The sequence below is a fragment of the Carassius carassius genome, chromosome 47, assembly GCF_963082965.1.
Source record: "Carassius carassius chromosome 47, fCarCar2.1, whole genome shotgun sequence".
Taxonomy (NCBI): domain Eukaryota; kingdom Metazoa; phylum Chordata; class Actinopteri; order Cypriniformes; family Cyprinidae; genus Carassius; species Carassius carassius.
This window is the reverse complement of record NC_081801.1, coordinates 15,786,439-15,858,527: the sequence shown is the minus strand read 5'-3', so window position 1 is coordinate 15,858,527 and position 72,089 is coordinate 15,786,439. Positions and strand designations below refer to the sequence as shown.

Below are 72,089 nucleotides of genomic sequence, written 5' to 3'. Positions count from 1 at the left end.
TCCAGAGATAAACCATTCAAATGAATTTCTTGCTACTCTACTTACTGAACAGAAGTGCGATGATCAAACCCGGGATGAAGACAATGGCCCCGACTCTTACAGTGTTTACGATAAATGTTTCCATTGTATCCTAGAATGACACATAACATGAAGGTACAGTTACACCTTATGTCCAAAAATCAATATGCATTTCATACATACATTAATTACAAGATATTCAAGAAAAAAATATGGATTGACAGCAAATGCAAAACTACCAATGTATGTCTTTGCAAACAGAATCGTGCAATACCTCAGTATGGACTACTGCAACTGCTTCATACATGTAGACGTCGGTAGCATCTGAAACAAATCACTGTATTTACTCTTACATTTCTGGATAACATTTAAAGTTGATTAAATGTGATCATGATTATATTCATTCCTGCAGTTGTCTTTTCTGATATGATATAAAGCTCAGTAATGAGGGTGGTTGGGTCGGATACATAGTAAACTGTGTGTAAAACAAAAAATGGTTAGTCTGGGTTATTTGATCATTGAGCCTAGTGCTTGTTGACCTGGTGAAATGTTTTCTGTTCCAGCTATTATGTTAGTACTGGTAATTTAGATTTAAAATGATTGTTATTAATATGTGACCATGGACCACAAAGCCAGTCTTAAGTGTACATTTTTCAAAATTGAGATTTATATAAGATTTTCACTTACAAATGTAATTTTTTTAAATGATGAAAACAGTTGTGCTGCATAATATTTTTCTGTGGCCTCTTTAATGAACAGAAAGTAAAAAATTTGTAATATATAGTTGCATAAGTATTTAACATTGTTTTCCCTTGCCCAAAACAGATTTGAAAAAGCAAAAGACTTTCTAACCTTGTTTTTCCTGATTTGCTGTTGTAGGGACCAGTTGCGTTTCTGAGATGACTCTCTTGGGATCCAGTCCTTTTATGCAAGAACAGGAATATTGTAGATTATCACACTATGAGAACAACAACAACACTGATTTCAACTAGAGTGGTTACTTACCATTTCTGATGAACAGATAGACATTGTGACTGATGTCATTGAAAAGTCCAGGAATCTCGATACGGCAGACATACATCCCAACATCGCTCTTTTGAGCAGCCTTTATGGTAAGTGAAACATCCCCTCGCTCCAGTCCACTGGCCAAGCCGAATCTGTTTGACTCTCTGAAGGTCACTTGCGAGCCATCGGAGGAGATAACAGTGTTCTCACAGCTGAACAATGACTGTTGTCTCCCCCAACAAACATTCACTAGGCCATTAGTGTTAATGTCATATTTACATGGAAGGTTAACTGTATCCCCAACTTGTCCAACCACCATTTTTGATGATTCGCTGCAGGCTAGAGCACATAAACAGAGAGAAGTTTCAACACTTGTTAGTTTCATCATTCATACGGCACCAAATTTTTTGATTGCTCATGCATTTCACACATTCTTCCTCATTCTTTCGTAAAGCATCTTTCACAATCACTAAACAAATCAAATACTGTTAAAGGGTTAGTTCACCCAAATTATGTCATTAATAACTTACCCTCATGTCGTTCCAAACCCGTAAGACCTCCGTTTATCTCTGGAACACAGTTTAAGATATTTTAGATTTAATCCGAGAGCTCTCAGTCCCCTCCATTGACCAAAATGTATTTTCGATGCTTCAAAAAATTCTAACTGACCCTCTGATGTCACATGGACTACTTTGATGATGTTTTTCTTACCTTTCTGGACATTAACAGTATACTGTACACACAGTTTCAGTGGAGGGACTGAGAGCTCTCGGACTAAATCTAAAATATCTTAAACTGTGTTCTGAAGATGAACGGAGGTCTTACGGGTTTGGAACGACATGAGGGTAAGTTATTAATTACATAATTTTGCTATTTGGGTGAACAAACCCTTTAAGTGAAGGATGACAGAGTAAGGTTTTTTTTTTTTCAATGGCCTTGGTGGAGAATTATGGCACAAGAAACACAACAATATACATACATAGAATAGTATTCATTATAGCACTTGAAAATAAAAAAAACTGATTCAATTTTTTTTATCTTGTTTCAATCAAATATTTGAGCATCCTTAAAATGAGATGTTTGAGATCCTTAAAATGAGACTTTGTAAAGTACTTATATAGTATATATATATATATAGATGTAGATAAGATGAAAAGTAAAGCAAGACAAAAAATACTTGATACTATAAAGGAGAGTAAAGAATTTTTGTACTTACATGTTACACACATATTTGATGAGATGAAGAAGAGAAAGACAATCATTTTCTTTGCTGTGGTACACTCAGTAAGACACTAATACATGTGTAAATGTCTCATATACTAAAAATACAACTTCTCTTTTTTATGAAGGTAGTTCTCCAATAGAAATAACTTAAACATGCTATTGGTTCCACGGCCAGACAGAGATTTTGTCTTCCTGTAATTTTTTTATTTGATGTATTTTCATACATACCACTAAAAAGTTTGGCTTCTGTTTTTTGTTTTTGTTTTGTGAAAGTAAATAATTTTACAATGTCCTCTGACATAACATAACATAACATAACATAACATAACATAACATAACATAACATAACATAACATATAACATGACATGACATGACATGACATAATTTGTTATAATATAATATTATATAATAGGGCTGGTAATTTAATGTGTTAGATTAATTAATTGTGGAGAAAAATAAGGCGTTAAAACTATTAACGCATTTAACGCACTTGCCCCACCCCAGACCTATGAGCATCATCTGCCATTTCATACAGTCGACTGATGACTAATATATGGCAGGACAACAATTTACTATGTGATGGAGCCTAGAAAATGCAATATCAGTGAACACAAATCAGAACTGTTCATCTCCGAGCAACCCACAGCGGCATTTCATTTTTTTATCCACGTTTTGAACAAATTTGGTGAACCATTTGGCACGTTGAACCATTGGCCTATGTTGGCTTTGAAGTGGCGTTGCACAGACTGATCGTTCTATGACATCAAAATACCACGAGAGCGATTTTAAAGCACAAGGAGTCGTCTGCTCTCTTAAGCTCTTGAGGTACTTTGATGTCACACACAGATCGGTCTGATGGTGATGACCCACTTCCAAGTCGAACAAGCCTAATGATTCAATGAACCATTCATAAAGAACACTTTACTTCACTCCAGAATGAATCAGCCATTTGAACGAATCAAAAGAATGAATAAATGACTTAATCATTAAGACATTTACCACTACCTACTGGCAGTTTTAGTTTATTATTTAGAGTATAATTTCATTAAATAAATAATTTCATATTTTCATTGTAATAATAACAAAATTAAGCAAATAAATTATTAAAGTTATAGTTCACCCAACCAAAAATGACAATTAAAAAATTGTATAATATAATATAATATAATATAATATAATATAATATAATATAATATAATATAATATAATATAATATAATATAATATAATATAATATAATATAATATAATATAAGCTGCCAATGCTTGTACAATCGTTATATTTCCGTTAAATTTCCAAGAAAGGAATACTGTTCTCTCTCTCTCTCTCTCAAAAAAAGTCCCATAATTTCCCTGTGGTAGTCAATATACTTTGTGTAATTCAACAAAATTAAAAAGAAAATGCTACACATGGCCACAAAAGCATCGTCTTCAACTTCCTTCTTTTTAAGGAAATTAGGGGAGTTTTTTTCCCCTTACCATTTACCATTGCTGACACTGCAGATACTAAGATGCTGTTTCAAGTCTAGACAGTCATATTATTTCCTTGAGAATGGAGGCTAAGTTTGAGCAAAGGTGATTTAATGTGCTGGTAATGTTAACCTCTATTGCACTCAATCAGGTTCCCTTCTTTCAGTGTCAGTATGTCTCCATGCCTCAACCAGATACAGATCCCAAGTTCCCATGAGACATGGTTATGTCACAACATACGTTACCAAATTGGCATGCATGTGCTTTGAATTTATCTACACAGCATAAATCTTCTTTGAAGGTGAAGTTTGTCATTTCTGTGCCACTTGTTTGTTTTATGTTTTTTTTATATTTTGTCCTGCTTCATCACAAGGTTGCTAGTATTCAAAGATTTTCATACTGCTGGCTCTTTGACTGAAAATAGATCTTCTTTAACTCTACAAATCAAGTCCAGTATTCAAAAGAAGACAAAAACTGATACCACTTTGAACAGAGACATAATTTATGCTCATTCATAAAATAGAATTACTTGCTGTCCTGCCCATGGTTTAGTTGGCCGTCTCATTCTCCTGGTTGTCCCAGGGTTTAGAGCATTACTGTAATGACACTACTTACTCTTTTTATTTTACTTGGGAGACAATTCACCTAAATAACACTGCCAGTTTGGCCATTTGCTTGACTGGAGGCCAGAACTTTCCAAAAATCCTATATGAAATCAAAAAGGCAAGTAAACAGCTGTTTGACAGTGACAGATGGAAGGGCAAACACACGGTAGTCCAAGTGGGCACTCATTAAAATCATTTTTTCATGGTCCTAGGAATTATTTTGCATAACCCCCAGTCATTTAAGAGCTCTATTTAAATTTTCTGTGATTGCCAGCAGATCTGAAGAGTGCTCCACAAAACAATGAAGGGGACTATTTAAATCTTGCAATCATTAATCATGTTTTAAGGTAATATAACAGCATGCAATGATCAGTATTTCAGTGGCATATTTTAAGAAACTCAAACATACAGGTGCTGGTCATATAATTAGAATATCATCAAAAAGTTGATTTATTTCACTAATTCCATTCAAAAAGTGAAACTTGTATATTATATTCATTCATTACACACAGACTGATATATTTCAAATGTTTATTTCTTTTAATTTTGATGATTATAACTGACAACCAAGGAAAATAACAAATTCATTATCTCAGAAAATTAGAATATTGTGAAAAGGTTTAATATTGAAGACACCTGGTGCCACACCTTAATCAGCTAATTAACTCAAAACACCTGCAAAGCATTTTAATGGTCTCTCATTCTAGTTCTGTAGGCTACACAATCATGGGAAAGACTGCTGACTTGACAGTTGTCCAAAAGACGACCATTGACACCTTGCACAAGGAGGGCAAGACACAAAAGGTCATTGCAAAATAGGCTGGTTACAGAGCTCTGTGTCCAAGCACATTAATAGAGAGGCAAAGGGAAGGAAAAGATGTGGTAGAAAAAAGTGTACAAGCAAAAGGGATAACCGCACCCTGGAGAGGACTGTGAAACAAAACCCATTCAAAAATGTGGGGGAGATTCATAAAGAGTGGACTGCAGCTGGAGTCAGTGCTTCAAGAACCACTACACACAGACGTATGCAAGACATGGGCTTCAGCTGTCGCATTCCTTGTGTCAAGCCACTCTTGAACAACAGACAGCGTCAGAAGTGTCTCGTTTCAAAAAGGTCTGGACTGCTGCTGAGTGGTCCAAAGTTATGTTCTCTGATGAAAATAAATTTTGCATTTCCTTTGGAAATCAGGGTCCCAGAGTCTGGAGGAAGAGAGGGTAGGAACACAATCCATGTTACTTGAGGTCCAGTGTAAAGTTTCCACAGTCAGTGATGGTTTGCGTTGCCATGTCATCTGCTGGTGTTAGTCCACTGTGTTTTCTGAGTTCCAAGATCAACGCAGTTGTATACCAGGAAGTTTTAGAGCACTTCATGCTTCCTGCTGCTGACCATCTTTATGGAGATGCAGATTTCATTTTCCAACAGGACTTGGCACCTGCACACAGTGCCAAACTACCAGTACCTGGTTTAAGGACCACGGTATCCCTGCTCTTAATTGGCCAGCAAACTCACCTGACCTTAACCCCATAGAAAATCAATGGGGTATTAGGAAGAGGAAGATGTGATATGCCAGACCCAAGAATGCAGAAGAGCTGAAGGCCACTATCAGAGCAACCTGGGCTCTCATAACACCTGAGCAGTGCCACAGACTGATCGACTCCATGCCACGCCGCATTGCTAGAGTAATTCAGACAAAAGAAGCCCCAACTAAGTATCGAGTGCTTCACATGCTCATACTTTTCATTTTCATAATTTTAGTTGGCCAAGATTTCTAAAAATCTTTCTTTGTATTGGTCTTAAGTTATATTCTAATTTTCTGAGATATTTGGGATTTGGGATTTTCCTTAGTTGTCAGTTATAATCATCAAAATTAAAATAAATAAACATTTGAAATATATCAGTCTGTATGTAATGAATGAATATAATATACAAGTTGCACTTTTTGAATGGAATTAGTGAAATAAATAAACTTTTTGATGATATTCTAATTATATGACCAGCACCTGTACTCTTTGTGCAGCATTCTAATTGTTTAATGTAATAACAGATGCAAGTAAACTGGTTTGTTTCATTGAATGCTTCATGCACCTTCTGCTTTCCTTTGAGAAAAAAACCTAGTCAGTATGTCTGTGGAAATCCCACTGCTGTGTGATTCAATTTCAGATCACCTCTTATCTGAGTTTACTATGGATTCACCACCATCCAGAATGACAAAAACCTGCTAGATAATTGCACTTTTGCAGAGGAACATGCTGAAGACAGGACAGAAGGTTTATTTGAGGCTGTAAATGCAAGTAAATGCAATATAAAAGCTTACACGGGTCATGTGTATGGAATTACATTTGGTTCAATAATAATGAACGATTCTTTATAAAACTGAACGTAACTTTTTCAGAAACTATAAAAAATATGCCATTACAAAAGAAGAAAAACACAATGAAAATGAAAAAAATGAACTCAGTCGCACAAATTTAACAGGCTCTTCAAATATGCTTCATTCTTTGTTAATGTTTTTCAAAGATTCGTTTTTGCTAATTGTGGATTCTGAATTCATTGCCACAGATTTTGCTTATGCTTCGCAGTTTTTCGTTTGGTGTTTTGACACAAACATCTCGTGGGGGCGGGCTTAATAGTGAAGTACAGACGCCACTCAGTGGCGCGCATATTGGAAAGCTCTCGCTGTGATTGGTATTATTAAATATATAAATAATATTTGACCTTTGATCATCTCAGTCTGTAAAGATGAGTGCTTGTCCTTCAAGGCAGCTTGAAGTAAGCTTGTGTTACTGAAGGACAATAATAACCTGCAACAAACTGTAGCACACTGCAACATGAAAAACTTGTATCGATGTTATTGATTACTTCACTACAAGTTTACAGTTGGAGAATTTGCATTTGTGAATGTGAAATTTGTTTAGGAAAAAATTTAAATTAATAACAAAACTGTTACTTTCGTTTGTGGGGTCAGAGTCATAGTACCCAAATATAATGTTTTTCATATGTACTGAGAAGCCTGGCAAAATCTTACAGTTGACAAACACACCAATATCATCCAAAAGTTTCTGAGTGTAGTGACATGACCAAAATAAGTGTACAGTTTCTTCAGAACTCAAACAAAAAGAGCGTGTAAGATCAATGTCAGATTTAAATCTTTGTATAAACTTCTTTACAGGGTAGAATTTTCATTGTGTTTTTCTTCTTTTGTAATGGCATATTTTTGATAGTTTATGAAAAAAGTTACGTTCAATTCAATTCAATTCAATTCAAGTTTATTTGTATAGCGCTTTTTACAATACAAATCGTTACAAAGCAACTTTACAGAAAATTATGTTTCTACAATATTTAGTAGTAGCTTATGGTGGTGACTGTCAGTTTGTGCACGTATGACAGGATCTTTTAGAAAAAATTAATACAAGACGTAGTCAGCTAGACGATGAACATTATTAATATTATTAATTAATAATTATTATATGATGCAGTCACAAATGTAGCAATAATTGTTAGTTCTGTTTGTTGATTCAGGGTTAGGATCATCTGAGGTCCTCTGAGGGTCAGCATCATCTCTTCTCAGGTAGTCTGGATCCAGACTGGAGCTTGTGTAAATCCTAGTTACCACGGGATGTAAATCCCGTGGCAAAACATAGAAACAAAATAGAGACATCATTAGCATAGCTGCTGATCCAACAAAGTAAAATTAGTTTAACCCAAGCTAATGAAAAAAAATGCACATTTCATCAGATGCAACTACACTCACAATTTAAGAGATACATTATTCGAATGCTTGGCGAAAGAGATGCGTTTTTATCTAGATTTAAACAGAGAGAGTGTGTCTGAACCCCGAACATTATCAGGAAGGCTATTCCAGAGTTTGGGAGCCAAATGTGAGAAAGCTCTACCTCCTTTAGTGGACTTTGCTATCCTAGGAACTACCAAAAGTCCAGCGTTTTGTGACCTTAGGGTGCGTGATGGATTGTAGCGTGGTAGAAGGCTAGTTAGGTATGCAGGAGCTAAACCATTTAGGGCCTTATAGGTAAGTAATTATAATTTGTAACTGATACGGAACTTAATAGGTAGCCAGTGCAGAGGCTGTAAAATAGGGGTAATATGATCATATTTTCTTGACCTCGTAAGGACTCTAGCTGCTGCATTTTGGACTACCTGTAGCTTGTTTATTGACGAAGCAGGACAACCACCTAGAAGTGCATTACAATAGTCCAGTCTAGCGGTCATGAATGCATGAACTAGCTTTTCTGCATCAGAAACAGATAACATGTTTCGTAGCTTGGCAATGTTTCTAAGATGGAAGAATGCAGTTTTTGTAACATTGGAAATATGATTTTCAAAAGACAAATTGCTGTCTAATATAACACCCAGATTTCTGACTGTAGAGGAAGTAACAGTACATCCGTCTAGTTGCAGATTGTAATCTACAAGATTCTGTGTAGTGTTTTTTGGTCCCATAATTAATATCTCTGTCTTATCCGAATTTAATTGGAGAAAATTATTTGTCATCCAATCTTTTACATTTTTAACACACTCTGTCAGCTTAGATAATTGAGAAGTTTCATCTGGTCTCGTTGAGATATATAGCTGAGTATCATCAGCATAACAGTGGAAGCTAATTCCGTATTTTCTAATAATATTACCAAATTGGCAACATGTATATTGAAAATAGAAGGGGACCTAGGACGGATCCTTGTGGCACTCCATATTTTACTGATGATAAATGAGATGCCACCCCATTTAAGTAAACAAAATGGTAGCGATCGGACAGGTAGGATCTAAACCATCTTAGAGCCTGCCCTTGAATACCTGTATAGTTTTGTAATCGATCTATGAGTATGTCATGATCTATGGTGTCAAACGCAGCACTAAGATCAAGTAAGACTAAAAATGAGATGCAGCCTTGATCTGACGCAAGAAGCAGGTCATTTGTAATTTTAACAAGTGCAGTTTCAGTTTTATAAAGCTTCGTTCATTATTATTGAACCAAATGTAATTCCATACATGTGCTGGACAAGGCTACATGCTTCTCTCTTTCTCTTTTATGTAGCATAACAGATGGGCTGATATATGACTCATTTTACAAATATTATTTTTAAATCCTATCTTAATAATAATAAGAGGCATCATTTGCTCATTTGTGGATACGCCACACCTGTACACACTCACGTTTTTGCCATTCAAGGCTTTAGCTATTGTCTCGTCACCCATTCAGCAGCAGCATCTCACACTATCAATCACCATCAGCAATAAATAGAACTGACAAAGTGTATATATTATAATATATTATAGTCATTAGCATCTTGCTTATTATGAGTCTCCTCAGAATGACAGGAGATGAATGAAGTTGTTCTTTCTTTACAATTTCACATGCCCTTCTTTATCTCCCTAATTTCTATTATAGTATTAATTACATTTCTTACATATTTAATATTTTGTCTCTGACAAGCTACCGTAGATGTTTTTTTCAGTTTTACATTAATTGTAAGGTTTTTTTTTCATAATGTTGATTATTCAAGAATCAGTCACTATATATATATATATATATATATATATATATATATATATATATATATATATATATATATATATATATATATATATATATATATATATATATATATATTACATAAATTAAAGATTTAATTTTAATATGCAAATAACACAAATGTGCAAATACAGTTCACAGCTATGGCCTAATGGTTAGAGAGTTGGACCTGTAACCCGAAGGTCGCAGGTTTGAGTCTTGGTGCTGGCATTGGAGTTGTAGGTGGGGGAGAGTGAATGAACAGCACTCTCTTCCACCCTCAATACTCATAGCTGAAGTGCCCTTGAGCAAGGCACTGAACCCCCAGTTGCTCCCTGGGCGCTGGATATGGCTGCCCACTGCTCTGGGGGTGTGTTCACTTCTCACTGCTGTGTGTGTGCACTTGAATGGGTTAAATGCAGAGCACCAATTCTGAGTATGGGTTACCATACTTGGCAAATATTACGACTTTCAAATAAAATGAACATAACATATAATAATAAAACAAAAAATAATCATAAAATCAAGTAATAATAATAAAAAATATACCGCTGGACCTACTGATGATCAATAAAATAAAATAGTTTTTTACTAAATACAAAGTTTTTAAGGAGGACAGTGTGCAGAAGAAACTATTAAAGACTGTGTGTTCCAAAAACTCTCAAATGGGAGCAGAGGGCTTTAAGTAGTAGATGTCATATACAAAGAAATGTTTGAAACACAGATCAACTGCTTGTAGTATCGTCTCCTGTTCCATCGCTTCCCCATTTAAAATAATAAAAACTTGGGAGGAGTTTTCCTTGTCACCAAGCACCAGGACATGTGGATTCTGGCTTGTCTCCTGATTCAAGTACAGCACTAATTAGTGCCAACCTTCAGTCTTTGTGGGGATCTACTAACATGACTGTTTTACGCTCCTCTCTTAAAGGGTTAGTTCACCCAGATAGCAAATTTATGTAATTAATAACTTACCCTCATGTTGTTTCAAACCCGTAAGACCTCCGTTTATCTTTGGAACACAGTTTAAGATATTTTAGATTTAGTCCGAGAGCTCTCAGTCCCTCCATTGAGGCTGTGTGTACGGTATACTGTCCATGTCCAGAAAGGTAATAAAAACATTATCAAAGTAGTCCATGTGACATCTGAGGGTCAGTTAGAATATTTTGAAGCATCGAAAATACATTTTGGTCCAAAAATAGCAAAAACGACGACTTTATTCAGCATTGTCTTCTCTTCCATGTCTGTTGTGAGGGAGAGTTCAAAACAAAGCAGCTGGATATCCGGTTCGTGAACGAATCATTTAGTTCACCAAATCGAACTGAATCGTTTTAAACGGTTCGCACCTCTAATACGCATTAATCCACAAATGACTTAAGCTGTTAATTTTTTTAATGTGGCTGACACTCCCTCTGAGTTCAAACAAACCAATATCCCGGAGTAATTCATGTACTCAAACGGTACACTTTTCGTTTCTGTCAGACGCGTCCGATTCGTGAACCGAGGAGCTGATGATACTGCCCATGTGTGATTCAGCGTGAAGCAGACCGACACACAGGGCGTCTGAACTGAACTGATTCTATTGGTGATTGATTCTGAACTGATTCTGTGCTAATGTTATGAGCGCGGTTAAACCGAAGGCTTGAATCAAGGGCAATCATCGCAAATGACGCCATTACGTCGAGCGCAAAAGGACCGGTGAACCGTTTTCTTCAACCGGTTTATTGAATCGAACTGTCCGAAAGAAGTACTGGTGATCCGAAAACCGATGCAACCGGTTCTTCACTCGTGAACGAGTCAATCTATTGTTCGCTATCTGGCTCGGCTCGGTGTTCATCTTCAGTTCTCTCTTCACAGCAGTTCAGTCAGTGTACTGTTTGAGTACATGAATTACTCCGGGATATTGGTTTGTTTGAACTCAGAGGGAGTGTCAGCCACATAAAAAAAAGATAACAGCTTAAAACATTTGTGGATTAATGCGTATTAGAGATGCGAACCGTTTAAAACAATTCAGTTCGATTTGGTGAACTAAATGATTCGTTCGCGAACCGGATATCCAGCTGCTTTGTTTTGAACTCTCTCTCACAACAGACACGGAAGAGAAGACAATGCTGAATAAAGTCGTTGTTTTTGCTATTTTTGGACCAAAATGTATTTTCGATGCTTCCAAAAATTCTAACCGACCCTCTGATGTCACATGGACTACTTTGATGATGTTTTTCTTACCTTTCTGGACATGGACAGTATACCATACACACAGCTTCAATGGAAAGTGAAAGTGAAAGTGACATTCAGCCAAGTATGGTGACCCATACTCAGGTTTTTGTGCTCTGCATTTAACCCATCCGAAGTGCACACACACAGAGCAGTGAACACACACACACACACTGTGAGCACACACCCGGAGCAGTGGGCAGCCATTTATGCTGCGGCGCCCGGGGAGCAGTTGGGGGTTCGATGCCTTGCTCAAGGGCACCTAAGTCGTGGTATTGAAGGTGGAGAGAGAACTGTACATGCACTCCCCTCACCCACAATTCCTGCCGGCCCGGGACTCGAACTCACAACCTTTTGATTGGGAGTCCGACTCTCTAACCATTAGGCCACGACTTCCCCTTAAACTGGAGGGACTGAGAGCTCTCGGACTAAATCTAAAATATCTTAAACTGTGTTCCAAAGATAAGCGGAGGTTTTACGGGTTTGAAACAACATCAGGGTAAGTTATTAATTACATAAATTTGCTATCTGGGTGAACTTACTCTTTAAAGGTTGGTTGTAGGAGTAACGTTATGTAAATTTGGGGCACTGGTATAAATTTCCGCTGAAAGAGAGGATTGCCTCATGACTGCGCGCTTTTCTTTCATCTGGGTTTTGAACTTTTATAACAGAAAATAATAATTAACGTATCAGACACAATACTTAATGTTATAACAGTTATATACATCATACGATTATATTAACAGTTACTTACCCTTCATAATCAGGCGGGCTGACTCTGATGTGAGTCTCTGACTGGACCGTTAAAATTTGAACCGGAGTGAAGCGGGAAACATATTTAACCCAACAGTTGGGTTATAACTAAAAATAACCCAACAACGAAAAAAAAATGACCCAACAATTTTTAAGATAACCCAACAAATTGACCCAATATGTGTAACCCAACGGTTAGGTTAAAAAAACAACCCAACGTTTTTTACTGTGTATATATATATATATGTATATATATATACATGTATGTAAGCTGAATATTGTAGTGGTATTTACTCAGTATGGTGACTGAAATATACTGCAGTTTTAAACATGGTCACAATGGCCACATAAACTTCCAGTGTTTTGTGACCAAGCAGAAAAGTTTCTCTATAGATTTCTGTGTGAACACACATTGCAAAGCAAACCCATTAAGTGCAGTTTGTCCTACTCGGCATGGTGCATTTTAACTTACTAAAGCAGCTCTTTAATCTGTGTCAATTAGGCTTTGGATGCTTAAATTAATCAATTGCAGTCAATGTGAACTGACCTCATCTACATTTCTTTTGTTGATTAAACAATACATTAACTAAGTGGGTTTAATACATTAGTGGGATATAAAATTATTAGTATTAATGTTGTTTACGTTCATGTGTTCATGTATCATGAGTTCATGTGACCCAGTGTATTTATGATATGCAGCTAACCTGCTGACAGACCAACAAGACTTTAGTGGAATTTGAACTTTATTAATATCGAGCCTAGTGTTTAAAGAAAACAGTGATCAGTGTACTTTCAGCACCTTGTGTGAATGTCATGTATGAACGTCCATATTTTACAACAAAGATCGGTGCTTGATATTAATTGAAACTGTGCCACAATAGGTTTTCCATGCATAATTAACACAGACATTTTCAGGAGGTAAACGATGAGACATTAGCATTTTCTGTTTCTCGCAGATAAAATACATGCTCAGTGTGAGTAATTACTTTGTTTGAAATAGACCTGTTGTTGTACAATTGTGTCTTATATGCTTCACCAAACAGAATCCTAAATGAAACACTGAGCTCAATTTAACCAGCTGTTCTTGTGCTTAATCTTGAACATTGTGTATTCCTAAATGCTGCCATGCTCTTGAATTAATTATGCTGTTCCACAGAATTAGCTCTCGCTGTGTTTTGCCAGAGGAGCAGCACCATGCAGTGCTGAGTTTATCCATTGATTTATATCAAAAAGAACCATCAGAGACACATTTAAGGGCAAAAAACATCTGACACAACAACACATTTTGAACTCTCCACCATCAGTTTCACTTCCTCCAGCAACTTTGTGTACATTTCTTTATTTAAGAAATTGAAATTTTGACCGTTTGTGACTCCAGCCTCTTCTTTATTTTCTTTTTGTCTTATTTAAAGTTCCCGGAGACTTGCAGGAGAAAGCATTTTGCTGCCATTGAACTGAACATTGCTGATGGTTTCTTAACATGTCATTTAATTTATATAGCCGGGAGGGATTAGACTGTTTATCCTTTAGTGCAGTGGCTCTTGTTTGGTTTTGCTTCAGGACCCTGATTTTACATTGGATTTTGGATACACAATACAGTAAAACAACAACAACAACAAAAATGATTATACAAAAACAGACATTTTTTTTATTTTGACTTAATCTCATAGCAGTCTCATAAGGTGACTTTATTTACTATTACCATTGTAGTTTTACTCTGAAATGCTTTCATATGTAACATTGACATTTAATAATTATTTATTAATAATAGGACAGTGTTGCACCACACACATACACAAATCATGTTCTTGGCACAAATCACGTTAATCCTTGTTCCAGTGAAACTGTCTGAATTCTTCATGAAATATTGCTAGCTTCTACCAAGTGGCAGATAAATTTGTACCAAAATATTGTGGATTTTGCTCAGAAAAGCTGCATTTGATATAAGCATTTTCTCTTCCCTTATAAAAATGTTATAGGCCTATTTACTTTACCATTTCCTACACCAGGGTTTCCCAAATGGGGGTTCGGTGAATTGATGAAAAGCTAATAACTGATAAATATGTGTAAGTATATTTGAAATCTCAGGGGGAACTTCAAGTAAATATTTGATCTCCCCTGTTATATGGTTAGTTTCATTCCCCCATTCTCCCAACATTTATGATCCACTGGTCTACTGATAAAGGTCTCGCCTTTTACTGGATTGTGTGTGGACAGCAAATATATTATACAGGGCTTGTAAATCAGTGGTATGCTTGAAGCTGAATATCTTGGGATTTTAATGCTGGGATTTCTTTTTTTATTTTGGATCCTTGATTTAAGCACTTGAAAGTGTGACTAGCATTCAACATAACTTCAACACTTTTTGTAATGTCTTTATGGACAACTTGCTGCGGATGAACTTGGACACATAGACAACCTGGACCAGGCTGATAACAGACTCACAGAAAACCTGCTTTGACAGTTATTGAGAGATTATGAATCTAGCCATAAATCTGTTTACTTGTTGGATGTGTTAGAAAAAGATACATTTATATTGCAGAAATCCATGAACGTTAAGGGCAAATTATTTCAAATTTTCTTCAAAGCCTCCTGGTTAATAAAAATCAATAAGTGGTCATTCCAGTGATGTCACTGAGCGGTGTGATTATAGATTGGGCTCCATCTTCCGATCCAAGAATATTTATAGTATGTATTTGACGGCTCGTAGTGATTTGTTGCTGATTGTTGAGTTGTTTTTTTTACAGTCTTTGTATGCTCAACAGGCAAAGTCGTTCATCATGAGTCGACGGCTAGAGGTCTCCATCAGAGCAGAACATGTGACTCATTTCATCACATGTGAGGAGATGGCATTTCAACTACACTTGCTTGGATTTATCTCCCTTTGTCTGTGAGAGATCCTGTAGGAGATGAACCACAATAAGTAGAATACTCCAATTTACAAAGGCTTTTGAAATTAAAAATCTAGTATCAATTTAGAATTTAGATTATTTACTTCCCTGATACACATTGTTGTGAACAATTCATCTGTTTTTTGTTTTTTTTTAGCTCAGATCTCAGTGTGCAAAATGTATTCCTAACAACTCCTTATTAATTTTAGCCATTTACAATTCACCTTCTGTCTCCTTCATTTGGAGGCTGATATTTTAAGTCTGAAACCCGAACTGGAAATGGCCTCAACAGTTCCTTTTTCAATAAATTACACAGCACTTTTTCTTTTTGGGTGCTAAGTATAGTTTGAAATGTATTACTCATTTCTCCAGTTTAAAAATTTTAAGCAATATTGGTACACAAAATAGTGTTCTGAGTAACCATTACATTCAGTCTCAACATTGTGAGCATTGTAAGGAGTCAACAACATGCACTGGTTGTATAAATTTCAAAACACACAACAATAGACAGTGATATCATTTCTGCATGAACAGGACGTCATCAGATATAACATCATTAATTCATAGTAGAGGTAAAACCCAAGAGTTACTGCAGTCATTTCAAAAAGTGTGCTTGATGAAACTGAATAGGGGTCAGCTGTCAAGAAATTAATGCTTTAAGGGGTTATATTGTGAGAAATCAAATTTCCCTTTTCAACTCTGATTGTTTCATGGATACATCACAATGTGATAGAAGCTTTGCAAAGAGGCTGTTATTGAATGATGGGGCAGTTAAAAACTATATTGGATACGACAGCAACCCTGTGTCATGTATCTAAGCTGTTGCTCATTTCACATGTAAAAGGGTTGTTTCTTAAAAGGGCACAGCAGAAAAAAGAAGAGCCAATGTGTTTTAATAGTCAGAGAAAAAATGGTAATTGAAAATTTTTATTAAAAAATATTACTAACATAGAGTCAACCTAAGGGAAAATGTTTGAAAGATATAATACAAAATATTAAAATAAATAAATAAAGTTTTTCATAATAAATAATAAATTATATATATATATATATATATATATAACATTAAAAGATAATGTCCCTAGGTTACATGCATGTAACCATAGTTCCCAGAGGAAGCAAGACACTGTATCAAAACGCTTTGGGAATGTCTTCAGCGTTACCACGCTCTCAACACATGTGTAATCCGTCCAATGGATAGGCAATATGTCACAAAGGTAACAGGGTGATGTAAAGACCAGGAAGCTTAAAAGCACGTGGACTGGATACAGCGGCAGCTTCTTGTAGAATGAAGGAAGCGCTCGCAGGGATGGACTAAAGTTACATGCATAACCTAGGGACGTTTCCCTTCAGGGACTCGAGCTTCGACTAAACACTTTGGGAACAAGAATGCCCACGTCAAAAAAAACAGAGGAGCCAGGAGTGACATGGATATCAAGGTCATAGAACCTTAAAAATATGAACGGCATGGACCAGCCCACAGTGTTGATGATGTTGAGCAGAACAGAAGGCCTGCAGCATGACGGCAGCATGACAGCTATGGCCACCATGTACACCTTCAGGGTGAAGTGGGTCAACCCAGTGGAGAACTGGGCCTGCAAGAACTCCAGTAATGAACCAACTGGGCAGTTGAGCAGTCGAGCTAGCAGTCGCTGCACTAAAAAGTGAAAAATGTTCCTGACAGGAATCTCCCAAGCAGAGCCATCGAGAAGCAACACCAGGTCTGAGAACCATACTCGGGCCAGCCAGAATGGGGCCACTAGCAGAAGACAGATCACATCCCAGTGCACTCTGTCCAGAACTCCTGGGAGCAGAGCGAATGGGGGAAAAGTGTACAGGCGAAGCCTTGGCCATGTCTGCACCATGGCATCCAGTCCAAGAGGAGCTAGATGAGTCAGAGAGAACCAGAGGGGACAGTGTGAGGTCTCCTGAGGTGCAAACAGATCCACCCCAGCATGGCCAAACACTTTCCAAATCAGATTCACTGCATCGGGATGGAGTCTCCACTCCCTTGGCCTCAGCCACTGCTTTGACAGGATGTCTGCTCCCTGATTGAGAGGAGTTTCCCTTAGGTCACCAGGAGGATCTGGTGCACCAGCCTGTAAAGGAACGATGAGGGATGTGTCTGTCATTAGCATTATACAACGACAAGGAGCTCCCAGCACCGGGCCCTGAGACAACAACCAAGGTTTCCTCTACATGTCTAAGACACGTAAGCATCACAGAGTGACCTTGATCATGCCCTTGGTCTTGAGCCACCACTGTAAGGGTCTCATGTTCAGCATGCCAAAACGTATCACGTTTGACGCAGCTGCAATCAGACCCAAAAGTCTCTGAAACTGTTTGACATTGAGTGACCGTTGAATCCCACACCATGCCCAGATAAGTGATTTTCTGTACTCACTTTTCCAGAGCAGCATCCACACACTTGGTGAAATTGCTGGGTGAGAGTGCAAGGCTGAACTGAAGAAGTGTGTTAGTGTGCACTTCTTTGCCAAGATAATCCATCCACCTCACAGGTGTGGCATATCAAGATGCTGATTAGACAGCACGATTACTGCACAGGTGTGCCTTAGGCTGGCCACAATAAAAGGCCACTCTAAAATGTGCAGTTTTGAAGTTTTGAGGGAGTGTGCAATTGGCATGCTGACTGCAGAAATGTCCACCAGTTGCCCGTGAATTGAATGTTCATTTCTCTACCATAAGCCGTCTCCAAAGGGTTTCAGAGAATTTGTCAGTACAATTAACCAGCCTCACAACCGCAGACCAAGTGTAACTACACCAGCCCAGGACGTCCACATCCAGCATATTCAACTCCAAGATCATCTGAGACCAGCCATCTGGACAGCTGCTGCAACAACTGGTTTGCACAACCAAAGAATTTCTGCAAAAACTTTTAGAAACCGTCTCAGGGAAGCTCATCTGCATCCTCGTCGTCCTCAGCGGGGTCTCAACCTGACTGCAGTTCGTTGTCGTGACTGACTTGAGTGGGCAAATGCTCACATTCGATGGCATCTGGCACTTTGGAGAGGTATTCCCTTCACAGATGAATCCCGGTTTTTATTGTACAGGGCAGATGGCAGACAGCGTGTATGGCATTAAGTGGGTGAGCAGTTTGCTGATGTCAACGTGGTGGATCGAGAGGCCCATGGTGGCAGTGGGTTTCTGGTATGAGCAGGCGTATGCTATGGACAATGAACACAGGTGCATTTTTTTGATGGCATTTTGAATGCACTGAGATACCATGAAGAGATCCTGAGGCCCATTGTTGTGTCATTCATCCATGACCATCACCTCATGTTTCAGCATAATAATGCACGGCCCCATGTTGCAAGGATTTGTACACAATTCCGGTGTATACGTCAGCGTGTTCCAGTTCCAGCCAATATCCAGCAACTTCACACAGCCATTGAAGAGGAGTGGATCAACATTCCACAGGCCAAAGTCAACTAACTGATCAACTCTATGCGAAGGAGATGTGTTGCACTGCATGAGGCAAATGGTGGTCACACCAGATACTGGCTGTGATGAGTGGGGCGGGGCCGAGAGACGTGGGAACAGGAGCGAGGCCGGTGAAGTGATTGGAGATGAACGACACCTGTTTGACCCACCGGTCTCGAGTCCCACGGAGGAGATGGAAGGATATAAAACTGGAGCGACGACAGTGAAGAACGAAGAGGACCAGGCCTGGGTTTTAGTTTGTGTTTTGATTTTTATTTGTGCGCGACAGTCGTCTGCGAGGGGCTGTTGCGCTGTCTTGTGTTTATTTTGTTATTAAAGTCTTTATTTGATTGTCCGCCGGTTCCCGCCTCCTACTTCCCGAAGATTACAGAGTTTTATCGTTACAGTGGTGCCGAAGCCCGGGAGAAGGAGGGACGCACTGCTGAAGATCCCTCGCCACTGTGGTGAATCCGCGGTGCCATTGAGCTGGCGAGGAAGTGTGCCGCCATGGATGCTCGAGGCGGTGGGCTGGAGTGAGTTGCCGGGGACGGGCGAGCTCGCTGCCGGCCGCCCGTGATGTGGAGGGGTGGCTGCCGGCCGTGAGGGAGCGGAGGAGTCGGCGCCGTTCGCCAGGGGGCCGGAGCCTGCTGCCATCCGCCGGAATGGGGAGGAGCAGGGAACGGGGGACTCCTGCCAGCTGCCCAAAACCGGAGGAGCCGTTGCCGTCCACCGGGCGGCGGAGGAGTGTCGTGCTGTCCGCCGAGGGCCGTCCAGTGCCACCGCCAGGCACCGCGGAGGAGATCGCCCAGCTGGTGGAGGGCAAAGCGGCAGTGCGTCTGGGAACCAGAATTTTTTTTTTCTCTCCCCTCTCTCGTCTCTGTCGCTCCTCCTTCCATCTCCTTTTCTCTCGCCTCGTCTGTCCTACCCCCAGGTTCCTGCAGGTCCCCGTGAGCGGTCCCCCTCCCTCGGGAGAAGAGCGCAGTCTCGTGGGTACCCCCCGGCCTGCGAGGGGCAATGGGGGTATGTGACGAGTGGGGCGGGGCCGAGGGACGTGGGAACAGGAGCGAGGCCGGTGGAGTGATTGGAGATGAACGACACCTGTTCGACCCACTGGTCTCGAGTCCCACGGAGGAGATGGAAGGATATAAAACTGGAGCGATGACAGTGAAGGACGAGAGAGGACCAGGCCTGGGTTTTAGTTTATGTTTTGATTTTTATTTGTGCATGACAGTCGTCCGCGAGGGGCTGTTGCGCTATTTTGTGTTTATTTTGTTATTAAAGTTCTTATTTGATTGTCCGTCGGTTCCCGTCTCCTTCTTCCCGAAGATTACAGAGTTTTATCGTTACACTGGCCTTTTGTGCACACAGAAAAAGTCTGAGATCTTTGAGTTCAGCACATGAAAAATTGGGGCAAAAACAAAAGTGTTGCATTTATAATTTTGTTCAGTATACTTTTGCATGACTAATAATGATCGCTGGTGTGAACTTGATTCGTCTGATGGCTTTAGAACATAGACAGAAATTACAGACTTGTGGATGCACTCGTTGATCAAACAGTTTGAATGGGTCTGGTGACAGTATAACCTCTGTTCACAGGTGTTGCGCACAGACAATAGCCAAATGATAACACCTTTTGTGCTCTTCCCAATATTGTGATTGCCCATATTTAAATTATAGAATTTGAAGGAAAATGTAAGATATGTGCGTTTTATTTTCAAAATGTTTGGATATTGACATGTTGATTCAGTTATTTACACTGCAAAGAATAAGGCCTATCTCTTTCCATTAAAATACAGGCTATAAACATTCTAAACATTCAGTCTGTGATAGTCCGTATCTCATATTTTCCTAACGTATTGAACCCTTAACTGTGTTAAACATGGTGTCACGAGGATGGAATATGCATGGAAATTATATGCAGATGACGTTATGCATATTAAAACTAGGCATTGTAAGCTCCATACATGGCTATTTTGGGGAGGAGACGGGTTGAAGATTTATGTACACACAATCTTCCGCTGACTAGGAATAATAAAGGGAATTTTGCGCAGGTTCTGGCATACAATGATTTTATACATGAGGCCCCTGATCTGGGATAAGACCTGTTTGTGAGCATCTTGAAATTCAGTCGCATAACTGCTTACGCAGATCTAAAATAGATCAAACCCATTAAATAGATCAAACCCATAAGACATTCCCAAAGTGTTTCGACACAACTCGAGTTCCTGAAGGAGAACTTTGTTTATGGCGTTTAATTACAATTTGAAAAATAGGCTACTGCAAAGTTTGGCCCTGAAGAAAATTACTTACTATACAAAACTTTAGCTCTTGCTGTCTCCAAGCTATTTTAGCCAGCAAAATAATAAGCTTTACACGATTTGATAATTGGATTGAAATCAATAAATAAATTTAATAAATCAAATGAATATTTCCACACTTCTGTTGATTATGTAAAAATCTGTCCATGTGTGAATGCTTTCAGCAGGCAAACCCAGATCAACACGGGGGTGGCATACCCTGCTGTCTATAAAATGAATCTTCAGCGATTAGGATTTTTACACCTCTTATGAAAGTAAATCAGCCTGAGTGGGAAGAAGAAAAGGTGAATCGAGCCAAGCTGGCAGCAGGGAGTGCTGATTCAGTCACCTGCGTGCCGTGAGTTACTATGACACTGCAGGATCACGGCTTCTCTCGTAGAAAACCACCACATTTGATGAAGAGCTTTAATGCACTTGGAGCCGTGGCCCTAAACCCCATAACACAAACCTGCATATCAATGCTAATATTTAAAAACAAGGTAATTACCATTCTTACAGAACAGATCAGATCCAAGTACACGACAGTGTAATCAAAATACACGACAGTGGCTCAGTGGTTTGACTACAAACCGGAAGGTTGGTGGTTCAATCCCCGGCTCCACCTGACCAAGTGTCGAGGTGTCCTTGAGCAAGACACCTAAACCTAGCTGCTCCTGACGAGCTGGATGGCGCCTTGCATGGCTGACACCACAGCCGTCGGTGTGAATCTGAGTCAATTTGTAAAGTGCTTTGGATGGCCATGGGTCTGTTGAAAGCGCTATATAAATGCGGTCCATTTACCAAAACGTTGTTTTTTTAACACCACTGTTAAATCTAGACTCTTATTTCAAATAATCTCTTTAAAAATAACATTAGTTTTAAGTGATGGGTCCGTGCATGACTATAAAAGGAAGAGGTTGTGATATTTAAAAAAAAGTTATTTTGAAGATTGCTTTTAATGACCGGTGAAGAGAAAATACCATGGCTATCCTGTTACACAACGGCTCCATCTGTTGAATTGAGCTGAACTCAGGGCTGTTTCAGTGAGTCATGCTCTTAGGTTGATGTAGACAACACAGTGGGCAGAGGGTTTTCAGTGTGGTCCATCTAATTAGTTTACTGGGCTTAAACGTAAAGCTGAACAAACATGACCATGAACATGAACAGTCTGGTCTAAAAATATTTAATGTGCTTCTAACCAAGGAGGATTACATAAAAATAAAAATAAAAATAAAAAAAACACTAAAAGGCCACAGCTATGTCACTATGTTCATTTCCACTCAAGATGCCTTATATTTTGTGTCTGTACTGTATATATACATTTATACAATTATAATGTTACAAAAGCTACAGTAGAGACATTTATCATGTTACAAAACATTTCAATTTAAAATTTTCTATCCAACTGTCTATTCATCGAAGGATCCTGAAAAAATTTCTAGAAAGGTATTGGGCAGCAGCATAACGGTTATTAATAATAATATTGATATAATGAGAAATGTTTTCTTGAATAGCAAATCAGTATATTAGACTGATTTCTGAAAGATCATGTGAAACATGCTAAAAATACCAATTTAGAATGAGTTCTCAATTTTCAGTTTGAGGTCTTAATGTTACATGACTTCTACTTTACCAGACTAACTGATTTTCCACATTGCTGAATCCCCTCCTCACATAATCGACCAGGCTCAGACATATCATTTGAGAACACTGATTTATTTGAAAAGGATTTAAACCTCATGATTCCCAAAGATTTCACATGAAGGCACTGTCTGAATGTGAATGAGGATGGTCTGTGTTTAAAATAAATGAACCAAAACAGTGCACTATACTCTTATCTGTCTTTAGTAACAGTAATGGAAAGTATATTTATGGGTTGGACAGAGCCAAAATGCTCATTGAGAATATAAACAGAGTAATTAGGACTTGATTAGGAGCCATGATGTGGTTTATCTCATGGGAATTAGTAGCTCCTTCGATGAGGTTTCGATGGGAAGACGTGGTCCTGCTGGCCTGATTCTCATAGAAGCATAACATTTCAATGTTCCTCTTAGTAGCTGATCCATATCTGCTGCTCTTGACAGAGGACACATCCAGTTTGCGTGGGATGATCCCTTTGGTGAAAGATTGGCTCATAACAACTGCACAGTGTATACAGAGCTGTCAGCACTCAAAAAACATTCCGGGTTTTCCCCTCTGCTTGATGACTAAGCCTCTGTTTTATTTATTGCTAAGCCTTTAAATTTCTCTAAATGTTAGTTTTGGGAGAGTAAAAAAAAACACAAACAAAATCAAGCACATTATATGTCTTTTTATTACTTGAGTATTCCTTATGGTTAAATATATATATATATGTTGTTTATTTTTGGAAACATTAAACATTTTAACATTTTGTTAACAGAAGCAAGATTTCATAACATTAATATATCTAATTAAAAACATTATTAACCGTCTTATTGTCATGATTGCCTTCTCTGGCAAAACGAAGAACATGGAGGCAAGCATAAACTCTAAAACAGTCTTTAACCCACAATCCCAAAGGGGTAACACAAAGCAGGGAACACAAGGCAGGCAGAGACATACAAGAAACACAACATCAATGTTAATACCAGATGCTAGACACAGCAAAACACAGGGTTAAGTAACCAAGAACTAATGAGGATGATTAATAAACACAGGTAGATCTTACAGAACTCGAAATGGGGACAGAAATCGGAAAACCTAATATGGGCAAAAACAGGGAGCATGTGAGGGGAGGAAAACACACACACACAAAACACAGAACAGAGTCAGACACTTTATTAATTTATTAATAATTAAATAATTCATATTAATTAAAACATTTGTTTAAAATAGTTTATTATGGCTAAAATCTTTAAGTTTTTATTTATTTATTCTTATTAAGCAATTGTCTTTGTCACTTGTTAGTCATCAGATGTTTTTCTTTAAAACTGTTTTTATTATTATTATTATAATTATTATTCGTTATAAAAAACATTAATTAGTCGAAGTTGAATCCAAAAAACAAGACTGATTACCCTCTAGTTCTTAAGACACTGTCTTAACATAGAGGCTAGGTTTATGCAACTTGCCCCATATGTAGTCATTTAACGTGAGTGCTCATTTAGAGCCTTTAGAGCTTTATTTTAATTAAATGGTAATTCTTATGATTTATGCATATTCACTAGCCCTCATAGTTCATTCATTCAATTAGTCATTTTACATTTCGAATGCAATTATTGATAAGTGTTGTTAATCCTCCCCAGCACACTGTGTGCATCCAATATTCCCAATTATTTTATTCAATTAAATATATGAATCATTTTGAAAAAAGTAACCAATGTGCTAAAGCTGCAACTTGAAAGATCACACCACGTCATTTGGGTGCTATTGTCGTCACTGGTTCTTACAGTTCATAGCATTGACGAATTAAGATTATAAATCCAACAAAAATCCAGCACTTATCTTTTTCCAATGAGTCCATTTTGGACTATATATATGAATCAGACGTGGTTCAGGCTGACCTTGTTTACTCGTCTATAGCAGTCATTATTGATTTTCTGATGATAACACCAGTACCACAATTCAGCACTGTGGTAACAGGTGAGGCTGGAAAAGAGAGACTATTCACAGAGTTTAAAGTTAGTGAGGGAAGTATGGTGTGAAGAGTCTAACATCCTCTGGAGATTAACCCTTAATTGTCTCGGCTTGATCTCTGTCCCTGTTCCAAAGTCACTCCTGAACCCCTTCAATACAGCAAAGCCGTGCCTGTGTGGTAATGCAGACAGTTAGAATCAATACATTTCTGTCATTTGTTTTACCGTAAATTAGTCATGCCAGATGCAGTACCATTATTGTGTTTGGGCCAAGCAGTGCTGAGTGAATTTAGCAGAGATGTAATGAAATAGTATTAATCATGGCAAAGAATATTGTAGTAAAATAAGAGTTCTGCTTTCAATGAAACTGAGATTTTCAAAGGTTTGTAGGTGTACTGATTTTTGACTCTCTGGAAAATTACACTTAGAAGCAACATTTGCATGAAGAAGTGTTTTATGTTTCAAACAAGGAAACTTCAGAAATAGTCAAAGCAAATTAAGAAATAGTAAAAGTAAAGTAAAAAAAAAAAACTAAAGAACCAGGTAAGCCTATTACTCCACACGATCACGCCATAATGTTGTTTGAATTCAATTGAATTTCTTTTTATTTTTGGTAAACAAACGAACGAAAAATTCTATAAATAAATAAAAAATAGTTTGTACTAGGAAACAATGTGCAACACTTTCCATATATTATTTAGTTTATTTTTTATTTTTTTATTTTTTTACATATTTTACTTTTAAATTTGCACCTCATTTAAGGGATATTACATCTAAAAATGAAAATATTTTCATTCTTTCCTGTCTTTTGGTTAAATAAAATACATTAAAAATCAGTATTGGATTCTGCCATGAAAAGTTAAGATCAGTGCATCCTGAAATGAATGAGTGAAAAAAAATTATATTTAAATGTTAGTATTGTAGCTGCCTTTTGATGATAACGTTCTTTACTTTAAACTAGCCGAAGTTAATGTCAGTTTATTTATTTATTGTGCAACTGTTTTATTTATTTTATATGTAATTTGTTTTATGTCATAAAGTTTCTGTGTGAATGATCTTTGGTTGAATTGTCTGCGATGCAAGGATGCAAGGGGTACAGGCTAAAATCTTGCCTAGTGCACCAAAAATTGGTCAAGTGGTCACCTCATGCCACCAAAGATGTATATGTCTTTCTTTCTTCAGAGGAACACAAACAAATATATTTTTTTTAAATAGCCCATCTCTGTGAATCAATGCATATGACCCCAGTTGATGAATCAATGTCTTCTGAAGCGAAGCAATAGATGTAAGAAAAAAATATATATTTATACATATATAGTATATATATTACATAAGTTTTAACTTAATAAAAATTGCTTCTGGCCAACTGTCATACACACATTATAAGAATTCACAGGAATAGATAATTTTTCAAAAAATCTTTGTGTTCTTCTTGAAGTAGGAAAAGCATACGTCTTGTGCATTTCTGTTTTGCGTTTAAGGACTTTTATGTTGAAGTGTTTCCTGTGTTTAGTTCATGTCCCCCTTGTTCCTTTGCCCTTCTTGTTTGTTTCCATAGTTACCCCTATTATCATAGTAATTCATAAGCTCAGCCCTCCTTGTATCCTCATTATCCATATATACACCCGTTTCAGTGCTTGTTTGTCAGTCGTTGTATCCCGTAGATGTCCATCTTCTTTCTTTCATGCTCTTGTTTTCGGTTAACCCGTGTTTGCTTTTTTTTTTTACCCCTGAATATAAAAATATCAAACATTTTTCCTGCATTTGGATCTTCCTCATCTTGCCTTCATTTGACCCAGCATAACACACATACGTCTGGGATACCATGAGAGGCAATAAATGATGATTGAATTTTCTCTTTTTGCTGAAGTATCACTTTAAGATTAATAATCCCCATAATGCTGAATAATACCAGTTTGTCTAAATTCATTTTAAAACTAACATCTTTTATAAAACACTGAAAGTCTTTAAAACTGAATTAATTCCTGTGGGTTTACATTACAGAGCAACAATTATGATATGCGTTTATTCCTCAAAACATTAGGTCTCCAGTGTACAGCTGCTACTCCGCTCAAACAAATAGAAAACAATGGTTTGTTTGGGTGATGAATCAGAATTCAGCCGCACAGAACTGTTCAATCACAAGCTGGTCTCATGATTTCCTGCTTTACTGCATTTGTCTTCTACTGACATAAAAGGATAATGTTTTAATATAAAAATAGGGCTATTAAAATAGGGGCTTAAAGAATGCCCCTCTTGAAAACAGTGGTAATGTCTTAGAGAGAACACATGGATGCATTATGGCACAAAATTAGCCTGCCTATTTTTGTAACGTCTGATTTATTTACAAATGCCTGAATTTGATTTGGTTGTTATTCATTGTATTGGTCCAGCATTCCTTACTTTATCATTGTGGGGAGCTTACCAAAGAATATCCTTCCAACTAGTATAATAGATTTACAGTAGTACACAGAAACAGTTAAGTAAAGAAAAAAAAAACTACTACAATAACTTTATTTTGTGTTTTGTGCAGAACTACGTAATGACATTTCAGACTATTTAGTTTTCAGTCTTTTTGTTTTTTATTTAGTTTTAGTTTAGTTCAGTATTGGCTGTAAAACAGTTCTGTCTCTTCAGTAGAGTTTGGCCAAAAGTGAGGCTGAATTATGCATGACTGCTTTAGGCTGCTTTTTTTTTTAGGTTTGAAAAAACAGGCCACTGTGATTGTCGATTCCAGAGAGAAGAGCTTTAAGGTCCCTCTTTTTAATTCTTTTCCATGTGTTTTGCCCAGACCTATCCATTTTCATTTTAAACAAGTGCTGTTCGCAGTTTTCATGCTACCCAATCAAACTGCTGATTTTGATAGATTCCTGTCTTTTTTGGACATCAGGCTGTGACGAAACTCAACTGCAGATGCACGCTGACCCTCAAGCTCCAACGTACATCCTCCATCATTCATTCCAGCCTAGCGACAACAGAGACCTGCTGAGCAATACAAACTGAGAACGCTAAATCACTGTGAAATCACATCTTTTCAGGGCCGCAGACTGGGAAATTTTTCCAGAAAGTCTCACAGGAGCTGAGAAAATGTGCAAAACTCATTTAAACTTGGAAGCATAGAGAATCTTCTATGGTCCCCGCGGGTCATATACTGATGTTACTTAAACTTCATTCCGTCTATTTCAGGACACATTTATGAAAATTACCTGGGAATTTGAGGATTAAATATGAACGCAAATGTGCATTCCTTCACAGTATTTCAAAATGTAAATTTTTTTAACGTTTTTTTAAAAATCCAGCCATGGCAAGCAGCAAAATAAACAATTGTTAACAAGTTAAATTGAATGTGCTTCATAATATTAGCCAAACTTAAAAAAAAAATTGAAATACATAGTAAACAATAATAAGCTGTAGCCAGAATTTGACTGCCATCTGGGAGGACAGCACTGTGAAACAGCTGCTGTAAAAGCAGACAAAGCGCTAAGGGTTAGGTCAGATGTTAACAGAAAGTAAATAGTGGTTATTATTATTTACAAGGGATACAGTTATTTAGAATGGATTGAGTGTTTAGACATCATTGTAATGCAGTAGAAATCTCCAATTATTATAGCAGGCAGAAAAACACACCAGACACTACCAATATAAAACACTGTCTTAAGTTTCCTCATTGTTAAACATCAAGAAGAGAATGGGAGCCCTACCAATGAACAATAAAATACAAATCATGTGTTTTATTGCCAGTTTTGACAGTTATCTGCTATGTGATTATTCAATGAAGCTGCTGTGTTGTTAATAAATATCTAAAAGCAAGTCGAAGAGCTTTTCCTCTTGTTTATTGATGCATCAGTGAACACCACTACAGACATTGCAGAAAATCAATAAACTGCACTGAGAATTTCAGTCAACATCCTACTTATTTCATTTCGATAGACAAATCTAAATTAATATTAAATAAAGGCATGGATTTCGTTACCTTCTTCTCTTCTCCACTGTTCCACAGTCACGTTCCTGCTTTCTCTGGATTACACGAAATTGCACGTGATTGCTTGTGATTTTCAAGGTAAATTACTTGGGGATAAAAGTGTGTGCTATGTAATTATGTATAATGCAGTGCAGATCTGAGTAAATGGCTCCTTTTGACTCTTTTCTGTTAATTTTATCTTCAGAGGACCGTTTTCTTCCAGTGCGGATGCTCTCTAATGAGTGTAAAGAATTAGTATTCATGTCTGTGATGTTCCATTTCTGGAGTTTCTCCTTTATCAGGGCAATTTGACCCTTTAATAATTTTTTGCATCTTCATCTGTCCTACAGATGGGGGGTGGGGGTATAATGTATGGAGTACATTTCCCAAAACGGAAAGAGGACGCAGGTTCTGAAATGCAGGAAAAAATAAAAACGTGAATAATACGTTTATGTGAATGTTTTCCCATAGATATTCAGTTTTGCAGTTTATGATAAGTTACATATTTTAATGCAACAACAAAGGGTGCAGTTATATGGCAGTCATGTGATAGTCATAGTGTATTTTCACTATCTAGTACTAAATTCAAAAGGAGTTGCTTCCTGCAATAAACAAATTACACTGATGTCCGGTACTTTGTGTTCCAGCACTAATATGTGGAGCACAAAAGCAAAGGTAAAAGATGCTATCATCATGACATCCAGGATATTAATACTGAGATAAGTCTCATGCACTGATGGCTCGTGTCCTATGATTAACTCTTGGCATTATTCTTTTCTGCCTGTGAGACTAAGTGATGTTTCCAAACCAGTGTCTTAAAATAAGGCACACATTCTAATATTCCACAGGCATGAAGAGCAGTAACATTTTTTGCAGGTATTCTCATTAATCTTACAAAATAATTATTTGTGGTATATTTGACTGCTGAGAGAGCAAAGACGCTGACAAAGCCTATAGACAACACATCCTGGAAAAAAAGATTTGGCATAAATTAAAAATTACACTTACACTTATGCATTTAGCAGACGCTTTTATCCAAAGCATGAAAAGTTTGGAGTCAGTATAACAATTTGTAATGTTTTTAAAAGGAGTCTCTTATGTTCATGAGGCATAATTTATTTGATACAAAAATAGTTTACAATTGTTTTAAAAATAATTAGTTTAAAATATTTTAAAATGTGATTTATTCCTGTGATAGCAAGGCTGATTTTCAGCAGACATTAGTCAACTCTTAAGTGCCATATGATCCTTCAGAATTTATTCTAATATGTTGATTTTATGCAATTTAATGCATCCTTGCTGAATATAAGGATTCATTTAAGTATTCACTTAAAAAAAAAAAAATAATAATAAAAACTTACTGACCCCAAACTTTTGAATGGTAGTGAACATCTATATAATTACACTTTTAAGTTTAAAATTAACACTTTCAATAGCCACTTCTAAAAAAAATAAAATAAAATAGGCCATGGGTATAAAGCATGAGGACAAACAAAAGAATCTTGCAGTAAAATACCATATGCGGCATTTGTAGATCCTCTAGTAAATGAATGGTTCTCTGGGGTATCATTAATATACATCTGATGTATATTATATTTATACATCAGTCATTTTACAACTGCTTTATGTGGCAAAGGGAGGATTTTGAAATAGCAGGGCAGCAGCAAAATTCAAATGTTCCCACACATGTAAGCAAATACATTTTTATATCATGACTCTGAGTTATATAACTGTCTAGCATCATTATGTCCATCACAGAGTTTTTTTCTTTATTTTCTGTATTTTCTTTATATGTTTTTTAAGCAGTGTTCAAGAGGAATTCAGCTTTAGGGATTAAAATCTTTTTAAACATCTTTTTGTTTTGATGTTAAATAGCATAACGATATTTGTAATTTCATTTTAGACATACATTTTATCCAGAAAGTTTTAAGCTTACTTTATTAAACAAACCTTTGTATTTGTCCATATATACCTAACTACAGAATTTGAGCATAATATCATTTGCCTGTTTCATTAAAGCCCTCACAGCCCTTCCTTGCAGCTAAATGTCTGGCCATTACAGAATTACGGTGAGTTTTTCTTGCTTCCATAACAGGAATCGCTCAGAAAAGCTCGGATTCCACAATGGTCTGTGCCCCTCTCATATAAGACCGTCAGAAGAAAGTTCAAAAAGCTGATAAAAACATCGCAATAATCCACAAACAAATTTTTGAGGAGCTATTCCTTTATAGGTTGGATTTCCAAATAATAGTTTGTGCCACAACGACACATTCTCATGGGAATTTATAACTGCTTTATGTTTTGGCTAAATTGTGCCGAATATATGTTACTGAAAAAGCCAAGTGTGGACCTTCATGCTTAGTATTTTCCTAAAAATGGAAGATTACAAAATCGTCAACTCATAAAACCATCAATATTCAAGCAGAAATTTTGAAACCAATATATATATAATTTAATTTAATAATTAAATATATAATAATAGATGTAGGTGTTTGATTTCTAAGGACATTTTTGTTTACATTTGGTTCACCAATCGATGTCTAATTCAAGAACTAAATCAGTCTCGCTGGTACTATTCAAGACTATTCAGCATGAATTTTAATAAGCCCATTTTATAGACAAAAGTGTTTTTCATCCTGATGGAAGATGAGCAAAACAATTTGACATCTGTGATATTATGGCTTCACAGGATGCCTACTAATTAAACTTCCTTCCCTTGCTTTATTATACCCACTTAATTATGTGCACTGCATAGAATTGCAGGACACCTCTCGCTTTTTTCTTTTTTATTATTTTTATCTTTTCACAAAACAATGAATATTTTGGTTCATTATTTTAAAAGCAATTCTTTATTCAAGATGGATAGTTATCTACTCTGGCTATAATGTGAATTCCTTCAAGAGGCTTATTGCTATAAAGAAATGCTTTCACTCTGATATGGAGTATATCTACTGTCACTCTGCTGTTTGACAGATGCTCGCCGCCGCGCTGGGAGGAGATGACGCAGTTTAGCGTGGTGCGGCTGACAACTCAGCATTTTCAGCCTTTAAATCTCACCTTTCACTTCACATTGCCTTCTGCAATTCATCATCCAAAGCGACGTTGGTATTAAATGTAATCGCCTTAATTCACTTTCAGTGTGTTTGAGCTAATAGTTGGATGGTTTTCAAGAGCTATACAGTGCCAGGGGGTATGTGTGCATGCATGCGTGTATCACACAGCGGTCTGGCTGCTGTTTCTTCTGAGCTCAGCACTGGCGTCTGGGTTGAAATGCATCAGCCATACATTTGGTGCCATCACCTACCGGCCCATCCACAAAGGATATAACTTTCCCCTTCAAGTCATATGCTCTGCTGTCTCCTATTAGCCTCTGGTGGGAGTGCAGTTTAAGACTCCTTAATCTATCAGCTGTGTCTGTATCTATTTGTAATGAATAATCCTTAAGGTTTGGACTCACTTTTATGCCTCTGTAAAATCTGAATTTTTAATGGCAAGGCTTATTTTGCCACAATAAGGCATGAAAGCAGGGTTGCTTCCTTTTTCACAGTTCTTGCTAGCTGTAATTTACTTTGATTTCTGTATAAATGAGTTGACTTCTCTGGGTTTTCATCCATCTGTTTGAGTTATCATTTTTTGTCTTTTTTGGCGCAAGCCATTAAGTACTTCATCACTGTCAAAGTATATTCCTGTTTGGCTGGCATTTGCGAAGAGATTGGGTTAGTGGCTAGTTTATAAAATTACAGATGATTTGTAGGAATATTTGGACACTCGTGGCAGTCTTTAAAGATGGCAGAGCGCGCAGACCTTTGCCAGTGAAAGACTTTCTGCAGTTCATTTGTGTGCTACATTAGGACCAGACACTAGAAAATGTGCTTTGGGTCTAAAAGTGGTACTTAATCTCTAAAAATAAATGTTTTTAGAAACAAGTGGACATATGGCATGTGTGAGAGATTGGTATTGTATAACTGCACAGTCCTTGTGGGACTCAAATGGGCACCTAGATACCACCATGCATCAACAACCTTGATATTGTTTGCAAGTTTTTCATGTTTTAAATTGCAAATGATCCTAAGAATAGAGCGGTTGGTATGTCTATTGGCGTGCTTTCCAGTTGACAATATATTGCATTACCTGACAGCTCGCTGTAAGGCTCAAGTGACCCCTTTATCATAATTTATATCTGTCAGCAGGATGGCTAAATAGGTGTCTATGATAAGTAACATTTTATTCTTTAAAACACAGTACCATGTATTTTTATGTTAGTAATACTAAATGTATATTACTTGTAAATAATCCAATCGTGGCTAGTATATTTTACAGTTTCTCTAGTAATTAGTACTTATGACTCACATTTATTCAAATGGTCACTATTTCAAAAGTGTAAACAACATTTTCAGTGCTTCTGGTAACAAGTCACACATTTGTTCCATTGAAAATCATCAGTGATAAATAATATAGATATAAACTATTCATTTCCGACTAGACTGTATTTGAAATATTGCTGGCATTCATATTTCTATAACTTATACTAGTATGCTTTTTTTGTTGTACTGCCTGTTTCTGGAACTAATAACATTTCTTCTATCAGTAGTTAAACTACTTAGCATTTACAATTTGTAAATAGCTAAATTATAGTTCAGTTAAAAAGTTAGTTGCACTTTATTTTAATGTGTTCTTGTTACAATGTAATTGCACATTAAGTACTGAGTAATATCAATAACCAGCATGTAGGATTAATTCTAATAGTAAATACATATAATGTGTAACAGTGAGGGATTGTGTGGCAATAAGTCACTAGTTTACTCGTTATAGAAAACAAGCAGATACTAGTAAGTTTCAAGAAATAAAGGTTGCAACGGCTTGCTAAGTGAACAGGTTAAGGCCGTGATGTTCTGCTTTGCCTTGGGTGGGGGGGGGGGGGGTGGGGTGAATGCAGGAGTGGTCAGAGGCAGTGCGCTGGATCAGACGGGAACACCGGGACAGACACTGCGGGAAACTCGGCCAACCAAGTTCCAACTTCAACTGGACCTTATGCAACGTTTACATTTGTGGACCTTTCCTATTTCGCACTTTTTTTCGCTTTGGCATACAGAGATAGTAACAATTTGCGCATTAGTAGGTGAATACTGCTCTTACATTGGTATGGAGGTATTGCAGAGGCAAGATGAGTTCTGATACAGATCATGCCGTTAACTTCTTGAGTAATGCTTCCTCCGAACTGCCCTACGCCGCCAATTCGAGCTCCACGGGGAACGGGACCGAGCCGAGCTCTTTCAGCCTCGGCCGCGCGCTTCCACTGGGCATGGTTCTGGGCGCTTTTATTGTGTTTGCCATCGTGGGCAACATTCTCGTTATTCTCTCCGTAGTGTGCAACAGGCACCTGCGCATCCCAACCAACTACTTCATCATCAATCTAGCCATGGCAGACCTGTTGCTGAGCACAACTGTCCTGCCGGTGTCCGCCACGCGTGAAATTCTCAACTACTGGGTGTTCGGGAGGATTTTCTGTGACATCTGGGCTGCGGTGGATGTGCTGTGCTGCACCGCGTCCATCATGAGCCTGTGCGTGATCTCCATAGACCGCTACATCGGGGTGCGTTACCCGCTGCAGTACCCGAGCATCGTGACCGAGAAAAGGGCGCTCCTAGCCATGCTGGGTGTTTGGGTTCTTGCCTTTGTCATCTCCATAGGACCTCTGCTCGGGTGGAAAGAGCCTCCTTCAGAGGATGACACTGTGTGCCCCATCACAGAGGAGCCGTTTTACGCGCTCTTCTCCTCGCTGGGCTCCTTCTATATCCCTTTAGCGGTGATTCTGGTCATGTATTGCCGCGTGTATATAGTTGCCAAAAGAACCACGAAAAACCTCGAGGCTGGAGTGATGAAGGAGCGCATGGACACCAATGAGCTGACGCTTCGGATTCATTATAAAGGCTCTCAGACGCAGGATATCTGCAGCAAAGGCCACATGAGGAGCTCGCTGACAGTCAAATTACTCAAGTTTTCTAGAGAAAAGAAAGCTGCTAAAACGCTTGGTGTTGTAGTGGGCATGTTCATCCTGTGCTGGTTACCATTTTTCCTCGCACTACCCATCGGTACGTATGATGGTTTATTAATTAAAATGATTTACTATAACCCACAAACTTTTTGGTATTATGTCTCAATGCTCCAGGGTTCCACTGGTCAACAAATCAAAATGTTTCTTCGTTTTATTTTACATTCAACATTTTTACAGTTAAAAGTTTAACTTGTTTGAGCTATTCTGTAAACTTTGTAAATTCTAGATTTGTGATGCAAAATAGATAAAAAACTGTACAGCCTATACTCTCGGAGTATAGAGTTTCTGTGGTGCGAAATGTAAATGTACCAATACGAAATTCAGTATAATTTAAATGTGAACGTGACTGATTTAAAACGTTTTGTTTTTTAAAGTAGGACTGATCAGATTCGAAGTGGAACAGTGTTTTAAATCTTAAAGCAAATATGTTTGCTTCACTTTATATTTAAAAAAAAAAACTACTTAAAAACCTAAAAAGTAAAAAAAAAAAAAATTGGGCATATTAGGTCTATGTCTCTGTTTTTAAAACACGTTTTTAATGGTCCAGTGTGGTCTACCAGCCTGATCAAGATTCCCACTATAATCAGTCTGATTCATCATTTAGAAATCAGATTTGTAGTTCATAAATTATAGGAAATATATAAACAGCTATAAATTTACTAAGCTTATAATCTGTCCCATTTAAAGAGCATTTAAAGCCTAGTTCATTCATCATAGTTATAATTCTGACCAATCCTGCAGTGTTATTGTTTTAAAGGAGTCTCAAGTTATACATTTTGAGACAGTCTGTGCAGGATGCTTCTTTATTTCATTAATCTATCATAAGAAATAAAGTTCAACCTTGTTGGACAAATGAGAGACAAACCCATGTGAATTTACCACAATAATTAGATTTTTATAAATATTTGTAGCTGCGTCTGTCTTCTGTGGAATTTATTACCAATTACAGCCATTCTTGAGGTGGATGATTAACAGTGGAATGCATGCAAATGATTCTATCAGCTGTAGAAGCATGTCATATACATTATATCACACTTATCAAGAGGCAACCAGAACGATGTACAAGCTGAATATATTTTGGAGCATACTTAGGCCTGCCTTACACTTTCATGTGACACTTTGCTGGTATTGCTCCATACATTACATGAGACCACATCTTAAAATATCATGCTATATTTTATAATACAAATCATACAATATCATGATGCATTATATTTAAAAAAATGGCCTATTTATAGTTTATTTCAGTTTAGAAGTTACTACTAACATGCAAGGCTGTTACAGTTGAATGAACAGTCACATATAGTGACATTATTTAAAATAATAATAGTATTAATTTTACAGATTAAATATCAAGATAGTGTCATATCTGACACTTTTGAATGTGATCCTGTTGCCAGAAAAAACTACACGACTCCAGCTCAAATGTTCCGTTGGTATTTCATTTTCTGTTTGTGGTACCCAGCTCAGACCTCTCGTTATTATTCAAAAACATCTTAAACTATATAAATGTTCAATACGTTTACTCACAAAATGAACAGCTTCAAGTTCTGTCATGGACGAAAGCCAGTGGAACAGATGCAGAAGGTCTGCAAAGACATCATTTATGACGTATGAAATCTTCACTCATGTATGTGTTGTTCTGAAGTAAAAGCAACCTCTGTCATGTTTACCTGTTGTGTGGTCATTTCATTCAGCAATGGATGATTAGGGTGACCAGACGTCCCATTTTCCCGGGAAAATCCCTTATTTCAGCTCTATTTTTAGTGTCCTGACTTATTTTGAAAGAAATCATGTTTTCTCCCATATTAAAAAATTTCTTTATAACTGGGTGATCAGAGCGAGTAGTAGAAGTGTTCTGTTACGTGAGAATAGCCTAATCAATAATAACTTGTACTGTGTCCCAATGTGCATACTTATACTACGTCATTAAAGTAAGTAGGCCTACTCTTTTTTTTCAAGAAAAAGTACACACTTTTGACTGTAGAAGAGCAGGCAAGCTTTAGGACATACTATAACATCATACAGTTGCATCTTTAACAGAGCGCTCTGTCACAAAGTTACACTGCAAACTGGCCTGTCAATCATCTTGTCACAGTTTACATCCTCCACATTTCATTTAACTTCCTACTGTACTGGAGAAAAAAGAAGTAGCACGTTGATCTGCGAGCGGTGGGTCTTCATGCAGAGAACTGTGCTCATTATTTTATGCATAATGATGCATTTAAACGTTAATGAACAAATGGATATTTATAAAAGTTCACATTGCTATTGCATATGAAATATAACACAGATAACATTAAATTCTTTTTTTTCTTTTACCAAGTCAAGATTATTAATAACTCAAACCCCTTAATCAAAACCTCTCTACTTAACCGTCGGTCACGCGCATCCACCATGTTTTTAATTTTTTAATGCTTTTTATTCGTGTTTGTAGTTCTCATCTGAATCATTTGTCCAAGCGCAATGGATTGTGGGTAATATTAACCATTAAAGTGTGCAGAGATCCACACTCGACCTGAAATAGTAGACCATCCAGGGAGTTTTGGCATAGTCTTTTCAACACACTTATTCTAATCTCACATACTATTTAGGATTTAGGATAGTATGAACATTGGGACAAAATGACAAAATTACCATCCAATCACAATTCTTCATTGATTAACTTGCAGTAATTGAAAGTGGGATAGATAGCCAAGGGCGCATCAATGTACAGGCTTTAAGAGGCTGAAGCCCAGGGGCCTACTCTTGGGAGTGGCCCACTGGCTGCTGGGAAATTATATTTTTGGAGTATTTATTTGTATATATGGGAGTTTGCAGCAGTGACAAAAGCATTCTGTAAACAAACTTACACACTTGTTTTCAGGACACCTTGCTTGTAGTATTTGTAGTGAATGATTCAGTTTAGGTTTCCCCACACAGTTTGTATAGTTGGTATGTTCCACCGATGTACTGTGACCAGAATGCACAATACACCAGTAAAGAAGCCTAGAATGAGCACTATTCTGTGTGCGTGTCTCTGTTAACGTGCTAGAGTCCTGCACTGGGCCCAACAGGGGCCCCGACTTTTTTACACATCATAGTTCAGACGTTCAGGCCTCGTCCCTGTTTAAGGCTTCTCATTATTTTTATATTTTAGACATCCATCAATTATTGCTGAAAAAAATAGCCACGCTGGTGGGAACCACATGAGACTGTGCTACCGCGACTGTCAAGAGCGGCTCGACAGTGTTTAGTGTCCAACAGCAGCAGCATGCTGTTCTGCGTTCAAATAAACGCAATAGCCTCAAGCTTGACGCAAAGTATCAGCAAAAGTAATTACCATAAATGTGACAGGGGGAAACATTAAGTCAAGTCAAGTCAAGTCTCCTTTATTTATATAGCACTTTAAACAAAATACATTGCGTCAAAGCAACTGAACAACATTCATTAGGAAAACAGTGTGTCAATAATGCAAAATGACAGTTAAAGGCAGTTCATAATTGAATTAAGAAGATGTTCACTTCTTAATATTGTGTTGATATTGTCAGTGCACACAAATACAAGTAGATCCTTTACAGTTATGAATGGTGTATTACACAAAAATAACGGCGTATCCAGTGAAAAAAAAATTATTCTGATAAGATGTCGGACATGGGCCAGGCTCTATAACATGCAGCCTAAAGGGGTCAAATGATGTGATTTCAAGTTTTAATTTCTCTTTGGAGTGTAACAAGCTTTACGTGAATAGATAAGATCCCTAAAGTTGCAAAGACGAAAGTCTCAAACCCAAAGAGATATTCGTTATAAAAGTTAAGACTTATCCAGCCTTCCTAAAACACCTCATTTAAACACGCCCCCACATGTCTACCTCGCGATGTGGGAAGATTTGCAGAAGGAAGACAGAAGGGGTAACTATAGTTGTTATAGTTGTTGCCACTGCCACCGCCATGTTGTGAAGATGCTGTATGTTACATTGCAAAAGCAAAAAAATCCAAAAGAGGACACAACTAGAAATCAGTGGTTAAGTTGTATTTACATCACTGTTCAGAACAGTTCAACCCAAATATTCTGATGTGTGCAGCACATTTTATGGAGGACTGTTTCCTGATCCAGTGAGAGAAGACTACAATGCCGGCTGTTCTGACTCACAGTCTGTATACGTTTTCAAAGCTCATCGGTCTGAAAAGCGAAGTGTGCTCTGGCCAGTTTTTTTTTTGGGAACAGGGAAGATGGTGGTTTGCTTGAAGCATGTAGGGATCACTGTTTGAAAATATCCTGTAATATCCTGTAATGTACACTTCGCAGGGAATAGAATAAATAGAAGAAATGCCTGAAGCCATAAAAGAAACATAAAAAATGTGCAGAGCAGGGGATCACGAAGACTGGAATTGAGAACCGCTACTCTACACTGCTCAAAACTAACGTTTGAATCATCAGTGGCAAATCCTTTACATATGTATACGCACTTACAGACTGTGAGTCAGAACAGCCGGCATTGTAGTCTTCTCTCCCAGGATCAGGAAACAGTCCTCTATTAAATGTGCTGCACACATCTGAATATTTGGTTTCAACTGTTCTGGAACAGTATTGTAAATACAACTTAACTATTTATTTCTAGATGTGTCCTCTTTTGGAAGTCCAAACAAGGTAGTTTCACAAAGAAACAGCATCTCCACAACATGACGCTGGTGGCAAAAGCGAGAATCAAAGTTACGCTCTCATTGTGTGAACATTTGGGCAGCGTTATGCTAATCTTCCAGCATTGTGACGAAGACATGTGGGGGTGTGTTTAAACAAGGTATTTTAGGAGGGCGTGGTTGAGTCTTAACTTTTATAAAGAATATCTGGGTTTGAGACTTTAGTCTTTGCAACTTTAGCGATCTAATCTATTCACGAACAGCTTGTAACAGTCCAAAGAGAAAGGAAAACTTGAAATCACAGCATCTGACCCCTTTAATTAATCAAACATGAGCAAGGCATGTTTTAAAATAAAAACACAGTTAGCAATCACCAAATAGCTCACATCTATGCTAACTTTTGTTTCAATCTACTGATAAATAATTATTAATATTCTGTGTCATTTATGGTGTTTAAATCATAACATTAAACAGTAAGCAAAAAAAAAAAAAAGAAACCCAGGGGCCTCAGGATATCTTAATGCGGCCCTGCACACAACTGTCAGAATGTTCATCATATAAAGTATCACACGTAAATACAGTCGGTTTTGGCTTCATTTGTTTTTATCGTATTTGTCTTATGGTTTGTAATTTGCTTCTCTATTTTTATATAACAAAATAACTATGTAAGCATGTATGTGTGGTGTGGTGTGTGTATGTATGTATATATATATATATATATATATATATATATATATATATATATATATATATATATATAAAATTTAGATATCATGGAATAAAATTTGTCATATAGTGGTCATATAGCGCCCCCCATAACCCATCCCCTATTAAACTATGAGAAATGGTCACCCTGTGGATTATTCACTTGAGAGCCGGTCCCTGAAGCTTGCTGAAGTCTCCTGGTGGAATGCATTGGAGATGCCAATGTATCCAGAGCTCTCTCATTCCCAGGCTCACTCCCTATCTGAACCCAGAAGTTTCTGATGAGGTGTGGGAACATAGGAGAGGTACTATTCCCACCACACAAAAATCTGGTCAAAATTTAATTACCCTCCTATATTCACTTCATGACCCAGAAGCTCAGCTCCCAGTGACCTTCTAAAGAGTCATATTAGCAGATAGGCTGATATGTTTTTCCTCCAAATGAGTCAGGAAAATATATTCCATGTGTTCAGCCTTGAGGAGTTAACTTCCCTTCTTTGAGTGGCCTTTGTTTTCATATGCCATGTTATGAACATTGAAATCACTGGTGTATGAGAATATTATAATTTCTGGTTGCATTGCATCAAGATTTGGTAATGATAGTTAGTGTCCAGGCGAATGTTCGACTTCGTTTAACTTTCTCATTTTTAATCACAATATCTATCATGTTTTATTTCCACAAATGCTTTGTTGAGTGTTGATTAAGCTCAAAAAGCTTGCAAAATTCATTTAATTTCTTTATGTTGCAGAATAATTCATTTTCTCTTCTAGATTGAATGCAAATTGAATACAGATAACTGAAAAATCAATTACCTCTTTGCCACCAGGCCACATAAGAGTTAATCCATCAAGTAATGTGTTTCCTAAGGGCATTTCATACTACTTTTGGCTTTATTTTATTATCACAGATGGACTAAACAATTAAATAACAAAGCAGCAAGGTTTCTCTAAATGTCAGCTGGACAACAGAACACAAACCATTTGCTCAAAGGAACAAGGTTGCTGCAAGATTGTTTGTTGACTTATTATAGCGCAGATTGTCTTAATTTATAGCTGCTCTGGCTCAGATATATCTGATTGACATGTGATTTAGAGAAGGAAGAGGCAAGAACATCTTAACTTAATGGAATAATTCACTTACTGGCAAAGATAGGAGCTGATTACAGGCCTCACACCTGTGGCTCATCTTGAAGTGTGGTAATGAAGCTAAGTCTCATCCGTCTCTGTACTGAAATACCATAGTGAATTAGGATAAATCATTCCCTTCAGGCATCCATCCTGTTCCTGTCAGAGGAAGTATTTAAAGTACATAACTTTGAAACTTTCTGATTAACAGAGTTATTTTTCTTGCCTTATTTTATCTAATTAGTAAGATCAGAGCCACAAAACGACATTCCCTGTGAGTGAAAATGGTGAATTCCTCGGGGAAGAGTGAGTTAGTAAACTCTTGAGCAGAAATTAGCTACAGTCAGAGTTTAGAAAAGCATGATGGATCTGTGTGACCCTTTTTTAATGTTTTGGAGACCAGGGGAGTAAAAACCTAAGAAAGATTTCCAGTTTGAAAATGGGACCTCTATTTTGTGGCTTGTTTCTTTAAATAGATTGTTAGTTGTAGCTGGACTAAAATTATTAAACCACTTTAAATCTTCCTCATAAGACACAGATTTTGGGAAACACTTAAGATAACCATTTTAATAAAAGCTTACATAGTGCACAGCAAAGAAAGGGTTATTCAAATTAGGCTTTTTATGAGAGGATGTAAGTGTCCAAAAAATAGACTTAATTTTTAAGACAGAGACAGACTTAATGTTGCATTAGAGACATAGAAATATGACAGATAAAGCTTTTATAAAACTTTTTAAACTTTTATGAAACCTGTCAAGAACATACTGTATATGGATCATATTCCACCTCAATAGCAAAACACAGAAACTTTTCATAGAGAACATTTTATTATCTAAATTTTATTTAATACTTTTTTATTTAATACTTTTATATATAGATTTAAATCAGTTTTATATAGAGTGAATTTTGTCTTTGTGACACATTTTAATGACACGCGATCATAGTGGCCCACTTGCATTGTCCAAAAAAAAAGGAAATCGTATTCTAATTAGTGTAAAAAAAAAAAAATTGTAAATTTTAATTTAAAATTATTTTAAATATTATTATTTATGTGTGTGTGTGTGTGTGTTTGTATTGTTACAGTGACGAGACTAATGAGACACACTCAAGTAAAATACCTGTTCACATAAGATTAATGAGAATTTGGGGAGAAATAAGTTTATTGTCATTAAGATTATAAAGATTTACAAAAAATTTAGAATCTTTAAAAGATTAGTTGACTTTCAAAAAAAAAAAAACCTGATAATTTATTCACCCCTATATTTCATCCAAGATGTTTGCGTCTTTTCTTCAGTCAAAAATAAATTAAGTTTTTTTTTGTTGATGAAAACAATCCATGATTATTCTCCTTATAGTGGACTTCAAATGGAATAAAGATCTCATCTATCAAAACAATTAGTCATTTTCTAAAAAAAGGGACCGTTTACAAGTCAAACGTGAAAAGACCAAGTCAAACACAGAGTCGGTACTTCCGTCTACATCAAGCGTGACCTTTTCAACGTAATTATAACTATTACGTGAAATCATGAACATGCATCGTAAGGTGAGCATTTCTGTTTATGAAGCAAATACATTTTTTTGTGGGCCGGGGGGTGTGGTGGGGGGCTGGGGGTGGATGACCGATAGATGACTCACTAGATAAGACCATTATTCCTCGACTGGTATCACGTAGAGCCCTTTGAAGCTGCACTGAAACTGCAATTTTTTTACCTTCAACTGTTTGGAAGCCATCGAAGTCCACTATAAGGAGAATAATCCTGGAATGTTTTCATCAAAAACCTTAATTTCTTTTCAACTGAAGAAAGAAGGACGTAAACGTCTTGGATGAGATGGTGGTGAGTAAATTATCAGCAAATTTTTATTTGAAAGTTAACTAATCTTTTTAAGTTATTTCTGTAGCGTACACGTGAGTTGATAAAGTCTGCCATCTATTGGTAAAAGATGAAAACGCATTGTGCAAGCAGATTGTTTACAAACAAATTGTTTATTTGTCCTATTTTAGGGTCATTTAACACCAGTTTACGTCCTCCTGAAACATTCTTCAAAGTGATCTTCTGGCTGGGCTACTTCAACAGCTGCTTGAACCCCATTATTTACCCCTATTACAGTCGTGAGTTCAAGCAGGCCTTCATTCGGATCCTGCAATGCCAGTGTCAGCAGAGGAAACAACAGAGATGGAGAGCATACAACTACCGCGTCCAGACAGGCTTGGCCAACCAGGTCTACACAGATACCAGCTCCATTTGCATGAACAGCAGTCAGCAAACCCTTGCCCCAGTGCAACCCAGCCCGACGTTATTCAGCAGAGTTGTGGGCTCTCGTCCGGCATCAGACCTTCTTCCAGGCTGGGGCTGTACGTCCTCTTCCTCTTCCTCCCTATCTGGGAGCCCTTTTCCTGGTATGATGAGATCCAGTTCTAGGGCGATGAGTACCTGCAAATCCAACAGGATGGCCTTGCTTTTCTCCAGTGGGCCCCAACATGCCGATGGACAGAGCGGGAAGCTAGAGGCAGAGCATGGGCCGATGTCTATACATACACCTGAGACTACAATCTAGCTGGGTGTTAATAAATATTCATGCTCGTGATTTGTCTGTCTTTCTCTTCTTTCTGGATGGATCTGATTCATTATTATAGACGTGAAATACATTGTGTGTCTTGTCATGCATGTCAGCATTGTTTAATTTGAGAGTTGCAGTCACTATGTTAGAGATAATGTACAGTCAGCCGGTAAATATCACAAAATAAAACCCAACAAGGTGATAAGGATGCAGACACCAATAAGTAAATAAATAAATGGACATGAAATATTGATTTGAGTTGATATTATTTTATCTGCATAATTGTCTTAAAGCTTCTTCTAAGAAAAGAAAAGAAAATAACCCATTGTAACATATATATAGTATATAGTAATATTAGTAACACTTAAGTTCTCTGAGTTCTCTGAGTCTAAGATGCAAGATGGCAGTAAAATGTGTTTTAAAAAATGTGTTTTAAAATTGTAAAAGACATTAATCTCTTTGATGAGGGAAACAATCTCTTAAAGTTTTGGGAATGACATAAATTAAAAACCATAGAGATAATTATTTAAAGATGTTGATTATGTAAAAACAAACAATATTTTTTTAAGTTAATTACAAATCATATTGTTTGAGAGTGAATTTACAGTGCTGAATTTACAGTTAAGGTTGTTATGATATGATTGTTTGTCACAGTTTTTGATTGGTGGAAGTTTCTTTGGAGAATCATGTGTAATGTAATTTTTCCATCCGGAATTTTCATGTAAAACATGATTAAACAATTAAACAATGCGTTGAAATCATGTGGGGTGATGGCTTCTGGATAGGCGTTCCATTGATTAACAACCTCATAGTTCACGATAGGATTGTCTGTAAAGGTTTAAAAGTTACAGGTAATATCGATTCCCCTATGGAGAAAATGAAATGGGACTTTTACTGTTGCATTCTAAGACTTTAAAGCAGTGTTTACTAGATTGAACTAGTTTACTTTTCTTAATTTAATGAATATAAAAAATACCTGTGCCAGATTTAAATAGTTAATTATTGCGGAAAGCATCATCACAGTCTGTGGAAAAAATCTCTGTGCATTCCAGAGACGGAAGGGTTGGAAATCTGAAAAACCAAAATCACATTTTAACATCAGTATCAGTATTATTGTGTACATGTGTTGATTGTGAATTTGGCCTGTTTATTGGTTTTGGTGGCTGTGATTGTGATTTTAGTAACATTTGCATGAACAAAGGGATCAGCTCTGCACCTGGACTTGCTGCACAGCTGTGAGCAGCTCTGATAAAACTCACTATGACTTGCTCACTGGTCTGTTCACCTCATTTATTTATTTCCCTTTTTGATCTTCATGTTATTCTTCAGATTGTGCTTATTGGACTGGTCAAGATTATCCCGTTATATTCATAGTTAGAGGTAAATCCGTGACGCCTTGTGATTTCCAGTTCAATAGGGGAGGGTTTTGAAGATGTCAGATGTCTAAACTGATTTTGGTTTGCGGTCATTACAACACACTTTTTAACAAATGAATTGATGGCATGAAAAGCTAATGTTTGACTGAACAATTCAAGGCACAAACCAACATTGTGTGTGCTCTGAACCAGCAAATTGGATTCTTTCAAGGTGTAAATGTGTTATACAACAAGACTTTGTACTTAACAAGAAAATGTGGTCATTGGCTCTACATTTACTGTTCGATCGCAGTGGCTATAAAAGGAAAATATAGTTCACTTTCAATTTAATTCAGCCTTAATTTGTTAAGGGAAACATCAGTGCTTTATTAACAAAAGAAGAATGTGTACATTTCTCCCGATATGCTTTTCTCCTTGTACATTTTATTTAAGTGAAGTGAACCATATAAAATACCATATAAAATACGTCTCCATATATTTAGTGTTATATTGTGTGCTGTGGTTTCATTTCTCTCGAGACAAGTGTATAATGAAGAAATACATTTAATTTGTGAAGGTCCCTGATGCAATGATTTTGTAAACTATGTATTCTATTAAAAAAAAGTCTTTAAAAGTGTCCACTTGAAATGTAAGAATTAAGATGATACCTTTGAGAAATACATTCAAGCATGTGTATTAGGGGCTTTAAGTCCTTTTGTATCTGTGATGTTTACATATGGACAACATGTTTACATGTAAAGGAAATTCAGTATCCAAACTTCATAATTCAAACTTGAAACTTCACGTTTTCTTTATTATTTCATATACACTGGAGATCAAAATTAGAGAACAACCTACAACTTGGCAGGTGAATGCAAATATTTATCAGAAACTTCCCTCCAAGCATCTCCCAAACAGCCTGCAGTTTTCATGCAAGACAATTGTGCAAGACAATCGTGCAAGACAATCGTGCAAGACAATGTCTCTGCCACTGCAAAACAGGTAATTGTTTAATGTAACCAGAGAACAGAGCATCACTTCCCAATAACATTTTGTATTTGTAATATGCTACTATACTAGAAAGTTTCTGTTATTTGGCTCACTTACATTTTATAACACTGTAGTATTTCTGGCAGCTGTCAAATTTAGCATTGCTTGTAATGCTTTGTTTGGTGGTCTGTTTGTGCAATAAGACATTTTTGTTTATGCTTATTTTCCCTGGATGTCACGTTTGCCTCTATATTTAAATCCAACATGCATCACAAGACCTTGCATGAGCATACCAGGATGTCACACAGACTTCTGTTACTATCTTGGTCCTTCTCTCTCCTTTTATTTTCACTGTTGTCAGTGGAAAAGTGAAGTCATACACTGCAAATATATGGGCTTGTTATGGGTGAAGTTTTAAGAGCATTTTTTTCCCATCAATGGGTTTTACAATCTTTTGCTATGCCAGGATTTACCAGGTGGTCCAAAGGCAAGCCAGACACAGAACATAGCTGGACGCATTACGAGCCAGAACTGTCTATCCTGTCATTCTCTCAGCTCCTCAACACATCTAGCTGCCCAAGTGAGAACTCGGAAGTGAGAGAGGAAGGCAGCCAAAACTCTATATGGCTTCATATTAGTATTCTTGTTCCACTGGTCTCCTTTAACCACTGTTGCACATACACTCTGGGTCAAAAACAAAGTTCTACATGCTAACCTCACAGACAATAAACAGTAGAGTAATAGAGAATGTAGAGAATAACTATTGCATTTATTTGTCTCCTCTTATGTAAAAAAAAAAAAAAAAAAAAAAAAAAAAAAAAAAATTATATATATATATATATATATATATATATATATATATATATATGAAAAGTAATTGTCTCACTTTCCCTGCTGTCCCATTTTTTGCTTGTTCATTATTTTTAATAATAAAATAAAAATAAAAATATATATCTGAATATTTGTCAGTTTATTAATTTACTTATCTATTTGCATTTAATTGTATCGTGATATTTACAATCAGTAGCGGTATTTGCTTATATATATATATATATATATATATATATATATATATATATATATATATATATATATACATTGTTGGTATTTATTTAAAATAAAATAAATCACAGACTTTCTCATTTTATTTATTTGCTTATTTATTGTACTTACATTTAATTATCTTTTGATAATCAATCATGTAATTATTTGTTACACTTGATGTCCCATTTTTGTTAATATATTATTATTATTATTATGATTCATCTTCTCTGGGCTGTGAGGGAGTTGAGCTGTAGACGGAGGAGCTCGAAAGCTCGAGTCCTTATTGGTCTGCGGAAGTGTCTGAGCCATTACCCGCAGTAGATGGCGGTAGAGCGCTGTTTAAGAATGCGATCCGCCAAGAAAAGAAAAAAAAACAACGAAGAAGATTAACCGGAAGGGACGTTTGGCTCACTTCCTTCTAGAAAGTGAGGAAGAGGTAATGAGTGCTTGTTTTTATCTAAAATCTTCTGGTTTAAAATGTTATTTTTTCTTTTTTTCATACTATTTGTTAATATGAATACATATGAACATGTAAATCAATGGGTTCGTGTTACCCACGTACACCGCTGATAAAGTGAAACCAGTCTCGTTAACATATGTGCTAATAGTATGTTTTGACTGATATTGTTGTCATTAATTTAAACTGCTACATGCGATGGATGTTCGAATGTTGTTATGGTTTCTCTTTCTCTCATTTAATACATGCATACAGAACCAGTTTAGTATAAAATAGGTATGTTACGAGGCATGTCAGGTCTAAAGCATGACATTTATGTTGATGTCATTAGGGCGAGTAAAAACCAGTTTATCAAAGTGTGTTGTGATGGTTAGCTTATAACATACTTGCCTTATATGGCTGTATGAAACTGAATGGAAATGCTGTCTATGTTTTGTTTTTTTCGTCATATGAGCTAAATGTATGACTATTTAAAATAGTTTTTCAGTGTTGGAAAGGTGCATATGATTTGATGTCACATACATTTACTTTACTGAAATACTGTTCAGGTTGTGGTGACCGCACAACTCCAGACGGAGATGGAGTCTGAGACACTCTCAGCTGCTGTGGCTGACACCTTGAAAGTGTCCGAGACCAGAGAAACCACTACAGACCAGGAGGAAGACTGTTTCTATGACTGTGAGGACAAGTTACCTGGAGAAGATGGACACACTGAGGTTAAACGCACAGAGAGGGAGCACAGCATCAAGCAGGAGTCTGATGACAGTACGGACAGCATGAATGGCATTGACAGGTTGTGTTTGGATAGCACATCAGCAGAGGATACTGAAGGGCACGAGGACCAATCGGCTGAAAAGAGACGTGACTCATTAACAAAAGACCTAAGTCATGAGAAAGACGAAATAGAGAAAGAACAGGAGAAATGGGAGGGGTTTGTGGAGAGCGATGAGCAGAGAGAGGGCGACTCTGATTCAGAGTTTAAAGAAGAAACGGTCAGTGTGAACGAACATGATGAGGAATACCTGCGTGAACTGGAGAAAGACCTGACAGAAGAAGAAAAAGAGGTAAGCATTGTTATCCACATATTAAATCAAATTTGAATTATTTTTCACATCCTTTAAAATCTCAAGGTCTGCCTGTACCATATTTCACTGTTCTCGTTTTTTTTTCTATTTTATTTTTGTTTGTTGTTATCATTCATTTGAGTACAATCATGTTGCATATTTCAAGTTACATACAATGTTCAATGCAACCAAGGAGTATCTTGTACAATGATGTACAATTACCAAGTGTGTCTTATCTATAAATTAAACTCAACCTTCATTAAATTATTTCAAAGAATAACCTGTTTTCCTTTTTACAAAGAAATTAAAAAAAAAAAACTATATACATCCAGGGAGAGAACGTGTGTCCTAATTCAATTCCATCCAGAATAACCTTCAATGACCTTCATTATGTATATGGATATTAAACAGAGTACATGCAGATTTGCAAACATGTGCATATACACACACAAGCAGATATTATATTACATGTATCTATTTATATACGGATCATCTTTCATTTTTTAATAACAACAAAATCAGACCTTCTTTCTGATACACATTCAACCCATTTCCTTATCTTATATCTAATACCTGATGTGTGTGCTTTCTTAAGTAGGTGTATCAATGGATTCAAATTATCTTTGAGTTTTCCTTTTATATTTTTATCATAATAATTTCAAACCTGGAGGTATCTGTAGAAATCCCGATTTTCTAGAAAAAAACTTTTCCTTTAGCAGCTGCAAATTTTGTCCATGGGTTTTCTATCTTTTCTATATATTGTTGTAACTTGCTATCTGTTAATATGGCTTGTATAGGAATATTCTTTGAAGTACAACTTTCCATATCCTTCCACGGAGCATGACCATGTGGGTCACACCAGTTTACCACTGTCCTGATTTGTGCTGTTATATAATAATCTTTTAGTGAAGGAAAAGCCCACCCTTCTTTATCCTTTGGCAACTGCAAGGTTTTAAAACATACTCTGGGCTTTTACCCCTGCCAAATGAATAGTGAAAGCATTTTATCCCAATTCTATGAATCGTTTTGCAGTTATTTCTATAGGTAAACATTGGAATAGATATAAAAATGTTGGTAATATGTTTATTTGAATTGCTTTAATCCTAGAACTGAACAAAAAAAAGGAATTAAATTCCATCTGGTTAAGATGAGATTTTTACAGTTAGCAGGCAGGCTATCTTATAATGCCTTGAATTGTTTTATCCTGTCTGATGCTTTGTACTAAGTGTTCCAAAAAGAGTGCAAACAACCGAGGAGACCATGGGCACACTATTCTCTCTTTTTATGTATATATAATATAATATTTCTTACTTCAAATTACAGAGCAGAAGAAAGGAGAGTTCAGAGCTGAAGGAGAAGGGCAACACACAGTTTAAGAGTGGAGGTAAGACAAACAATTTTAAGTGAACTATCCTTAATATTTTCTTTTTGCATTGAGGCTGTTTCATAGATTTGAAAGATATCGTGGATGAGCTTCTGTTCTGACTGAGATTGTCATTGTTTACAGAGCACTTGTCAGCTGAAGAGTCCTATACGGCTGCTCTGAGAGTGTGTCCTGTGTGCTACAGTAAAGAGAGATCCATACTCTTCTCTAATCGAGCTGCTGCACGCCTGCATCAGGTGAACTGTTGCTTGTCTCATGCAGATACAGAATGCTTATTTCACACATTTGGTCTCTGTGAACTATTGCTTGTTTAAATGTCCTCTGATTTGGCAGTGTTTGCACCACATAGATATAGCTTCAAATGTGTTCTCATAATCATATGCACACATTGTTTTTGACTTGATGGTTAATGGATTTAGTATTTTAGAATGTATTGGTTCCAGTCCAGTGTAATAGCATTTGATACAATCATTACTTTAAGTGCTCAAATTCAACTTTCTTCCAGTGTTTTTGTGTGATAAACAACTTTATTCATAATTTTTTTCTGCCAGGATAAAAAAGACAGCGCTATCAGTGACTGCTCTAAAGGTGAAAGCATATCCTGTGCACGTCCAGAGAAAGTACACGACTCCAAACACACATTTTTATGACTTGTTTTTTTGTCTCTGATGTATATCTTAATTTCTCTTTCCCGTGGTAATGTCATTTGAGAATGTGTAATATCTTGTCTTCCACAGCCATAGAACTAAACCCTAATTATGTCCGTGCCATTCTGCGGAGAGCAGAACTCTACGAGAAGACCGACAAGCTTGATGAAGCTCTAGAGGACTACAAAACTGTCTTGGAGAAAGACCCGGGCCTCCCTGCAGCTAGAGAGGCCTGTGCGGTGAGTGTTTCTAAGTCAGTGGTTCTCATCATTTTTGACTCCATGGCCTGCATTGTCCACAACAATATTAGAATTCTCAACACAAATGACATATTCGGGGTCCCACTCTTTTTATCCCATGATTCTACATGACTTTTCCGGTTGTTAATGATTTACAGGATAAGTATTATTAAAAACAGCAGATCAATTATTGTATAGCTTGGCCTAACTAGTTAAACATATATTCTTCATAAAAATGACTGGTGTTTTAAAATAAAGACTTTCCCACTTGGAAGTCTGCTGAGGCCCCCTAGTGGGCCCCGAGAGCCACTGCTCTACAAGATTGTCATTAAGCTTGAATATATCCTTAATTACATGGTATACAGAATATATCATCTAATGCATGTTGCATTATCATTTGAAAGTTATATATGTCTGATTCCTTTTAATATTTCATGATCTCAAATTAACAGTGAATAAAAGAAAATCTATACCCATTTGAAACAACATAAGATTTTTTTTTTCTTTTAAGACTTTATTGTCAGGACATCACGGAGTCTCAGTTTCTCTTTCTATTCTCTTTCACAGAGACTGCCACGGCAAATTGAGGAGCGAAATGAGAAGCTGAAAGAAGAGATGATGAGTATGATTAATTTTTTCTTATAAAAAGGATATTGTGATTATTTTGTTTCCTATTGCGATTGTGACATTTTGCATTTATATAAGAATGTCTTCTATTGCTACCTCTGAGACATCCAGACACTATGAACTAAGTTTGTACTGCTAAGGAAAATTCATTTTAAGGGAGTTCTCACTTGGGTTCCCTCTTTACAAGTTGCAATTCAAATATTTACATCTTTCAGTGTTCAAACTCTCAAGCTTTAAACATGTCAAAATCCTCAAGCTCTTAATAATATTGGTGAAATTCTGCAAAATTATTCCCAAATGCACGTTAAACTCACACCACTTGCAGAGATGAAATTTATGAGACGCTGCATTTACCATAAACCTAGTTTTTCTGAAAACACAGTGTTGTAATCTGCACACAACTACATGTGTAAAGTGCTGCTCTTCTCTCTGAAACATGTGGTGCAGCAGATTATTATACTTTTTGGATTAATTGCAGCATTTGATTTGATTATTGCAGTATTCTGAGTACTTTATCAAATAAAAGCACATGTAAAATCCCCCCAAAATGTTAGTAAATATGACTACACTGTAATTTAGCAACACTCATAAGGCTGCAAAAATAGTGACATTCTGACATGCTTTAATTCAACAGTGCTGTTCATTTTGAAGGTTGTCTGGAAAAAAGACTGTCAGTTGCTAGTAAGGATATCGCTATTAGAAAGTTCTAGTCTGATCCATTAATTCGTATATTTCAAAGAGTCCTTTCAAACCGAAGAACCTTGGATTGAAAAAAGCCCTTGTTGCATAAATCATATTTGAAATCTCTAATGCAGTCTTCCTGAATTTTTCATTTCCAGTAGACTATCCATTGCATTGCATTCAGACAAAGGCTTGTGGCCATCTGATAATAGGCCACACTCTGACACTATCATTTTAGTTTAAAAAATGCTACATAATAAAAATATTATTATATTATAAAACAACATCACAGTCATCCAACTGCAATTACTGGAGAGACTGATCAATGACAAAATGTCATAATTTACATTTATTATTATTGTTATTATAATTAATGCATTCATCTAATAATAATAAATTATATATTTTTAATCTCTATAGATTGTTGGACACAAAATAAATGAATAAATTAGAATTGGTATTGATGATAAAACATCAATACCACTTACTGATAAAAATGATTACAGTATAAATGTGTTTTAATTCTAACGTCTAATGTCGAATTATTTTGTTACTGTGTCAAAAAGCAGAAAAAAATCCCGATAACAAAAATGGTTTATATATCGATTGTAAGCCAATTAAACATTAATACATTGGTATCAATATTGATGATAAAGATCAGATGATCTCTAATGCGGTGACGGGTGTAACATTGATTTGTACAGTTTTCTCTGGGATCCATTGCTAGTTAAATGTTGCTGTTCTTTCTCAGAGCACATGCTGGGGTTATCTGTTTCAAAGTATTAATAAAGGTTGCAGATACTGTGTGTTTCCTGTAAAGCTCAGATTTGCAGTTTAAGGGAAAATACTGTTGCTGGCATACTGAATTTCCTGCAATTCACAGTGAGGCTGTGGCATATTGAACTCCCTGCAGTCCCAGTCACAATCACTTTACACTTCTAGAGTCTTCAACCTTTTTTGGACCAAAGACCCCTTGATGGTAGAGAGTTTGAAGCATGGAGACCACCTCTTACATATTGCATTAAATTGAGTGTTGCATTTAAAGCCAAGCCTATGAAACATATTTAATACCATATTAATGTATTTGCACACTTTATTGTAAGGCTTAAATTGATAGAAATTTTAAATAAAAATACAAAGTAAAAATAAAATGTTCATTATTGATGTAAAGAGTCTTTACATGCAAATTTTATTGATTGCATTTTAATGTAGGAGGGATAAACATTTAGACCAGCTTTTGGTTGTTAATATTGTAATTTTGTTTAAAGCACAATTTCATTTTGTTTGATAGAAAACCACTAATTTTTCATTCTTAAAACATTTATGCAAGAACATGTTTATTAAATTTATATTTAAGATATTGTTACAAAAGATGATCGTTTCAAGTAGCTTTTTTTTTTTCTCTATACATCCAAAACAATTCTGGGAAAAAAAATAAATGTATATGTATAAAGGAGTACAACTATTTTCAACATGTTGTTTATTGAGAACCAAATCAGCAATTAGACTTTTGATGGATCATGTGACACTGAAGACTAAAGTAATGGCTGCTAATAATTTAACTTTGCTATCACAGGATTTTTAAATGTAATGGAATACAAAAATGTAAATGTATTTTAAAATATTTCTGTTTTTACTGATGCAGTCTTGGTGAGAATAAGAGACTTTTAAAAGCTTTTTATTGTTGGCAGATCATGTATTTACCATCTCTTCTCTTCTTAGATAAGCTGAAGGACTTGGGCAACATGGTTTTACGACCCTTTGGTCTCTCCACTTCCAACTTCCAGGTCAACCAAGACTCTAACACAGGATCCTACTCCATTAATTTTGTTCAGAATCCCAATAACAACAACAGATAGCAACCTAGAGTCTTTTATAGAGTGACATCTGGCGTCATCTGCCCCATTCAAGCGTTCATTTATTCATATTCCTGGTCTGTACTAATTAATTGATGCAAATAATGTTAGCATATTAGGATTTGACCAATTACATTATCAGCTCATGTCAAGTGGCTTTTGAATGCTGGGGAACTTTTAAGCTTGTATTGTATACACACTCAGTTGTTTGGCATGCCAGAGTGTTACATTTGCTGGTGTCAGTGATCCACAGAATGTCAGTCCTGAGCAATGAAATGATGGCCTTCATTACTCCATGTTTACCTGCGTTCACATTAAACCAGCAATTAAGATCCTGTCTGCATTGTCCATTGTGTCATTTCTTGGATGTACTTAATACAGCATGATTTATTAATTAAAGAATACGACACAGCTCAGTACAAGGCAAAAAAAAAAAGGTTTAATTTCATAAAGAGATATACATTTAATTCATTAATACAACAAATTTATGCCCATGACCACCATCTTCATATGTATAGTCAGGAGAGCTCTCTGATGGTACAACAGCAAGAGTGAAAGTTTCTCACTCGCTCTTAATCCCCTTTATACAGGCATCAGGTTGAGCATGTGCAATGAATGATGCTTAAAGCAAAGCATTCTACAACTGAGAGATAGAAAAACTGCGTTCTTACTGCCATGTTTGACTTGTATAGTTAGAAAATAATTTATAAATGGAGGGGAGCACAAAAAAGGTGAAAGTCGACTAGTGGGTCGGAGTGATTTTTAACGCTGTACAGATTGCATTGATCATTTAATGTGTGGTGTGCCACAGAGAGGAAATCTTCAAGCTCTCTTCAAGAACAGTGTAGACTGTATTAAGGCTCAGAATGTCTCTATATAAAGGAGCACAGATGTTGTAAAAGAACACTGGGATTTCATCCAAGACTAGAAGCACAATAAAACCCAATCCTCTGTAATTGTACTGTGGAGCATAGCACATGCAATATTTATTGCATTTTTACATCAAATGTTTTTTTTATTTTATAAGTTCTCTTCATATTTCTCTTTACAAACAAACACTTAAAAACCCTGCTTTAAAGTGTGCTGAATCGCCACCTACCATCCACAACAGCCATAACTCCCCTGTGCTGTTCAGTATTTGCAAATGTCCTTTCATATGCTTTAAACACAAAAGCCCGCATAAAGAAAAATCCAGTTTGAAAAATTCATTTCAGCATGACTGATCGGGAAACCGGTGGAGAGTCTGTAATTCATAGTTATAAATATATAATTATTTCTTAAATAAAAATATTTTCTCCATTACACCTGCTTCTCCAAGTGTGGGTGGCTCCTCTCATCTTACCGGCTCTTGACCAATGGCAGTGCTTTGGGCAACGGACCAATCAGCAGCCCTTCAGAGTTGCAGCACTGAAGGAGGGAAAAGACAAAAGAACTTCAGAGACTTACATAAAAAAATACAAATCCTAAAATATTAAAATAAAATAAAAACACACCTACATACACTTTCGGAATTAATTCTAAGGTAAAAAAAAAAACACAAAGTACACTGGTCAATGATAGAAAAAAATCTTCATGCGATAATGAACTTGTCAGAAATTGCTTAATTTCAGTAATCTAAATGTTTGAGGAAGAGAAGAACTTATGAAGAACTACGTAGACCTACTGCACTTAAGATAACCGAAATATCTCTTTACTGATAAGATAACCGTGAAGTTCAGGTGTATTCTGACTTTAATCGAAGAAAAAATATCGAATTGCTCCCTGATCCATAACTGACATTATTGGACGGATGATTTGGTTCACAGAATCTCACAAAAAGTCTCTAGAAATGGCTTTAAAAGGTGAGCCAGTGAGAACGTTACTTTTTGCCATTTACAGTTTGCAAATAAATATCACATCACATTAACACAGCCAGTGTTTTTCAACATTTGATGTTTCTTCCATGTATATTCAACAGCAAATCACACATTATGGAATTAAGTCACTTTACATTAAAGTTCCATGTCATGCACAGCTGTTTTTCCACTGTAATATCAGATCTTATGAAGCCAACGCGGACAGCATGAAGATAAAAATCACACAACAGGGATCCACTGAAATGTAAATCACTAAGACTATTTATGACAACCCAGTGTATCTTAATAATTTACTGTATGATGTGTAGTTACAGTCTGGCACATTTTGGTTCAGCCTGCCCTATGGTTTTCTCATCTGTTTGCAGGTATGAAAATGTGTCTTTTTCATGCTTTCACTTAATTGTGAAATGACAACTAGTCATTAGCTTGGTTGGGCTGTCATAATGTCAAGTGAATTTTTCATTTGAGAAACACATGGAAAAACAGCTTTTAGTGAGAAGTGGTATAAAGAAGATAAAATACAAAAATAATGACGACTAGATCAAATTCTTGAAGTTCACAGTTTATTTATATACTCTTAAAACATCAGAAAACATGTACACAATATCTTCAACTGTTACTTTTCTCAATGGTTTTACAGCATTCTCTGACCTGCAAACAGATAGAAATAATAGAAGTAAAAAATAAGATGCTGAAATGAAACAAAGCCAACCACCAAAATAAATACCGTGTTTACTTCTTTACACAAACCTCTGTCAGTCAGTCAGTGTGGTCTACCAAGCATTGTTTTTTTTCCCTCAAGTCATCGATCTCTACCTGCGAAGTCATATGTGGAAAGACCAAGGTATCTTACAGTATGTCCCTTCTCAGATGTGTAAATATAAGATGCTAATGAGTATGCAATGCAAAGACACAACCATGATTACAGACTAGAAATAAAAAAAATTATTATTAATGCTCCTCCATACAGATAAAATCGTTGGTTCTCAGCATTGAAATAAGATCCAGGTCATTTATCTTCAATTCAGTCAGGCAAAACACATTTTGAACACTTTACATTACAAGACCTTCAGCCCTATTATTTAAATAGTGAAATGACAGAAAATAAAGTTCAGGCACAACAAATAAATTCAAAGCACAATAATCTTTAGCAAAACATTTCAGATGAGAGACAATGAATACTGGAATCATAACAAATCACTGAACAACTAAACCAGCCAGAGGCCCATAATTATGACGAACATATTCACACATATGAGAACTGCTGCCTTGTGCTCCGACGCCTTCTTTGCAGCGGGACACAAGTGTTTCATTGAGTTACTTAAAGGAACTCATTTTAAAAGAGTTCTGCATTCCACTGCAGCTACATAAAAACTTATAGTTTGCTTCTTGATGTGATATGCCTAAATTGGATAAACATATGGAACAATAAAAAAAATAAAATAAAAAGAAGATCATTAACCCATTTAACACACTGTATTCACTCCCAAATTCATGCAAAAACTGTCAGGGTGGCCAATGGGTGGGCTGAGTAACAGGAACATTTTCGCCATAATCAGACATATAAACACAGTCAAAGATGCAAACATATGACAACGGCAGAAGGGAGCAAAACAAGTGGAGGAAAAGAAAAAGAAGCTGGGAACAGCGCAAGTAGATTAAGAGAAGAATGAGCTTGAGAAGCAGATGTTGTAGCTGCGAGGGGTGGGGATAGGCTGGCAGGTTTCTCCGTGTTTGAGGTGTACTCTCTGCGTTTACAGAGTCACTGTACTCTCCCTCACAGTGGCACTTGAGGTGACTTCGGCTTACAGGCACCTCCCCCCGTAACAGCAGCGCGACTGGCTGCAGAGCCAAGAGCCGCGCCCAGATCAACAGCCCTCTGCTCGGATCACTGAACTCGGATTAGTCTTCTCAGAACATCTGAGAAAGATCAGCACCAATTTAGTCCCTTTTTCTACCTGAGCGAGGCACTCACTACCCAACAGGGTCAACTTTGTTACACTACTTCCATTATTAAAAGAAAACAATTCTAGGATGGCCTAAGTGAAATCCAAGACTTGGCTTCATGTAATCTTAAGGGAGGACTGGACGTCTAGAAACACTGTAGTGATTGAAAACTTCCTCTGTTCATCCAATGGGAAGCATTAACTGTGCTAAATTAGGGATCCAGACTATGTAGCAATCAACTGGCCACTGTTTAGTTAGTAACCATTTGAGAATGGATTCAAGCAGACATTTTCACACATGCCTAATGTACTTCAGGCGAAAGCTAATCACGCTGAAAAAAATCCCACTCTGAGAAGACTTGCTTTTCATGTTTACAGCAGCCACTGACCAAGAACAAATATGTTCAAGGACAACAAATATTGTTACCACTCAATCAATAAAAGAATCAATAAAACCTTTTTCTAGAAATCTCGGTCATCTGCTTTTAGTATAGTAAATGTAAGATGATATGACAAGATGGGACAAGACTGGTTACATATGGGCAAACACTAGATACTTGACAAGGGAACCGTTTGCCTTTAGTTACTCAATTCAATCCCCTTCTCTTGCTTCCTCAACAAAAATAAATTAGTCCTGGTTGCCTGGCTGACATTTTTCTGTATTTCATTCTGGAGGCTGACTGGGTACAGCAAAGTTTGAGAGGTGTCAGAATGGGTACAGGGCCAACTCGAGTGCCTGTCTTGCCTACCTTACCAAGGCATACCACCTCACGTCTCAAACTGAGTTAGCAAGGCTCGGACCTCGGGTGTAAGCTGTTCGGCAGCCTTGGCGGCCTCAGTGATGGCTTTACGATACAGGCCCTTTCTCTTCTTGTCAAAGCGAGACTGGAAGCTTTCTAGAAATGGGGCAAGTTGAGTAATGGCCAGGAAGGAAGTGGTGGGTGACCCAAACCAAGAGACCCGGGCCTCCTGCCTGACTAAGAGCCCATTATCTTTGCGACTCACTGTGATGGCTAGGATGCGGGCGGGCCACCAAGGGAAGCCAAGGATTTTGGCCCAAACAATGTCCCCTACACAAATTGTCCTGCCATCCAGGGCAACGCACTTTGTGACGTTTTTGGAAAAGACGGCAGCTTTGAGGGATTTACTGCGCTTTTTGTCATCCTTAGGAGCAGAGGGAGAGGCGGAGGCAAAAGCGGAGGACGTGCCAGGGGCAGGGGCCGATCGCAAATCACCAGGAGGGGGGAAGTCAAACGTTTCAGTAGAGCTACACTCAGAGTTTGATGACTTTAAGTCATCTGCACTATCGATGCTGCACATGGAGGTATTAGAGGAGTCGGGCTGGCTGGGGTTAAGGGTCATGTAGACCACTAGGTTACCAGCCTTGCTCCCACGTGTCTCCCGCTTTTCCTCCCGCCCCTCCTGTTCCTCTGGCTCAGCTTGGGGTTCCCTGTATTCCGGGGCTGGGAGGGGGTCGGGTTGGGTCTGGCTGAGCAGGTATTCGATTGCTTTGTCTGGCCTCTGGGGCTCTACAGCTGTGGCGACTTTGCTTGCAGAGGAGGAGGAGGAGCGTGTGGAGGTGCAGCGGGGCACGGCTGGTTTAGGCAGCAGTAAACGGCCCCCTCCCGGCACTTTCTCCAAGCAAGGCGGCTTACATGAGGAAGAATCATTCTCTTCATTACGGTACCTTTGGGGCTTGATGCGCATCCTAGGTGGCAGGGGGTTGGAACCTGGACCTCCTCCAGTGATCTGCTGCAGTCGCCTGGTGAAGTGGACCTTTTGGTGGGCTTCCTGGAGGGCAGCGGCCCTGGTTATGGCCTTGGTGTTCCCGCTACTGCCTGTGACTGTCTCTCTCTGTCTTCTCTGAGCCTTGGCCATCTTCAGCACCTCTCGTGCTTTGGAGTGATCAACGTTTTTGCTCTGAAGCACTTTTTTGGCATTGAGCTGCACTCGAGAATTTGCAGAGGACGCTGTTGTAGTAGACACCCCCTTTACCATTTTGTTCCCTGCAGTTGCACCCTTGACCTGACTATGGCCCAGAGAAGAGGCAGTGGCCGACGACACTCGCACAGCCGAACCCTGCCGTTTGGGCCCATCAGTACCACGACCCTTCTCTTCAGAACGTGGATCACTACGTGGCCGCTTACCAGCAGCTGCCGTTGCACTGTCATTACGACGTCTTTTGGCATCGTCACTTCGGCAGTCTGAAATGGGGCCTCTGCGTGTCTCACGCCTGTCCCCTTGAACCACAGCCCCTTTACATTTATCACACAGAACTTGTCTTGGTCGGAGCTTGATGGCATTCATTATAGAAGTGGGCTCCTCTCGATACAGCCTACGCTTGGGCCGCTTGATTTTGCGTGGTAGAGGCTGAGGTAACGACTGGTTGTAGGTGTCCCTGATGAACAATGGAGGTGGATAAGGGGCCCCCTCCTGAAACAAAGGAGGTGGTTTTGAGGTCCATGGGTTAGGTTGAGGATTGGGACAGGGCTGGGGCGCTGCATGAGTCTCAGCAGGGTCCTTCAGAGGGGTATCCGGAGCATCCGCAGGGTCCTTAATGGGGGCATCACTAGGTCCTTGAGTGACGCCCTTATCTGTCTCTGACTGGAATGCTTCCATCTTAAGCTGCATAGATTCTGGTTTGTCCTTATACTCTCGCTTGGGGAACACAGTTATAGGAATCCCATAAGGTCCAAACCTGAGGTACAGAAGACAAGAAAAGACAAAGACACTAAGATTAAACTGACCCAAACACTATAATATTATACCTACTCATGTTCAATAAAATCCAGCACATATTTGTTTGTTCTATCATACAGCTGAAGAATTACTATGAAAAAGCATTCATTATTTTATAAGAAATGTCAAGCATCAGTCACATTATTGTACTTTTTTTTTATTTAAATGTCAATTCATCTAGTCATGTTTGTATTCATGAGATGGGAAGGAGGATGATTAACTAACAAAGCAGGGGTACAGATTATTTCCTGCAACAATAATACAGTCCCAACAAAGAAAATGCATGATAGAATAAAATGCCACTTCAGCTGACTGAAATACATAATAGGATAAAATGCCTTCAACTGTGGTGGCTTTAGTTTTCAAAATTACAGTATTCTTTTTAAGTGTAGTATATTTTATTAGTACATATACTTCTACAAAAGGAGGAAAAACAGGTCTAAAAAAAAAATGAACAAACCATTCCTACACTGTCTGAAAGCTGATCTTGTTCGGCCCAAAACATGGTATCAAAAGCAAAGCACAATGGAGAAACATTGATAACAAAACATACTAAAATGACCCTGGATGTCAAAAACAGACACGTGGGCCTGGAAAAACCCTTATCTGTGGCAATCACCCTATTCATAGTTTTCATTGTATATCCAATGTGGGTCAAGAACACCTTACTCCACAAATAAAAATGAATCATTCATATTCTGCAGAGTTCTTACCACCACCATACAGCTTATTTAAGAAGTGAATCGACACCTTTACATAGACTGGTATAGCTTAGGTTTAATAGGCACACAAATATGGGTGTTCTAATACACTGACACTCGTGTGTGTCAAAATCAGACAACATATTTTTATTCTATTTTGCATACTGTCCGAATAATAGTGCAAAAATGTGCCCTGGAAATACTGTCCCATAAAAAAAAAGGGTGGAATATGTGATCTGTTAACTCGCAAAGGAATATACATTGTACCTAACATGCAAAAGCTTGCACTTAAGGAGGGAGTGATCCGACAATCCTGAGATGTGTTTCTCCCATCAGAAGTTTCATCCAGAAACTGGGAATGATCTAATGCTGAAAATGCAAATGAAGATAGCCTTTATAACAGAAGCTAAAAATAAACTGGACAGTATGTCTGGCAAACCACTTCAATGCCATGACACTGACTGTGTTCAAGTTCACTCCGTGTACTGCGGCTGTTACGTCACAGAGGAACATTGAGACCTTCAGAAGGAAATATTCCACACCCAGGACATTAGCTGCTTTTAACCAATTATAGAATGAATAACCATTTATCCATCCGTCACCACGTCCATCTTGTGTCTCCACTTCAAAACATCAGCAATTACACTGAAACCATTAAAGACCAAATGGAAACTGAAGAAAGGAAGCTTGAGCTTTTCCCCACACCCTCACAGATGCCTTACTCACAGAAAGCATGAAAATAGCTGAGCTAGTGACGCTTTCTCAATTAATAACATCTTTTTGCTTCTGTTTGAGATTCAGAGTGGAAACGCATTTCATCATTAAACTGTGTTAAACACGAAATACAAATGCTGTGAGCCTTACAGGAATACTAAGACTCAGGTTAAACTTCAGTGGCAGTATCTATGAATAATGGTTTAAAATAGTGGTCTGCCATCTATGTCAAGATTTCCCAAATGGGGGATCGAGCCCCTTTCACACTGCAATTCCGGATAATTCACGGGTAATGTGTTCCGCCAATTTTTCCTGGGTCGCTAGATTTTGCACTTTCACACTGCCAGTGATTACCCGGAATATGTGCGTGCATTCACACACAACCCGTAAAGATCCCGTAAACATCACGTGACATCAAAAGTGTGACGTGTAATGTACGAGTTGAAAACGCTAGGCACATTAACTTTCACTTAAACTGGCGAACGATCTCCGTTTCAGCGCGGAAAGTGAGGAACTAACTGGTCTCTGCTTCATTAAAGTTTGCACATATTTTGCACAAATTTGTTTTGTCGCGAATGCTGATCTGCCATCAAAACACTCGCTAAAAGAGTTGTGCAATAAATTGCGTCATCACTACGACTCTGCATTAGTTCTGGCTTTTGTTCACACAGAGCTCGTTCCGGGACTGAACCCGGCAATGTTACTAGGTCCAATCCTGGGACGTGTTTGCTTTCACACAGAAGGCGACCCGGCAATGTTTCGGGTCCAACATGCAGTGTGAAAGGGGCTTAAGAGAACAACAGCGGGTTCCTGAGTAGGCTTGGGTATCGAGAATCGAGTATCGATTGGAACCGGGACTAGCTTTGCGATTTTCCCGAAATCGTTCAAAAGTTTACATTTCGATTCCTAGTTTTGATTCCTAGTCCACCGACCAGAAGAAGAAGAAACCGCTGAACATCAACAAAGAAGCGTACACCAGAAGTGTTGGCATAATCGAGCGAGTTTAAGTGTGGTTTCACTTTCTTAAACAGAACGAAATCTTGGCAAAATGCAACATTTGCATTAAGATTGTTTCGTGCATAGGAGGGTGCACGTCGAACATGATAATGCACCTCCGAGTTCATGCAGTAGAAATAAATATGTGCCCCGTCTTCCATCCTCCGCTGCCTCTTTTTTCTCCTATTTATGCGTTCAAGCTTCTTCTACATCACAGCAGGAGATAATAAAGTTATCTGTCCAGAACGCTCACGCATCCTGCCTGAGAAGGCAGATATGATAATTTTCCTAAACAAGAACTGTTTCTGATTTTATACTGTACCTGCTGCTAATCTATACTGGGTTTTACAATTTGTTACTTATCGTAAGACCCTATGATTTCCGCGATGCAGAAAATGCGGACGGAATCGCGGAATCCAGTCATAAAAATGGAATTTACAGTTTTAGGCCTGGTTCACACCGGACGCCAAAGCGACGCGGAACAGAGGCCGCTTCCTTTCGGCGCCCATGTTAACCTATGGTGTCGTTCACACCAGACACGGAGCGCCGCGGTGCGCCACGGCCGGCCCGCGCCGTGAAGCGCCAGTTTCGGCATCTGGTCTATTTTTTGCGCGAGCCGCGAGCGATCCGCGTCAATTCCGACAGGAAGTAACACCAAGAAACACGAGAAAATCCGGTCAATTGTCAAAATATAAGCAATTTTCAAATTAAAATACCGCGAGTGACAAATGCGATCATATTTGTGTATCTAAACAGACTAGAAAAATGAAAAAAACAACAACACACACGCACGCACAAGCTTCCGCGTCGCTTCCGCGTCCGGTGTGAACCAGGTATAACGCGGAATGTCAGATAATTTGCCATATTTTGAATGAATTAATCAGAAGTTGGTCATTGCACTTACATCAAATAGTGATATGGACTAGTATCTGTAAATATTAAGCCGGAACAGTCTATTTTAACATGAATCCTGCATGTTCTGCATGTCTGTGTTAATGAATGGCGCAGAAGGGCGTCGTCATTCATCACACACACGGAAGCGCGCGTGACGCTCGAGGTGATTTCAGTCTGTCGTCTCTCTAAATAAGTTTAAAAAAAAAAAAGTTAAAAGAAAAAAGTTAAAAGTTCATAGAATTCAAATTGATAAAACTATTTCCTTCAGAAAGACCGTTGGTTAGCTAGTTTTACCTAAACTTTTTTTGACCCTGCCTCTTAAAAGAATCGGAATCGAGAATCGTTAGGAACTGGAATCGAAACAAGGAATCTAAATCAGAATCGGAATCGTTCAAATTCAAACGATACCCAACCCTATTCCTGAGTTAATTATATTGAATGTAAAATCAAGATATGGGGCTGCACGATCATTGCGATACAGCTTAGTGTGATTATTGAATCAAATGCTGCAATTTAATTAATTGACACTTCAGAAGGAGTTTGACTGACAGGCGATCTGACCAATCATAACACTGAATCTGCCATTTTTTCCGCCAAACAAATCAGACTAAAGAGTAGATTAACGACGGTGGACTTGAACTTGAAAAATGGTTTGCATTGACATCGTTCTGACAGAATTACACAGTGAAGTATGGACAGTTTGTGTTCCAGTGTTTTCAGCATCTCAGAATGGCTTGGTTCATGGTAAATGCAGCCAAATATGTCTCTGCATTTACTTTGAGTTTAACATCAGAAAACAATGTGCGTTAGGTAAGTATTTTTGTGGACATATCTACACCATTTCACTTGCATTCAATAAACAAAAGCATTTGAAAAAAGCAAAAGCAAAAGAATTTGAAAAGTTCAAAGCTTAAGGGTTTAAATGTTTGAAGTTGAGTTGAACACATAAATAGTAGTAGGGCTGCACGATAAATCGCATGCGATATTAAAAAATGTATTACTATAATTACTCTCAAAGATATTTTTTATTTCTTTTAGTGCAATAGTAATTTACAACAGTAATATCTTTTACAAAAAAATTTTTTTTATAATTACAGTTAAAACAATTATTATCATCATAAAGAGGTTTAACTGCCTACTTAAAACACCAATGTAAATATAATGAGGACTAAGACACTATCACAACTAAAAAGAGGTTTGTGTCCATTTTAAAGTCCAGCTACAAAGTAAAAATAAAGCGTTTTTTTTTTTATATATATAGTTTATCTATTTACTTACTACTATATACTTACTATCTATTTAACTGACCTCAGAGAACTGCATGCAAATTTCTCATTGAATTATTAAAATATTAACTTGAAATCTCTGGGGCTACTTCAAGTAAATGCTTAACGCCTAAGGGGTTCGGCTGACAAAAAAAAGTTTGAGAACCCCTGCCCTTGTCTGTCACTGGTGTTAGGATAAAGATGATGGGAATCTGCAGGATAAGCCAACAGCCTCATTTAATCCTGAAACGCCACCGCTGACAAGCTTACTTAAACCAGTCTGCTCTGATGTTTAATTAACTTCTAAGGTTTATAAGCATTGAGAAACTGTCATTTCCAGGAGTAATAATCACTTCCTAACAATGTAGCTGCACAGGTTCTTCAGGACACATTCCCGACACAGACACATCAAAAGAATGTTTCATGTTGACTTCTCTCAAGTGAGAACTGAACTGAGAGACTGGAGATCCCACTGCAGGCCGTGACGATTGCACTATAAATTGGGCTCCGCTGTGATTCATCCCCGACACCGAGGGAAAACGTGTGAACAAGGGTGTTGAGACAGACAAACTGTGGGAGCAGTTTGAAGGGTGTTAATCACCAGCATAACACCGTTTTTCCCCCGGTTATTACGATCATGTATCCCTATATGAGTGACATGAAAATCAGTGACAGCTCTGTCCTTCAATGACAACGAATTCAAAGTTTCTGTTTATTCTTGTATAATGTCATTTTTATTACCTAGATGAATTTGTAAAATTAATTTGTCTTTTCTCACTATTTAATTTGATAAAAATAAAAAAAAATATGCACACCAACTTAAATTTTTTCCCTTATACTTAGTATAAGTATAATAATAAATAAGTATACAATTCATATAGTCATATACACACACACACACATATATATATATACACACATATATATATATATATACACACACATATATATATATATATACACACACATATATATATATATACACACACATATATATATATACACACACATATATATATATATATATATATATATACACACACATATACATATATATATATACACACATATACATATATATATATACACACATATACATATATATATATACACACATATACATATATATATATACACACACATATACATATATATATATACACACACATATACATATATATATACACACACATATACATATATATATATACACACATATACATATATATATATACACACATATACATATATATATATACACACATATACATATATATATATACACACATATACATATATATATATACACACACATATACATATATATATACACACACATATACATATATATATATACACACATATACATATATATATATACACACACATATACATATATATATACACACACATATACATATATATATATACACACATATACATATATATACACACACATATACATATATATATACACACACATATACATATATATATATACACACACATATACATATATATATATACACACACATATACATACATATATATATATATATATATATATATATATATATATACACACACACACATATATATATATATATATATATATATATATATATATATATATATATATATATATATATATATATATATGTATTTTTTTTTCACTCATATTGAGATTAATTTTACAATCTATATAATAACCATAAGGTCTCCAAAATATGCTGACGATTTACCATGAACTAAAATAAAGATAAGTTCAAGACTAAAATGTAACGGTGAAGATGTCGTTTATCTTTCTGACAGCTATGAAAGCCTACTTTGGTAACTATGGAAGATGTGTAAGTGACACACTTTAATCTTTTAGCGCAAATAGCGTGTTTACCTTCTGGAGAGGTCCATGAGTACCCCGGAGAAGATCTTCTCGCCTAAGCGAAATGACACCACGAGCGCATCGTCGATGATGTGATCCAGCGTGACTCGAACCTCGGAGCCGAGCACCAGGCGCTCAACCGTGTCGGTCTCTGTAACACACAGAACCGGGGCATTCATCTCCGACTCCCTCTCGGGTTCGCTGAGGTCCGTCTCGAAACTCTGCTGATGAAGAGGATGCGAGAGCACTTCCTCCGACGAGACAAGCGCCTGATCCACCACCAAGGGAAGTTCGGGAGAGTCCTTACTGGAAACGGTAGACAAGTCACTGATGCAGCTCTGGTCCACCGATTCTCCCAGCGAGGTCTCCTCTGCAGCGGACAGAGAGTCGAGGTGGTCCGAGGGGTGCGGGATGTCATGGAAAGCATCCTCGTGAGTTTTGAGTTCCGACTCGGGAGCATCGTTTGCGGGTTCGGGCTCCGGTTCCGGCTGCGTGAAGCCTATGAGTTCACACTCCAGATCGGTAGGATGGCTTAACACGGGCTTGGAGTCATATTCGACAGCAAGAGACAATCCAGTTTCCGGCTCCGACGGAACCTCCGCGGGAAGGGAATGCAAGAAGACCACAGAGGGCTGGGAGTCTGGGATGGAGCTGGGGAGCAGGAGGAAGGGGCTGGATTCGAGAGCACTGACCTCGTTTGCAGCCTCCACCTTCGGCGACAAAGATTCCTCGTAATCAGAAACATCTTTACACCTGTAGTCCATTAGCACGGGCTGCTCGATTGTGCCCAGGCGGCTCCAGGAACCCCCCGTCTCAGGGCGCTCACAGACCGCATGGGCAGCGAGGGCTTTTCCCGCGGCTTGAAGGTCCGGCCTTCTGATTTCCATTTGGACCTGGCTGCATTCCTGAACTGCATCCACATCCTCGGGTTGGTGACAAAGCTCGATTTTTGGGACGGAGTGGTCCTCTAGGTCGACCACATGCTCTCCTGGCTCGGGTTCGTAGTCCACCCCGTCCACCGCTGTTGTTGATGCCGCAGCAGCTACTGGCTCCGCAGCCACGGCCGCCATTTTCTTTCCGCTCTACATCTACTACTTTGCCCTCGCCTCCTGATAAGATTAGAGCCCGCCTACTTACAACTACTGACACTTCTCATTGGTTTCTTCAACGTGCGGTCTTTATTGATTGGCTCGTGTTCTTGCCATTCAATGGAAATCCCTTGAAACGCTATTGTGATTGGCTTCTATTATGTCAATATACTTTATTATGAAGATACAACTTTGGCGCCACCAGAGGCGATGTTGAGTTGTATATTTACGTCAGGGTCTGTTGGTGTGGTACATTTTTCATTTTCTAAAACGGTGTTATTGCCAACCAGTGTTGCATTTATCTTAAATTAAAGTCGAAATTAAATTAAATTAAATACAGATGAAACATTTAAAAACATAAACGAAAATGAGAAATGTTGACTTCGCAAGGAACTGAAATAAATCATTTTAAATGATCACAAGTTGAAGTACCTACTAAACTACCGTACTGCACATTATATTATTATTATTATTATTATTATTATAAATAATATGATAAAAGCAAATTAAAATGAAAACCGAAAATACAAAAATAAAAACTATTTCAAAATATTAACAAATACTATTGCTATTCCCTCAGTACTCATAACAACAATGTCATCTGAGTGACACACACTCTGAAAATGTGGGTTTTATTCACATTTTTATAAATGGTTCATATAGTAATAAATTCTATGAACCATTTGGTTCAGGGATCATTTGAAAATCTATTTAATGAGCAAAAATCGGTATTGATTCATACAATTGTAATATGTGCCAATGCTTTCAGAAGTCTTTTGCATATTTGATAAGCTCATCTTAATGAGCGGCTACATGTCATTGTATAGTCAATGACCTACTGATCATCAGTTCACTGACCTTTCACCTTTCCTTTTGTCTGATGATACTTTCTCTACTATTCTGTGAAGCTTAGCTGCAGGAGTCACTACAGTGAATGTAAAGTCCTCTAAAGAGGACTTTATTCATATTTGTCCACACTTGATTTGAATTTCTCTGAAAATTCAAGTACATCCTGCATATTTTCAGAATGGCATTAGCTTTCAGGGCTGAAGAACAGTTAAACGAATTGGCAAATGTTCTGGTTTCATGAAGAAACTGCAGGCAATCAGATTTTTTTGCAAAAGTAATATATCACCCTTTAATGTTTCACCATGACACATTTATTGTCAAACTGAGAGATGTTTGAAGAAGAACAGTGGTATTATAAAAGTTTATGTTTCACTATATGGTTTTCATTTATTAAACTCTTCTTTCAGTGCCTATATTGTGAAGGACACAGTTTAACGAGTGTTTTGCAGTCACACCATTTGATTTAAGTGAATATGCTCTTCAGAGAGCTATGACAAGTACCTGCTTGTGACATTTAGTAAGCATGGGTTTATCCGTCTGTTTGCTATTATAGCAGCATTCCTAATCCATTCAAAAGTAAAAATATATATATTTTAATGCAGTTAATGCAAAATAATGTTTTGCATTGTATTATTTAGATTAAAATTTTTGCAGCTATTATGCAGCTGTAGCTAGATTTTCACGACTAAAAAATGAAGACCAAAATCTTTGCAGAGCTATCATGATAGTCCTCACCTTCACAGATAATAATATCTCATCATCAAATGACCTTCTGATGCTTCAAAAGTGCCTGTCCCCACTGTTCCCCCGAAAATCAATGTGTGCTTTCAGAGGTGAGAGCTCCTCCTGTTCTCATCCTGCTTTTATCTCTCTTAAGCTTATCATTCTGCTAGATGTGTGTGTGGTAGAGTTCTTTGAAGTTGAAATTTATCTGTAAATCTCAACATAAGACTTGAGGAAACAAATTAAAATGTAAGGCCAAGGGGAAGAGAGATGACGCAAAGAAAGCTGTATTCTGTGAGAAACTAGCAGAGGTTTATGTGCTGAAGGGCATTGGCCCGTGGCACAACTTTCCCTTCTATTAAGCTACAGACAAACAAACAGTTTTAAGAAAACAGATTTTTAATCAATTAATTTTAGGAATATACTCCACCCAAAAATTTAAATTCTTAATTTACTCATATGTATGGCTTTCTTTGTTCTGCAGAAACACAAAAGAAGAGATTTGAAAGAACATTGGGAAACAAACAACACTGGAGCCCTTTGACTTCCACTGAAAATATATTTGATGTTCCACAGAAGACAGTAATTCGATGCGAGGTGAAGTAAATGATGGTAGAGGTTTCTTTTTTGGTTGGAAAAGAGGGCTGAATATAGTCATGTCAAAGAGTAGCATATACTTTTCTCTCAGCTGAGTTTTCTAGATCTATGAAAGGTATGTGTGGGTATGAATCACTATCTACTGGGACATATAGTTCAGTCTCACATGAAGAGATTTCTAGCCTTTCAAAAGCAAGGTCAGGACAGATGGTTTTCAATAGCCTGCCAGGCTTCAGACTCGACAGCGGCAATCTAAAACACAATTTGTAGCAGTTTCATTATGGTTTTGCACAAATGGGAGATATTGCTATAGTACTCCCATTAATCAACTATTTGTCATGAATATTGACCATATACAGGTCCTTCTCAAAAAATTAGCATATTGTGATAAAGTTCATTATTTTCCATAATGTAATGATAAAAATTAAACTTTCATATATTTTAGATTCATTGCACACCAACTGAAATATTTCAGGTCTTTTATTGTTTTAATACTGGTGATTTTGGCATACAGCTCATGAAAACCCAAAATGCCTGTCTCAAAAAATTAGCATATTTCATCCGACCAATAAAAGAAAAGTGTTTTTAATACAAAAAAAGTCAACCTTCAAATAATTATGTTCAGTTATGCACTCAATACTTGGTCGGGAATCCTTTTACAGAAATGACTGCTTCAATGCGGCGTGGCATGGAGGCAATCAGCCTGTGGCACTGCTGAGGTGTTATGGAGGCCCAGGATGCTTCGATAGCGGCCTTAAGCTCATCCAGAGTGTTGGGTCTTGCGTTTCTCAACTTTCTCTTCACAATATCCCACAGATTCTCTATGGGGTTCAGGTCAGGAGAGTTGGCAGGCCAATTGAGCACAGTAATACCATGGTCAGTAAACCATTTACCAGCGGTTTTGGCACTGTGAGCAGGTGCCAGGTCGTGCTGAAAAATGAAATCTTCATCTCCATAAAGCTTTTCAGCAGATGGAAGCATGAAGTGCTCCAAAATCTCCTGATAGCTAGCTGCATTGACCCTGCCCTTGATAAAACACAGTGGACCAACACCAGCAGCTGACATGGCACCCCAGACCATCACTGACTGTGGGTACTTGACACTGGACTTCAGGTATTTTGGCATTTCCTTCTCCCCAGTCTTCCTCCAGACTCTGGCACCTTGATTTCCGAATGACATGCAAAATTTGTCCAAAAGTCCAGTGCTGCTTCTCTGTAGCCCAGGTCAGGTGCTTCTGCCGCTGTTTCTGGTTCAAAAGTGGCTTGACCTGGGGAATGCGGCACCTGTAGCCCATTTCCTGCACACGCCTGTGCACGGTGGCTTGGGAATGTTTCTACTCCAGACTCAGTCCACTGCTTCCGCAGGTCCCCCAAGGTCTGGAATCGGTCCTTCTCCACAATCTTCCTCAGGTTCCGGTCACCTCTTCTCGTTTTGCA

General features: G+C 37.5%; 4 protein-coding genes across 6 annotated transcripts in view; 2 read left to right on the top strand and 2 right to left on the bottom strand.

Annotated features, from left to right (window-relative positions):
- Positions 1–2,322, bottom strand: part of havcr2 (hepatitis A virus cellular receptor 2) — a 2,913-nt gene extending 591 nt beyond the window's left edge. The window contains exons 1-5 of the mRNA XM_059542559.1: positions 2,240–2,322; positions 1,024–1,362; positions 871–939; positions 293–342; positions 46–130 (exon numbers count right to left, since the gene is read on the bottom strand). Coding sequence (XP_059398542.1) covers positions 46–130; positions 293–342; positions 871–939; positions 1,024–1,362; positions 2,240–2,285 — 589 coding nt within the window. The 5' untranslated portion in view covers positions 2,286–2,322. The remainder of the gene's footprint in view (positions 1–45; positions 131–292; positions 343–870; positions 940–1,023; positions 1,363–2,239) is intronic.
- Positions 2,323–33,971: 31,649 nt separating this feature from the next.
- Positions 33,972–44,791, top strand: LOC132130383 (alpha-1A adrenergic receptor-like). The gene is made up of 2 exons (XM_059542086.1): positions 33,972–35,091; positions 43,506–44,791. Exons 1-2 carry the CDS (start codon positions 34,164–34,166, stop codon positions 44,057–44,059), a joined length of 1,482 nt encoding a protein of 493 aa, XP_059398069.1. The 5' UTR covers positions 33,972–34,163; the 3' UTR covers positions 44,060–44,791.
- A 3,017-nt stretch (positions 44,792–47,808) lies between these two features.
- Positions 47,809–54,743, top strand: LOC132130199 (tetratricopeptide repeat protein 1-like). Its single transcript, XM_059541895.1, has 8 exons — positions 47,809–47,858; positions 48,431–48,972; positions 50,296–50,356; positions 50,480–50,592; positions 50,908–50,944; positions 51,094–51,242; positions 51,810–51,864; positions 54,273–54,743. The coding sequence occupies exons 2-8, from the start codon at positions 48,487–48,489 to the stop codon at positions 54,407–54,409; spliced, it is 1,038 nt and encodes a 345-aa protein (XP_059397878.1). The 5' UTR covers positions 47,809–47,858; positions 48,431–48,486; the 3' UTR covers positions 54,410–54,743.
- Positions 54,744–54,823: 80 nt separating this feature from the next.
- On the bottom strand, positions 54,824–68,497 carry pwwp2a (PWWP domain containing 2A). Of its 3 annotated transcripts, none has more exons than XR_009428685.1 (3): positions 67,409–68,497; positions 57,013–60,906; positions 54,824–55,813 (listed from the first exon to the last, which is right to left on the bottom strand). XR_009428685.1 is itself a non-coding variant. In XM_059541894.1 (2 exons), exons 1-2 carry the CDS (start codon positions 68,464–68,466, stop codon positions 58,977–58,979), a joined length of 2,988 nt encoding a protein of 995 aa, XP_059397877.1. In that variant the 5' UTR covers positions 68,467–68,497; the 3' UTR covers positions 56,809–58,976. The 3 variants fall into 3 exon arrangements, 1 of the variants encoding a protein (XP_059397877.1); XR_009428684.1 differs by lacking the exon at positions 54,824–55,813 and adding an exon at positions 56,809–56,913; XM_059541894.1 differs by lacking the exon at positions 54,824–55,813 and having other exon boundaries at positions 56,809–60,906.
- Between the last annotated feature and the right edge of the window lie 3,592 nt (positions 68,498–72,089).

Coding starts and splice junctions, on each gene's coding strand:
- LOC132130383 (XM_059542086.1), top strand. CDS start 34,164: ATGAGTTCTGATACAGATCATGCCGTTAACTTCTTGAGTAATGCTTCC. Junction 35,092..43,505: donor TTTCCTCGCACTACCCATCG/GTACGTATGATG, acceptor GTCCTATTTTAG/GGTCATTTAACACCAGTTTA.
- LOC132130199 (XM_059541895.1), top strand. CDS start 48,487: ATGGAGTCTGAGACACTCTCAGCTGCTGTGGCTGACACCTTGAAAGTG. Junction 50,945..51,093: donor TATCAGTGACTGCTCTAAAG/GTGAAAGCATAT, acceptor TGTCTTCCACAG/CCATAGAACTAAACCCTAAT. Junction 51,865..54,272: donor GCTGAAAGAAGAGATGATGA/GTATGATTAATT, acceptor TTCTCTTCTTAG/ATAAGCTGAAGGACTTGGGC.
- pwwp2a (XM_059541894.1), bottom strand. CDS start 68,466: ATGGCGGCCGTGGCTGCGGAGCCAGTAGCTGCTGCGGCATCAACAACA. Junction 60,907..67,408: donor CTCATGGACCTCTCCAGAAG/GTAAACACGCTA, acceptor TCTGTACCTCAG/GTTTGGACCTTATGGGATTC.